At 41.7% G+C, this 72,089-nt stretch overlaps 2 pseudogenes; both read left to right on the forward strand.

Annotated features, from left to right (window-relative positions):
• LOC140002385 (serine/threonine-protein kinase RIO2-like) overlaps window positions 1–4,201 on the forward strand; it is a 12,594-nt pseudogene extending 8,393 nt beyond the window's left edge.
• Window positions 4,202–19,019: 14,818 nt separating this feature from the next.
• Window positions 19,020–60,281, forward strand: LOC113840654 (kinesin-like protein KIF27; annotated as a pseudogene).
• Window positions 60,282–72,089: the final 11,808 nt, after the last annotated feature.

The raw sequence follows: 72,089 nt of genomic DNA on the forward strand, positions 1-72,089 counted from the left end.
TGGAATATATTATTCAAATATATTTTACTGAACGTCATACCATGTGGCTTTTAATGCCTTTACTGACACACTTGGAAATTCCTTCTTACCTTTAAGCTAACCCCTTCTTATATAAAATTCAAACTATTAGTTTGCAAGCTCCCCATGTACCTGAATGCATATATAAAGTTCATATACCCTGTTTTCTTTTTGAATTTTTCCTTTTTCATGAAATTCTACGCCTAGGCAATGTACAGAATCTGAATTAATCTTTTTAGTGTTCTGAAGCTTCTTTTTCTTACACTACTTTGTGTAGTATGTATGTGGCTATTGCACTATAATCCTTCCTGTCATAAAATGTGTTTTTTGAACTAGTGTTAATATTTCAAATGTAAATGTTCTTTCTGTAGTACTCAAATGTTCTGCTAGCACTTTTGATTGTATATCAAAAAACCGACTGAAACATGATGCTCACTGAATGGAATAAAACATTAATTTACATATTTTAGAAATGAAGACAGTATGGTTCATATTGCGGAGCACAGAACAAGAACTAAAAGTACGTCAGCCAGCAGTGTTGGGAGCTGTTCAACCATTCCACCGGTAATTATTACTGCTACTGTCTAGTTTACTCTGATACCATCTTAGGACGTAGCTGTTGAAGATATTTTTACAAATACGTAGTTAGCAGTAACTGTCTTTAAGTGATTACTACTATGTACATCTTTGGTTTGTAGTTCCATGTTCACAGAAAATAGGTCTGATGCTTTCTACATGTTTACAAGTGAATTATATCCAGTGCTGTACTTCATGTGTTGTTCTTTGCTCTTTCACAAAAGCTCTACTCCGGCATTAGCAACTTTAATTTCATTTCTGTTGCTAGAAATCAATTCTGTTGCCCATAATTAATGTTTTTGTATTTTAAATTTGCATGCGTGAGTAAAGATTTAACTTGGCCTTTTTTCATCTGTCTTTTTAACACATCTCTTACCACATTTCTGAAACATAGATATGAATTCATTGTAGTCATGGTGTCTTTGGCAATATGAATTTGACTTTCAGCATTACATAAATCAATACTTTGTGGCAGAATTTTACATCTTTCTTCATCCCTACTCAGTATACTATCCAGTATGGCTACCTCTATCACATTTTAAAGAGTGTGTCTAAATTTTAAATGGAAGAAAGGCCAGTTTTATGCATAAATAAATGTGTTAGGGAACAGCATGTTTGCAAGTTGTGTAAGACTTTTACAGGACTTCGTGTGAAGGAAAGAGAGACTTTTGTTAGTCATCCCTGTTCTTACTGTAGGACATGGCCTTGTGCCTTATTAAGGAGAAAAAGAATTAGCCTTGAATTATGAAATGAAGTAAAGAAGAGCTAGGATAAATGCTAGGAATCGCCTGGCTTCTGATCCATGCGATACATATTTTTTCCCTTTCAGTTTGCTAACGTAAATGTGTAGGATTTCTTTTGGAATCGCCTATAGATCCCTATTTGAAATTATATTTCTGTACACCAGTAGGTGGTAGCAGTGGTCACTCACTGTAGAAACCTTCCTGATTGTTTAGCGAACACATGTTTTTTCTGTAGGCAGACACATCGAACTTGTTAAAATATTCAAATGGCATTTAAGTACCTAATATTCTGTTCTAAAAGAAAGATAAAAGCAGAAGCAGCTTTCAAGAGATTCAGCCACATAAACATCCTGTGTCAATTTACTTTGTGTAATCTTTCCATTTATATGCTCTTACGCTAAGTAAAATGTTTCTGCCCATTGTTAAATCTTATTTGAACTTTTGAATACTAGAACTAAAGAAAGGATATGCATGATGAGCTATTTGTAACATCAGAACGTGATTGCAAAACTAAAAACACAAAAGGCACTGCAGTAAGACCCACTGAGCTGCTTAGAGCCAATGCCTGTTACTGCTTCTAGCACTTCTCTGTTGTTTATATAGCTTTCTCAATGAAGAAACACATTAAAACATAAGCAGGTTTCCAGATTAAACACACAGAAGGAATTCATATGGGCATGTATAAACAATAGCAGTAATAGCAGTAGGTGCAGTCATAGCTGGGTGACTGTGCCAAAAAGAAAGCCTTATGAGTTACAGACAATAAGCTATTCCAGACAAAATAAAATGTCTTGTTGTGCTTGTACAAATCTTTGTAGGGACTGCTGCAATTTAATTATAGGAAATAATGCAAACTATGCAAAAATTTAAATAATAAATGATAGATTTGTTTATTCATTTTGCTTACAGTCAGGCTTAGGATGATGGAGAGACTAGTGAGACTTGCATGCTGTGGTTGAGCAGTAGTATTTTGTGAATTTACATTTTTGCATAGTGAAAATATCTGGTATTTGTATTGCAAAGTTTCTTCTAGCGAGCCTTGTATGAACTGTGAAGGAAGTCATCTGTCCACTGAAGTGGGAGAAGTAGAGAAGCCTTCTTTCAGAGCTCTGCCTATAAAAAGCAGAGGATGACAATTGTCTTACTGACAGAAGAAAAACATCAGTGGCCCAGTTTAAACTAGTTCTTACCAGCTTTCCTCAGGAATTTCTTCTGGAATATTTTTAAAGAGCATTCACAGATTTAATTTCCAAAATGCTCTTGTTTAAATACTGAGTTCTGCTAAGCTTCCGAGGAAAGAAAGACAGATCTTATACTACTCTTTTTATTCACATTTTTGATAGTCAACCTGCATGTGGTAAAGCTTAGGAAACTACTATTCAGGTGAATACTATGTAATTACTACAGCATTCTTACTGAAATCAGCATTGGGTACCTGGATTTATTTACTACCTTGTATTTGCATAATTTAGTTGTATTAGTCACAGCAGTTTTTAAACAGTGCCAAAAGAATTCTTTCTGGTTCCTGACTTAACTACCAACTTACTACTTAATGTGCTGACAGTATCATAAACAAAAAACAAGGCAAGAGAAATTGGGGTAAATGCAAAAGAAATGTTACTAGATTGTGGGGTAATTTTGCACCAGCAGGTACCTCAGCTCCTCCATGCTTCTCTTAGCCCTGTCCTCAGGTGGAAAAAGGGGGAGAAAACATGATGATGTAAAAAATATTCATGGGTTGTGATAAGGACAAGGAGATCTCTCCTTGTGCTGGAGCAAACTCTCTTGGTCCTTTTTCTACTTACAAGATGTTTGTCAAATCTCCAAGCACAGGACATTATCATTTTTGCTGAAGGCATATGTTTTGCACTGAAAAGTACTGGTTCATTATGATTCCTGAATGAAAGGCACCTAAACTCTGCAAGATATCACCTAAGATGCTTTTTATTAGAGCTAACGCTAAAAGAAAAAAAAAATAGCACAGGTGATCGTACACCCCTTCAAATGCTAGAGCCCTGACCCTGACTCCAAACCACATAGCTATACTGTAGACCTTGTCTGTAGCAGAGGTTCTCCCCTTTCACTCAGTTGAGATAATTACATGATTTTCTTACAAAGAAACAACTCTGCTTGCTCAATTTCTGCTGTTGAGAAGAGGTGAAGTTCTTATTATAACTTCTTTCTGCTCTGTTAGATAAAGGCAAGACCACAGAGCAGTGGTAATCACTGGAACCAGGCGGAAGCTGCCTGCAGGCTCCTCTGTCCCAAGAAGCTGGCTGAGTTTGCCCCAGGCCAAGGGATTTGTGCAGCCCCACAGGGGGTTCTGGGGCCACACAGTATGGGCAGCACAGCACAGGGCAGGCCTGGGCAAACTCGAGTTAACCCTGGTGTGGATCACCAGCTGCTCAGCGCATGGTGGTCTTCTCGACAGGTTCACTACCACATGTTCATGTTAGTACTGAGAATACAGTATCATTATGGTAATGTTAGTACTAAATGATGTTCAAAAACTTCTGATACTGAATTGTTTATTTATTTGTAGGAACTGGTGAAAAGGAAGATAAAACGTCAGCTGACAAAACAGCAGAAGTCTGCTCTGAGGCGACGACTACAGAAAGGAGAGGCAAACGTTTATACCAAACAACGTCGAGAAAATATGCACAACATTAAGTCAAGCTTGGATGCAGCTAGTTTCTGGGGATAATTTATCATAGCTGCCACCGAACATGAGAAAACTCACAGTACATACAGCTAAAACAGTTACCTAATAACCAAGCATCCTTTTATACAGTGGAGGAAAAAGTTCTTAACGATACCGTGTATTTTTGGAAACTAATAAACATCATGCTGGTTCCTCTGGTTTTGTTTGCATGATTTTATTTTGTGTTCCTAGTTAAAAATATCGACTGTGATTTAAAATAAATTAGTAGTACTAGGTACGATCATTTAAGTACAGTATTTCCAACAGTATCTTGTTTTAGGTCAATTTTACAGTTTTTGTATAGATTAAGAATCTTCTGATGTGCAGAGGATTCCTCTTTAAAAATTTTCCTTTGTTCCTACAACATAAAATTTAAATGTGAAATTCTACCCTCAGGTTACAAACAGATATTTGTTTGATTTAATTAAAAATCAAAAGGAAATAAAAACTGATAGCTTTTAACACTCTAAAATTTCTTTTGAACCTGTACAAGGATCATCAAACAACATGATAATGTACATTCTTTGAACCAAGCAATTCTTACTTGTTTTTCCTTTCACTCCAGGATCTTGTATAGATCTTGAAAAGATCTATAGATAAGAGAAAAGGAATAAATCAGTGCTGTAGAGATCTGGCAGTCACTCAGGTTTTGAATTTGGCTGTGCAGTTACCAATAAATCAAATTCATTTAACAATTTACATAAAGTGGTGAGCATTCTGAACTTCTCTTTTTAAAAAATATTACCATGGTTTTTTTTATGTTATTTTGGGTCTCTGAAGACCTAGAAAAACAAGTATCTTGATGTATCTGTGATTTAGGTGAAGAGCCTTCCTAGAGACGTATGACATGGTAAAGCTTGTCATCAACCCATAGTTTGCAACGTTTTAAATCTTTTACTTGGCTGGGGAAATGAGGAAGTTTGGATTTGAGGTTGATTTTTTACTCACACCTGATACTATCTATATTCTACTTTACCCTAACTGAAAATCAGCTTTTAGTCTATTGAGAATTACAGCCTCTGTCCTGTCTTGCAGCATGCTCTGCTTTGAAAGTTTTCAACTTCTGTCTTTTTGCTCTTACAATAAAAAACCTAGTCTTAGCTAGCAGCGGTATACATTCTTAAAAGCATGGCAGGCCGGAGCAGAGATGTAATAGATAAGTGTTTCTTTTAGCATCAAAGCTGCAGGAAGGTCTGGTGACAGAAGTAAGGAAGTCCAATTAAATCTTAAATGTGATTGTTATCAAGGTATGTAGGGCTGTTTCCTGATGCAAATAGCTCTTTTTAGCACGGGCAGAAAAGCAGCCTAATTGAATTTAATTTTATTTCCATTTTAAATGTAAAGGGAAAAAACATATTTTTATGTTTCTACACTCTTATCTGTTAAGGGGTTGTTTCAGTGACTGCTTAATAAGATTTCAGTTGAAGCTCTTTGCATAAGATGTGCACACACTTTTTGGCTTCTGATTTAGAGCTTTTCACAGTGGGTGAGTTCTTTCTGGTGCATGACCTGAAGTCTGTCTTGGTAATGGGTTCCAAAAATATACAAAGCCTGTCCCGTTTGATTGTGCTCCATGAGAATAGAAAGGATGGAATGATGGAAATCCATGCTGTTTATTTTCAAAATGTTCCTTTAAAGCATCCATTAACTCTTTTAAAGGTATTCTAATGGATGGCTGTAAGTTATCATTTTCATTTACTCTGCCAGACGAGACTTTTCAGAGAGTAGAGTAAGTGAGGGAGTTACAGCTTAATATATCTTTATTAAGCCTTTTTTTTTTTTTTTTTTTTTTTTTTTTTCAAAGCAGCAGAATTCCTGAAATATCTGAAGTCATCAAAGGTCGCCACAAAGTTTACACATGGGATGAAGTTTAGAGTTCTCTTAGAGTGAACTTGGGAAAATGCAGAGGTTAAGACAATAGCATTATTGATTATCTTAGCGAATTCACCTAGCAAGGAATGTGCGGGTAATAACAAAATGGGTTTTAAATGTTTTAGTAAACAAACACAATGTTAGTTCATTAATTTGTAAACAAAACATGAAGATAAAGAGTAGATACACCTTGTGCAATGCACACTCTATAAATGAAACAGTATGTACTGAAACTTGCAAGTGATGGAGATAAAAGGTTGACCAGCAGTTTTCCACTGCTGCATCTTTAAAAAGAAAAAAAGAAAAAAATAATTTTTCTTTGGGAAAGACTGTACAGTAATTAAAGAACACACATCCTTACTTTGGGATTTTTTCCAAATCAAAAAGAAGACTTTACTGGAATTGAAATAAAAGTAAGCTGAACAAAGCAACTATTTTGTACAGTTTATGACTCTTACACAAATGTGTGTGACAGCAATGTATTTACATTCGTGCTTCAAGCTTTTGCCACTGCATCTGTGTTTGCCTTGATTGGAGTGCCTCTTCAGACCTCTGCATATCCCACAGGTCCTTTTAGATGTAAACAGTTTAATTCACTGGTATTTTAATACATTTATTGTATAGGGAGTAAGGAAACTGCTTTTCAGGAAACCAGATTCAAATTGGGTTAACCTAATATATCACAAGTTTAATTTTGCTAATCGGATTAATTTTCTATTTGCCATTAATATCCTTCTTCTCCAGTTACATAGTTACAGGAAGAAAAAAAAAAAAACACCATACTTTTTATCGAATTTGTTGTTTTTAAACAAGAGCCTGCATGCTGCTTTCAGGCTATCACGTTTAGTATAGCTTTACATAAGTATTTCCTTATATTTGCAATCTTTTCCATAATTTGAGGGTTTGGGTGAGCAAGAGAGTCTCTTTATTCATTTGGTATGAACCAGAGAGGTCTTTGCCTCAGCACATCGCCAATAAACCGATGAAACAAACTTCTTTCTGGTGATTAGCTTCTCTCCCTGGCCTGTAGGTGGGTGTGTTTAACAGAAGGAAGGAGTAGGAATGCGCCTGTCAGCCTGCCTTTGCAGCTAATTAGCTCAGCATACAGCAAAGATAAGCAGTCCGGGGAGGTGGACCCTGCTGAGGGTCGTGGGGTTTGAGGCAATGCCTGATTGGGAGACGTGGGGAGATTCCTCAGGAATCCAGAGTTGGTACAGGACTTGCCTGACTCAGGCATGAGGGCAGCTTGTGGCTGCTTTCTGGAAAAGCAGAGCAGAGATGGACAGAACCTTGGAGTCTCTGCAACTTGTAATTGCCCAAGTTCTGCCTCATCGAGACCCTGCCCTGGTTTTTAAAGACTGTAAGTACCAAAGATAATGATTTTATTTCCCTGATAGTGAGTGTATTTAATTCAAATGTCTGTTGTACCCAACAAATTAAGAGAGAGAAGTAATTAACATGCTTGTACATGTATTCGTGTGCATACCACAAACTATCATTATTTTATCTTGCCTATTTGAAGGCAGTGTTGCTGCTTATTTTTTAAGTTTGCATTTCAGAAAACTGATTCACAACTTTTACCTAGGATATTTAATTACATTCTAATAACATGGTAAAAACTTTACTGCTTGACAATTTTGGAAAACTTTATGCCAATTCTCTTTCTGTGGTTAGTTTGTCCTATAAATTACCTTTCTTGACTGTAGTACTGCAAAATATCAAATATTGCAATCTTAAAACATAAGATGTTTTCCTGCAAGTATATGGAATGTGATTTCCCTCCCCCCCCCCCATATCAGACTTGACTATGGATGCACTTTTTAAACCTGGCCAAAACACTTTATTCTCTCTTTCTCTCTCATTTTACAAACTATCCCTTGTGAAATGTTCTGAAGTACCTTTCAGTAGATGGCACATAATAAACTGGCCTGATGCATCCCTTGAAACAGAGTTCAATGCAACTCACATCACGGAAATAAGAGTATTTAAATTTGAATTTATGATTTGAGTGGGGCTATGCATGGAACAAAGTGCTATTTAATTAGTAATTTCTTAGAAAATACATCCACAGATTTCATACAATGGAAAAAACCCTCTTCAACAGATCAAATGAAACAATAGTTAAATTCCATTGTTCTCAGTTTTCTTCACAGGTGAATGAGATCTCTTGATGTCATGCCCCCAAATCTGGTCCTACATAAACAATTTGATTGTAAAATTAGTATTTTGCTGGGTGTCATTTCAGTCTGAATCACCTAGTCAATCATTTAACATGCAAACAATGCTGGAACAATGTTAGATTTTTAGAAGGGAGTTTTATTTATTTATTTATTTAACATTCACTTCTAATCATAATCTCCCGTGTGACCTGAGGCACACTGCAGAGACATTTATTTAATCTCCACTTCATTCTTTTGTCAACAGCTCTGTTAGAGTTAATAAAATCAGTCTCATACAGTCAACTGTTGCCTTCTAAACTTGCTGTAAAAGGAATAAAGACTTAAAGACATGGCTAGTGATGGACCTAGGGGAAAAACCCATGTACATCTGCATTAAACAACTCCACTTGCCAGATTCTTATGCTCATAGCCACACTGAAAAGTCAGAGGCTGACCCAGTAGTTCCCTGGGACTAAGTTGGATTTACTCTTGTAGAAGGATGCTACTCTTGTGTGAATGTAGCATAAGGATCTGTCCCAGAGCTTAGGAGTCTGACATCTGTTTCTCAGGCCACCCTGCAGGAGGTTTGTATGCTGCTGGGTAGGTTTGTATTACTGTTGCAGTCTTGGGACCTCGTGGAGCAGTCTGTGAATGTACACACATCACAGGAACAAAGAATTTGATCGGGGTGCAGTGTGGGGGGTGGGCTCGAGGAGAGGGGCATTCCCTTTCATAAGTTTCCACTGGTAACCAGTTCCTGCAGGTCTACTGACAAGGCTTTTATTGAAAGTGTATGTACAAGCTGCTTGGACAATGCATTTGTGACCACCCACAGATCTAAGGGAGGGAGAGATGATTAAATAGAAACAAAAGTGCGAGTGGATTCGAGTAGTTTTGTTTTTTTTTTTCTACTTTAGATTTTCTGAGGTATGACAAGAATTTTGAAGGCATTCTAATATAAATTTAACCTATACAGGCTTGAAGTTGCTGTGAGTGTGTGCCACTAATTCTGACTGGTGACAGACATTCATAGTGCTTTGTCTGTAAGTCAGATGAGAATTTACATGCATTCTTTTTATCTTCAGCAAAAAGTCATCTTTAGATCTAGGTGGTGTCCATCTCTGACTTTTAATCAGATTTAAATACAGCAAGCAAGTATTAGACTAGAAAGAACATAGTGTCTCATGTTTCCCCATGGGACCACGTCCACATCTCTTACAAACGCATTACTTTCAGACCTTATTGGAAAGAACAAAGTAAGAATGAAGTCCATTCAGGATCTACTTTGTTGCAGCAGCATCTACCCTTTTCACAATGTGGTGTGACTCAGTATGTCAACAGGACTGAGTTTTGCTAGAGCAAGATGTCAGAGCAAGTCTGCTCATCACTGCTCAGCACCACATACACTTTTTGTTCCCATTCCAACCTAGAGGTCTTGGCTTGCACTGTCCCAACACTTTGTTCTGTTGGGAATGTCTCACAGAGGGCTTTCTTCAACAGCAGCAGGGAGAGACAAGATGTTCAAAAGTCCCTGCCCTCCTGGGTGCAGCTTGCAGGAGCAAATACAGTGAGTGGTGCTGTGCCTGCTGCAGCAGTGCTCCTTCTGGGCTAGCATCTGCCCAGCAGAGGCAGAGATGATGGGATTTGGGAAAGATGCAAGATCATGGCTGGGTGCCCTGGCAACAAGACAGCAGGGATAATTTGTTTCTCACAAGTTCCTCCCTGCCATGAGAATGCTTTATCCTTATAGTGGTAGACAATCTTTGGCAGAGAGCAGGGGTCTGAGCAAGGCCCCGTGGTGCAGGCCTGTCACCAGCCCACCGATGGGGGACGGGGAACAGTGGGCTGCAGAGGGGCTGGCAGCTCCAGCAAGAATGGGACAGGCAAAGACGTGGAGGAGGAAGGCAAGAAGAAGGAGCCCAGTGCTCAACCCATGCTACTGCAAGAGTTGTGTTTGCTTTTTGGTGTGTGTGTTTCCCTGAACTGTGCGCTGTATGTAGCTTCCATCCCAGATAACATGATAAAAAGATAATGCTTTCTACCATGCAGACCTAATTAACCCCAGCACTGGTCTAATCCATATGCTGACCTTATTACGACTTCGTTTTCATATCAAAAAATATTATGGTATCAGGTAGGAGTTACGATAAAGCTTGGAAAAAAGCTAAGTACTTCCAGAAAGTCTTTTTAAGCCCTGACTTGAATTCATGGTTCCTAGATGGATTGCTACTTGGTTGGTTTGTGAACATTTAGCAAAGTGATTTTACATCAGCTGAACAGCACTGTCTCCATTTCTTTTTACTGGTAGCAACAAATCGCACGTTTTCCTTTGCACGTTTTGCCAGCAAAGATTTCAGGTCAGCAATAGATGGACAGGTTAGACTGTAGAGTTTTTAATAAGAAAGTATGTTAACTTATGGGGATCTGCCCATAATTTTTGGTAGAATCAGCCCAGCTCACTTTTCTTCATTTAACATTGAAATAGATTTGTCAGTGGGTACCATACTAGCTCTCTGATACAAGCCTTTAAATTGAAGTGCACTATAGCCAGAGTAAGTCAGTTGCCTTGGAGAAATATTACAAGATTAAAAGTTTTATCAAACAAACAGTCTTTTCCTTTCTAGATTAATGTTATTATTACTATACTATTCCTATGCGAATCAGTTATACTTCTGATTATCACAGGAGATTGACCAATTTATAATTCTTTATTGCTATATTCAGATGCTGAAATTATACCAAGGTTCTTATCATTTTCCCATGTAATGCTACATAAGAATGTAGACCAAGCCAAGCTGTTCGGCAATGATTAACAGTTGTCTTCAGACTATCAGCTTAAAAACACCTGACTTTAGTATGTCTACTCATTCTGTTCCAAGTGATAACCTGCTTACTCAATTCATAACGCTGCAGGGATTGACTTTTTGCCTCAGTCCAACGGTGGTGTCAGTGAAACCCTCCCAGTCTCTACCCTTCCTTTCCCTAGCTGCATCTAAATCTGCTGTGACTACAAACATACCAATGGTTCACAAAGCCTACACCATTCTCTGAGCTGCTTGCCTCCAACATCTTCTTCTTTCTTCCTTTACTTGGTAACATGTTCAGAATGGCTCTTGAGGAGGCCATCCAGTTCATTTATTTAATTTTATTTTGTTCTTTTTCCAAATCCTTGAAGTCTAGGAACTGTCAGTCAGTGCTGGATTTAAGGTAGTCATTGCCAATTAAAGATGTTGCTTCTCACAAGTGGAATCTCACCCCACAATCAGATCTTCTTTTCCTGAAACAACATCTTGCTACTTTTTGTGCTTTTTAAGGGTTTTAGACAGAATCACCTAGTAGTCCACTGCTAGATCAGCTCACTCATATAGCATCCAAATCCATCATGGAGAAGGAAAAATGCCCCTGAAGTCCTCTCAGCATATTGTTGGTGTCCCAGTACATGATACTTGATAATGTTTTTATATATATTTAACAATATACCTAATTTCATTAGGTTTAGTAAGGATATGGGGCTTTTTATTTTTGTACATATACATGGAGAACAGAATAGTATAGCATATGGACCAGAATATCCTAACAAAATCACTGCTAACATGCTAATACATAACATAATATATATGATAAATGCATAGTAAGATCATGGGAAAATTAATTGATATTGCCTACTCACATTTGTACCTTTTTTTTCCTAAAGCTATTATTTATATGTTTAAAAATATGCAAAATAAATCAAAAGAGAAGCAATAAAACCTTCCCTCAAAACAGCTGGATCCCACTCCAGTTGCTGCCTTTTTTTTTTTTTTTTTCTAGAGATTTAAACAGTATCTCTTTGCTAGCCTGAGCCCAATTTAACAGCTTCCCTAAGATGTATGCATTAAGTTACAAGCCTTAATAGGCTGCAGCTGGGGAAGGGTGCACTTGTAACTTATGAACTTTGTTTAAACGATATAGTTTTACTGATTATGTGCCATGGCTTGATTTAAGACATGTAAGGGAACTTTACTAGCCTCTCACTGAAGAATCTTCTTTAATAGATTTCATATTACATATTTCTTTCATTCAAAAAGCTTGTACTTTTCTTCTGCATTCACGTATTAAATTAAATCCACGAAGGCAGTTAAAAGGACTTTTAGAAACAGCTGTTTTAAGTTTTAAAATGACAAAGTAGGTGGTTATCTTGTGTGTGTGTTCTTTATACTCCACTCTCTCGGCAGTGAGACGTTGTCAAGTATATGACTCCATTCCACTTCAGTGGCAGAGTCACTTGGCTCCCACTCCGATTTGCCCTTCCAGTCTTGGCCAAAACACCCCCCTCCCAGTTGGCCAGCCTCCTGTTTATGGCATTGTTTGTTTGCCTTGGTTGAGGTGAACGCCTAGCCAGTATTTTTAGCAGTAATTCACAGAAACCTGGAGCTATTTTTTTTCTGGCATCAATGCAGTGCAAACTTACTGACATAATCCAAGTTGGAGAGTTCTGTTTCCCACTTAGAATGATATTTAATTTGACTCACAGACTTCCTTGAGCAGAGGCAAGACAGTTGCTACTGAAAGGTGAGAAATTGTCTGGAAAACAATGTTGTGTTATAATAAATGTGTTATCATTTAATCCTCTTTCAAACACAGTTCACATCAAACTGTATTTCTGAACTCTCAAAAGAGCTCAGGGTTCATTTAGGGTAAATGCAGCTGTATAACCCACATATTTGTTGTTCCACAGAACTCGCAGCCTGTCCTAAATTCAAATATATATATATATATAAATAAATAAATAATAAAAAGTCCTTAGAGTCTAGGAAAACTTCAAGAACTCTACCAGGATTTGCACTTGGGGACAGCTTCATTTGGTACAATGCTCAGCCCCTGGGCAAGAGGCTTTTCCAGCTGAGTAAAAAGCAAAGTAGAGAAGAAAAATCATCTTCTCACCTCGTAACTAGGCATTACAGCCAGCTTCAAATAGACTGTTGTGGAACCATTAATATTCACAGATGGGAGAGTACTAAAGGAGGGTATATGGAATTCTTGCTCTTGAACTTGGTGATGCACGTACTACTATGAAACTCTAACTGAGAAAGATGTGAGGTATAAAGTGGATAAAATATTGTCTGAATGGGGTCTTGGCATTGCCTACAACAAAATCAATACTGTTAACTAATTCAGCAACTGACAGTGTACAAAATAAATTGTTTTAAAGCATGGATGATTTAATCCTGAAGAAAATTGTTTGTCATTGCATACAAATACTATAAGCATTATCTTAAAAGCTCAACCACATCATAGGCATCTTTCAAAATACGAAAGTCAATTACAATAAGAATGTCCTTTCAAAATGAGACGTAAATTACAGTATTTTGCTGCATTAAACCATGAATCTTGTTGTTTCATTTATGTACTTCTGAAAATTCTCATTGTTTTCCATACTGCATTTTTAGACTTAAGCCAGTTGGATGCCAAATACTGATATACAGCATAGAGACTGAACAACATTCTGCCTGGAATGTTTAGAAATGAAGGCAAACAATGCATGTGATTGCAGGAAAAATGAATATTGAGATAATACAACATTAGTAATCATCATATTAGTAATCATTAGTTACTATCTTAGAATAGTAACTTAGTATATTTGATTGTGCATCTGATCATATGTATACATTTTTCACATCTTCCTAAACTACTACAAATCCATGTGATACATAATGAAGGAAAAAAAAATAATAGTGGCTGTTAGGCATAAATAAAATCTTTTTTTTTTTTTTTTTTTTTTTTTAGTAGAGAACTGTTTTCACACACACCGAATTTTTACAAGTTTAGCTGAAATTGTTTTAATTATATATTTGAAATTGATATGCTGTTTTAATTTAATGATGATAAACATACTGATTCAAGCTAAACAGTTGAGTAAAATAAAATTAATTAAATCAAAACATAAAGAATTCTTGGGGAAAAAAAAGTTTGAGGCTTTGATATCATGGCTGCATTCTGTAGTTTAACCTGATGCATCTTCATGTTCATCACTGTTTTGAGGTGCTAGTTTTGGCTAGGATTGAAAAAATCACAGCAAAAACTGCAGTGATAATTTGATGCTGCCACTACATATATACCACCAAGTATTTCCTGCTACCATCCTCACAGCTAAGCCAGGTTTTATGTTTATCCAATTCAGTACAAACCCAGGCACTTTTAATTACTTAATTACAGAGATATCCAGCTGCACTGTGGGATAGGCACATAGCTTTCATTTGACAGAAATTCTAAACAGAATAAAAATGATGCTGCTCAGCTACTGTTTCTGTGTTAGTCATACACGTATTAGTTTAATCTGTAGCAGCTACTCACTGCTTACTAGTCCTCTGGTAAAATATTGCTTTATCTGTAAAATTTGAGACAGCTTAAAGCATGTTTCAGGATTTCAGGAAAAGAAGGGAAATATATTTCTGTTGGTGTATTGCAGTGAAAGTAGATACCTCTCTATAGCTCTAAAAAGTCTTTTGAATATTAGTTTTCAGAGTGGAAACTTTCAGCCAAGTGAGAGATGCAGGCTGTCTAAATGCTGAATTACCATCGAAAGGACTCATGAACAAGAATGGAAATTAAAACAGAAATTTTACACTCTGAACTCTTAATTTCTGTAAAACTAACAACAGAAGAGAAGCAAGGATCAGACACACAGCAATTTAGGTCACTTATTGCTATCATTGGTACTAAACAGTTTAAATACCTGTTTCTTTTATAGACCACTATACCAGTATAATTTCCTCTTGGTAAGCAAAAGCACGCATGATATTTATGGGTAGTTTCCCCTCCATCAATGAGGGGCTTAGGATACTAAAATCTAGGGACTTGGACTGGACAAAAAATGATCATGCTTGGGATTTCCCTGTGCAGCTTTGCCAATTGCATTGTACATCTTCTTAGAAGACTCAGCAGTTTATTACCTACAGAATAATCGATCTCATCATGATGTGGGAGAAATCAAGCTTGATTAAAATTTATTTATTTATTGTTTTACCAAAAGTTGTATCATACAGGCTGAATGATGAGACCAGAAAGAGTACTGTGGGTTACCTACACCACCAAATTCATTATTCCTGTGGACTTTGCATTATTGTTTTTAAGGACTGCACTCTTGGACAACAGTTGTTTCAAAAACCAAAGCACTTTATGGAAACATCCTAAATCAGTGATATTCTTAAAGCTGATACTTTCTGTTGCTATCTATTTCAATACCAGTAAAGGACTGAATGTCACCAATACCATTCTCACACTGAAGCAACAGCTCCTACTGAATTGTCGTGTTTAAACTTGGAAATTTTACATTCATGAATTTTATGTTCAAATATCAGTTTTCACTTAATGGGTTTAAAATTAGATTGTTACCCAATGTGTGCATGCTCTGTGGAGCAGAAGGTCTCATAAAAAAGAAAAAAAAGAAGGAAAAAAAAAACACTCAGATGTTTACATCAGTGAGGTATTCAGCCAGAGACCAGTTTCTGAAGGTGGATTACCATTTGGAGTCCGTACTGGTAGCAGTTTCCCTGGCTAGTAGACCAGTTTTTCTCCCACATTCACCATCATTTAGAAAAGCAGAAGTCAGTTTCTGTGGTTAAGAGTTCCTCAATATTTCAGTTTTTTCTCACAGCTGCACTGAGACAGTGGTTATCCCAACGTGTTTCCTGTTACAAATACAAAATTTATTCAGATAGCTTTCTTCTTTACGGTGAAGCAATATTCCAATGCCATGAGAGTTCTGTAGCTTTAAATGCCCAAAATGCCAGAACTGGTAGGAGCCAACACTGCTGCTGCATCCGTGACACCATCCAGTGGCAGACAGCAGTGTGCTCCAAACACCCTGCCTCGCCTCCCCAGAGCTCAGACCACGCCACCCGCACTTCCTCATGGCTTGAGCACAGCAAAAAGGGAACTGGTGATGACCACACTCTGTGTGTCTGCCCTTGTCATGGCTAAATGCCAAGAAAAGCTGTTGTCTGTGAGAGCAGTGCAGCTGCCAGAAGTCAGGAAACAGGCGGTGACAATATTGGAGCTCACATTGCTCACCCTGCAGCAAACAGAGCAATGCCCTGTCCATAGATTGCATGTGAGCTACCACCAGGGTGACACTGTCTCAAAATGGATCACTTCTACATTATTCCACTACTAACAAGGTCAGACGAGATGAAGAAAGAGGAAAATTATACATGTATGAGGAAAATTATCTCTGCCACTGATTCCTGTATGCACTAATACTTGATACTGAACCAGTATCAGTACTCTGAAGGACCCATACTGCTGCCTAGGGCTTCCATATTTCCACTGGAAGGTCCAAATTAAGAAACATACTTCTTACCTTCTGAATTTAAATTTTCAAGTGAGAAATGATGAACATCATACACAGCTGTTTTTTTTTTGTTTGTTTGTTCATTTGTTTGTTTTTGCATAGTGTTGTGGTTTAACCTATTAGGCAGCTAAGCACCACGCAGCCATTTGCTTACCCTCCTCCCTCCCTCTGTGGGATGGGGGAGAGAATCAGGAAAAAGAAAAAGAAAAAAAAAAAAAAAAGGAAAGAAAGCCTGTAGGTTGAGATAAAGACAGTTTATTTGGAGAGAGGAAAAAAAAAAAAAAAAAAAAAAAAGAAGAAGAAAAAAAAGGAAAATAATAATAATGATGATAAGAGTATTAATACCACTAATGTGTACAAAACAAGTGATGCACAATGCAATTGCTCACCACCTGCTGAACGATGCCCAGAAAGAAAGAAAATTATCTCTAAGCTACACATGGCTCTGTAAAAGGAGTCTAGATAAACTATACTAAAATTCTTTTTGAGTCCAAGCCGAAAAGTGTTGAGAAAACCCCAACACAGAATGTAAAACTTTGGAGTACTGGCTCAATAGTCATGATGTCAATTGGATTTCTGGTTTTCACATTTCTATTTTCACATTAGCCTGCAACTATTATCATCATAATATACAACACCTTTTTTTCCAGCTACTTCATAAAGTTTTGCATTAAAAGTCAGCTGCTTTCCTTGCATGACCATGTGTTTTTGTTTTTGTTTTTGTTTTTTTTTTTTTGAGAATGGAAAAGAGGAATCTGAGTATAACATTTTCTCATGTTTGAAAGTGAGCAGCTTAATGGCTGCTGTGATATCAAAGTTCCAACACATTGACTTAATAGTACAATATTGCTGACCTGCAATTTATGTACTACAGTAGCCTGCAATCCCAGAAAGTCCAAAATTGCCACAAAATCATATTTTTCACACCAGCAGAAATAATCACAGACATTTTATTATCAATAATAAATGTATCAAGCTCATATGTCTGCATTTCTTGTGTAACACAGAAAACACTAAGATCAAGGACATGTATGCATCCTACATTCAGCATTTTTATGTCTTTGACAGTGAATGTCGTAGCAATATTGCAGGAGTTCTGGGAAAGCAAACAGAAGCAGAAGGCCGTATTCCCAAGCGAAGGCATCATTGTGTATGAATCACTGAGCTCCCTGGGCCCACCATTTGTGAGCTATGTTACCTTGCCGGGAGGAAGTTGCTTTGGTAACTTTCAGGTAAGTGTCAGCTTCCAATCTTTGCCAGGGGAATTTTATCTATTTATTTATATATTTATTCAGGAAAATTCTTTTGCCATAGAAGATACAGGACAACTACTTCTGTAACAATGAATACTACACTTGACTTTTCCAATCTCATTCTGTCCCAGCCCTCACCGACTTGAGAGACAAGGTACCTGAAGGAAAACAACACAGAGTTCTAGGAATGATTTTACCAGTCTTGTCTCTGGTTTCCAGTCATATCTACAATGAAGTGAAACATTATGAGTAACTCAAGTCAGGCCAGATATGTCCCTTCTACGTCAATAACCAAACCTGTCAAGTTAAGAACATGGAATTAATGAAAAGGAAATCCTTCTATTTTGATCTGAGTTCACTTTTTTTTTTTTTTTTTTTTTCTAGACCAAGAAGAACCAGCAAAAGTCGGGTGAAAAATGAAACGAAAAATGTTAAGGCCAGGCAGCTTGCTCACTGCAAGTGCTAATCTGAAAGCAGATGGAGTGCATCTTCATACACTCCATCCTGAGACACTCCATTCAACAGGCCAGACCAGCTGATGAAGTGCATTGCTGTCCTGAAGTTTCATGTGATGGGCTACTTTTAAGTCTCTTGTTTATGCTGTAGTACTCGAGGTCTATGGCAGGACCACAGCACACTCTTATTTGTCTACCCTTCTTTCTTGATCGTGTGTGGGAAAGAGAGAACGTGCAGAGGCCCTCAGCCACATGGTGCACCTGTCACTCTGTGCAGCTACATCCCTGAGCCAAAGTACCAAACTTCATGCTTGTGAAAGGACTTTACACAAACTACAGAAATCTAAAATGAAGCATCCAAACACTTACAGAAGGGTGGGCCCTCTCGATGCACCTCAACGTGGGATCCACAAGTCCTCACGTGGTTTCATCCAGCACACTTCTCTGTCCCTCCTCGCTCAACTTGCTCAGAGGCAGCTGTTACCAAGGTGCCACAGTGACATCATTCAATTCTGTTTCTGAAGTCATCACCGTAGGCCCCTGGCAGCGGCAACACAACACTCTCTCTTGCTAATGCGAATGTCTCAGAAACAAGTAGAGAAGTCCCACTCTCCCCAAGCTGACTTTAATTGGAGTAGTTCCAAAATTATTCTCTGCCCCCCTACAGCTGGGGAAGGTGTGTGAGAAATCTTTTCCTTAAGAAAGGATTACAAGCCAAAAAAAGCTTGCTTCTGATACGTTCCCCTTCCTTTTAGAGCTGTTCACCTTTGATTTCCAAGGAAGAAAAAAGAAGGTGAAATCAACAATTCTCCTCCTCCGAGTTGGGAATATGAAATAAGCCCAATTATTTAGGAAGCCTGAAAAAGGAAACTATACATTTCCTTGTTAAACACCTTGTTGCTTCTGAAAACTTTTCCAGTACTTTGCAGCTGCAGTGCTTTTCGGTGGGTGGGCAGCCGAGCTCCATCACGGCCACTCTCTCCCTCCCCCTCCTCAAAGAGAAAGGGAGAGAAAATACGAGGCAAAGGGCTCAAGGGTTGAGACAAGGACAGGGAGATCGCTCAACAAGGATCGTGATGGGCAAAGCAGACTCAGCATAGGGACACAGTAAGATTTCCTGCCTAACTACTACTACTACCAGGCTAGACAAGTGAGAACCAAAGGAAAGAAACCAAAAACACCTTCCTTCCCCCCATCTGAGCTCTTCCAGCTCCTCCCCCTGTGCAGCGCAGGGGAACAGGGGGACTGGACTGGGGGTTGTGCTCAGTCTGTAGCACTTCATCTCCACCACTCCTCGGTCCCTCTTTGCCCCTGCTCCACGTGGGCTCCTCTCCACGGGCTGCAGCTCCGGCCCGGGGCCTGCTCCTGCGGGGGCTCTCCATGGGCCGCAGCCTCCTCCAGGCCACATCCACCTGCTCCACCGGGGGCTCCTCCACCCATGGGGGGGCTGCAGTGTGGAGATCTGCTCCATGGGGGACCCATGGGCTGCAGGGGGACAGCCTGCTCCACCAGGGGCCTCTCCCTGCACAGCCCGCAGGGGAACTGCTGCTGCCTGCCTGCAGCACCTCCTGCCCTCCTGCGGCGCTCACCTGGGGGGCTGCAGGGCTGCTTCTCTCACGCTTTCACAATCCTCTCTCCCAGCTGCTGTTGCACAGCAGTATTTTCCCCCCTTCCTTAAATCTGCTCCCCCGAAGCCCACCCAGCAGCACTCCCTGCCTCAGCTCTGGCCAGCAGCAGCTCCTTTTTGGAGCCATCTGGAGCTGGCTCTGCTCTGATGCTGACAAGATGGGGCTGCATTCATTTCCAAACTGGCTGTCATAAAGGCCTTCACCTTTGCATTACATTGAGGCAGCGGTGATCTCAGCCTTATTGTATTGCTCTGCGTAATGTAGCTCCCAAAAGAGATCCCAAGGTCCAGAACAGACATGGAAATAACTGGGGGGTTGTAAGGAAAACAATTGCATTCCATCTACATGCTTGGGTGTTATTAACAGAGCTTTGTATACTGAGCTGGTGCTTGGTAGGAGAAAAACCATAAATCTTCCCTAGGAAAGTAGGACCCCCTCAGCTACATACTGCTGTGAGGAAACTCAGATGTAAGAACACACTTAAATAACACATCAGCAGAGCTGTTGTGCTCCTGACCACCAAAGGCACCTTTTTCCAACACCGTCGTACTGGAAGTTGATGCAGCTGGTTCCATCCTTAACGTGGGACTGTACAGTGCTTTAAAAGAAATATTTTTTCACAGCTTTGGAGAAAGTGAAGCAGAGAAAACCCCACCTAACCACTGATACCTGGACCCCAAACTGCCACAGACTGACAGCGATGCCCACTGGATATCTCCTGCTGCCTTCTGACTGCTCCAGCAGAAGTCCCGTTTGAATTAGCCAGCAGGTCCCTCTGAGTGGCTTTGCTGAAACTCCTGCCGTAGGAAGTATCCTACGGGAGCCAAGTTGCTAAACTGATGTGTGGTTTTCCCTTAACCCCCTCAGCCCTGACTTTCCAGCTCCTGACGACACTGCCAACGTGTGCAGTGTCACCGTGTGCCAACTAGGTGCCAGCTGCCATGTTTTATAGATTGTAAAATGAGTGATTTGGGACTCGTGAGCACTGAGAACAGGTTAGCAATTGCTTAAGAGCTTTACTTGTGTCGCTCTTGGGCAGGGAGATGGGTGAAACATCTTAGGCTTGAAAGTGATTCCCTGCAGAGGGACGTGCTCAGATCTGTACAACAGATCTGTCGTTCTGGTCACCTTATCAGATCCCTGCTTGAGAGGTTGCTTGCAAGAATTGATTCCTCTTCACCTTGATGTGTCAAGCTAAAGACAAATCTGTGCCAAAGCACTGTCTGATCAGACGAGTGCCTCAGTTCAGGATTGTTCTTTGACAGCTGCAGAAACACCAGGACGATCAGCGCCTTCAGGAACAGATTAATTGGATCTCGAGGCTGTCATAAAACAGGTCCCTGAAGTTTGAAGACTCTTCCAATAGTTTGGGCCAGCAAGGAGCAGCTGTACCTGGCGGCTGCGGTAACTCGGGGCTCAGAGTCTCAGAGAGCGTGCTGAAAGGTGACCCCCAGCTGGCTGCTGGAGGAAGCTGAGGCAGCGTTCAGCTCTAACCTTTGCCTTCTTGGCTGGCATCTTTGCACTCCTGCTGTCAGTGGGTGTTGAGTGTCCTTCCCCCCAGCCTCAGCACGTGCCCTCAGATGTAGGCAGCGTTTAGCAGCTAGAATTCACTCCAATATAAAGAGTACAAATCATGCGTTTTCTGCTTTTGCTTTGGAACTCTTAGCTTGAGGTTTTCCTGCAGGCCATGAGGTTTCTTGCAGCAGCAGGGATGAGTTCTGTTAGCAAGAGGCTGTTCTGTGCTTCGACTGTGGGAAGATGAATGGTTACCTGTGCACCGTTAAATAGAACTTGACACCTAGCACACCGCACTTGCAGCCTGTGGGGTGCTTTAACAAGCAGGTAAATCAGCAGAGGCTGTTTTGCAGCCGGGGTGATGCTGGGTAATTAAAAAGCAGGGGCAGAACAAGGAGTTTCTAGTGTTTGTTCTTGCTTGTCATCCGACTCTCCACTTCCACTGTTCGTTAGAAAAAAAACAAAAACAAAAACAAAAAACAAAAAACAAGGGGTAAGCATCTTAATATCTTTATTATAAATGGAAGGCACAAAACAGACCAGCTACAGAGACTGTCCAAGAGAAATACTTGGTGCTTTATAAACAAACAAGGAAGTACCCTTAGGTGGGTGTGATAATCCTCCTCTAATGCGTTTTTGGAGTGCAAAAATAGATTTGTTCCTTTCTTGCTCTTCTCTCCAGGACAAAGGCAGAATAGGCAACTGCAAAGTTAGACCAGGGAGGTCAGTTTGTTCCATACTGAGAAAGACAAGCCTGTAAAACAAACTAGACAGATTTTCTTGGTACTATTCATCTTCCTTCAGCAAAGGCAAAGCTTATGACACTTGTTGGTGTGTATTTCCAGACCCCCAGCTACTGGCACTGTAGCGCATCTCTAATTCTTTGGTACAAAAGGTTCAAAATCTCTTAATGCAAACATTTTACCAGCACCCTGGAGCAAAAAAAAGAAATCTAAAAATCTTACCAACTTCTATTACAGACCTGCTGAGTGCACCAGAGTTACTCATTTTTATTCAGGCTTTCAGGGGCAACTTCAGTTGGTTTAGCGCCCGGATTGCCGTGTTAGCAGGTGTCAGTTTAAAAAAAAAAAAGCTTTTGAGGTCCTTTTTAAAATGAGACTGCTTTTTTGGAATTTAGGGCTGTGAGGTATGCTTGGTTTTGCTTTCTTCCCATTCCTTAGACCAGATCCATTCAGATTCTGAACAGCGTTCCCGGTCTGTTCAGGAAACTGGAAGGCAACAAGCAAAATGATGAGCTCCTTGGGCAGTCAAAAGAGCTAAATCTGGAGAGTGTTTTGAGTCAAACTTCCATGCTAAGGAGCACCAGTAATTGTTAGAAGTAGATGCAGAGGAACCTGCATGGCACTGGGTGTGTTTCTGAAGGTGCTAAAGGTCCGAAGTGACGATTCCTATCCATAGTAAAGAAGAGAAGGAAAGCTTGCACTTAACTACTGTTTTTATTCCCTTTGCCCAGCAGTCAAAAGCAGTAACTAATATGAGAAGCCAACTTTTCCTCTCTTTATTTTAGATTTGGGAAAATTCCCTGCCAAAAAAATATTTCCTGGAAAATTCACTAGTGTTTGTGTGAGTAAAAGGTTCCAACCTTTGATTATTAATTTGTAAGAACTATTTCATCCACTTTTGTCCAGAAGAGTCAGAAATAATTTGCACAGAAATGTGCAGCGTTTTAATGAAAGGTTTCAGAATCACTCTAATTTGAACTTTATCTGGTCTGGTTGCAGGTTTTGTGTTTAGTGTCTTTAAAAAAAATAATAATTAAAATTTCTGACTTCATCTCAGAAAAAAGAAAAAAAAAAATGCTTGTGGCTAAATAAAATCTGTTGCAGCTCTGCTCATCGAAAAATCATTGGCTGTTAAATTGGACCTAAGTCGTCTTCTCTAACCTTTCATGATCCTGCAGCAATGGATGAGGATGGATATATGGATTAGGGAACAGCACGTGGTGGCAAACCTGTGGTATTTGCTACAGCGCAGAAAGAAAAACCCAATTGCTTCCAAAAAATCCAACTAATTCAAAATCCTTGGCATCATGCAGTCATGCCACTGGCAAAGTGAGCATTCCCCTGCCTCTCAAAGCTTGCTGTACCCTTGATCTGCTGTCTTCCTGCTGTTAATTGATTGCAACTCTACGTGTCTGATCAGGGCTACGAGTTGTTCTCGCTATGGAGATCATACAACATATACTGTGCACGCTTGTGTGTATAGATCTGTTTATCCTGTATGCATGTACATACGTCTGCATATTTGTGTGCTGGCCCCCAGATCACTCATGTTACAAAGCATCGGCCTCGAAGGCATACTCATCAAAATCTTTTGTAGAGCCTCCATTTTTTTCTAGTTCCCTCAAAATGAGAGAATTTTTACGCGCTCTCTGTGTCGAAAAGGCAAAAATTCTGATTTTCACTGTCGCTCTCGCTAACTTTCTCTCACTCCCTCCTCGTGTGTGTATAAACACAGATGTGTGTATGCGTATGCACATCTGTGGATTTATATGCACTGGTATGTTTTTTGCTGTACAGGTAATAAAGACGGGGAAAGGTTTTTGTGTTTTCTTAATAGGTGAAGAAATCTTGAAGACCAGAGATTGGAACATACTGAATTTTAAATTAAAAAAAAAAAAAAAAGTTAAATTGTCTGGCTGTGGAAGATGGAGCCTCATTTTTGCAGCCACTTTGAATCACGAGTTCATCTCTAAATGCGCTGGGTTTTTTGTTTTTGTTTTGTTTTGTTTTTTGGTTTTTATTTTTTTGAAGAGCTAACTATCCCTGGCTGTCTCCAGTCTGAGAGAGCATTCAAATGGACTTGCTTCCTCTATTAGTTATAAGCCGTTTAAAAGCACATCCTATGTTTGAATTGTGGATGAGAGGTTCCCTTGGCAAAGTGAGGAGGAAAATTCTTCCTACCCCTTTATTTTTAATTCACGGATTCAGTCTTGGTTTGGCCTACAGGAGAAGTTAACTGGAAGTCTTTGAAGATTGATAACTTTGCTGAGGTTGTCCAGGTAGGTGAAATGGAAGACCCACAGTGCCTGGAACGTGCTGTTTAATGCGTCCTAACTGTGTTCTAGAGAAGTTATTTGTAGCCAGAGTTTATTATTGACTTGCATGTATGATCAGGTGGTTTTTTAAGGAGTGACTCCGTTTTCAGGCTTCCAGATGTGCTCCAAGTCATCTTATTGAGGATGTGGAAGAGAACGCTTGCTGACAAAGCTCCTGGCAGCTTTACGGAACTTTCATATTTAGTTAGTTCATGTAACAGCTGATTTCAAGGCTTTGCTCTCTTCGAGAGACTGATAACTTGATTTGATGAACTGAAGAAAGCTGGAAAAATGTTGGTTCCTCATTATTTTTCACTTGTTACTTTCTTTAGGGTTACTTTTCAAAAGAAGATTTCCCTGCTCACAAGCCAGTAGAAGACTTTCAGCCCAAGCAAGGGTGAAGACAGCTCTCTCCAAGAGCAGAGGAAGGCCCTGTGGAGAGAAGCCGAGCTTGTTAGCAGAACTCGTCGGCATGTCTAAACAAGGAGACGATTGCTACTTCTATTTCTATTCTACCTGTACCAAGGTATGGCTGGCTTTCCTTTGCTTTGCTTTTTTTTTCCCATTTTTTTTCAGGAAGGAGTAGATTAGGAGGAGGAAGCACGCTGGTCTTTGGTTAACTTGAGAACCAGATAGATTCTGAATTCAGTTGTAGCAACATTAGGCAGCAGCATGGCCATTTTTGAGGCTGTACTCTATTTTCCTCGTTGGTTTCCTTTTGGTTCCAGGGAGACAAATGTGCCTACCGCCACTGCGAAGCTGCTCTGGGCAATGAGACGGTCTGCAAGCTGTGGCAGGAGGGTCGTTGTTTCAGGAACGTCTGCCGATTCAGACACATGGAAATTGATGTGAGTGCCTAACGATGTGTTCTCAAAATCAATCAACAAAAGCATTTTTCAGTGCCGTAGGTGTACTGATTGTGCTTTTGCAGGATAGATTTGTTTGCTTCAAAATCATACTTGTTTCTGTTACCAAGAGAGGGGGTGGGAGGAAGCAGAGGAAAATAAAATCAATGCCTTAGGTATGTCTTAGCAAGATATATATATATTTTTATTAGATGCTGACAGTTTTCTCAACAGATGCAGAATAGCTGTTAAATAGACTGCTAAAACCTGCTGGAGCAGGGGGGTAATAAACAGGCTGTTCTATCGTCATGGGAGCAGGCTTGATAATGAACTCTCAGGTCTCTTCTGACCCACAGTCCTTCCGATAACGCTGTTCTAGCTGCCTGGGGTAGGAAGTGGGGAAAGTTAAAGGTGCAGAAGAACTAAGTCTCCAAGAAGTAGTTCTAGACAGGGTTAACCTAGGCAATTTCAGATGTTCTTTTTCCCTCTGAATAATGCTAGTATAATCCTAGGTGTATTAGTTTAACCCACCCTCAACTGGCGTCTGAGAGTGCCTGTCTTCTCTAACTGAATGATGACAAATCTAAATGTGCATAGTGGTTCCAGCTTATGCAAACTTTGTGAATATGCCCAGAAATACTCCACTTAACTGAGAAACTGACCTTTGGAATGATGTTTCAGCACTGTGTTGTGACAGCTGTCATGATCTGGAGCTGCGCATCTCTTTGCAAGCCTCAGGTGCGTGTTATCACGAGCTTTTCTTTCTTTCTGTCTTCAGAAAAAGCGCAGTGAGGTTCCTTGCTACTGGGAGAAGCAGCCGGGAGGCTGTCAGAAAGCCAACTGTGCTTTTCATCATGCAAAGGGACGTTACATCGATGGACAATTCTTCCCACCAAGCAAGAGTGAGTTTAGGTCCTTTTTCTTGAAGTGCTGAAGACTTAATTTGGAGTATTACTTAGTGGGTGCCAATCCTGTAGGGGGCATCAGGTAACTGTTCATTTGTGAGTACAGGAAAAGGTCTGCAGTCATAGGTGTACTGCACCGAGTGTACTGCTGGTGTTTGTTTTCTGCTTTCGTGCTCAGCTTCTCTTGGCTTTGTGTGATGTTTGCCTTGCAGTTTGCTTCCTGTTGTTTCATCTTTTGCTGGGTGGTAGGGAGATGTGTTGTTGTTCGAAGGGAAGTCTTTGTTGACGGTGTAAACAGTGATGGGATGGGCAAAAGGAGATGATGAATTCATTGTCTGTGCGGGTTATCTGCCTTTCCTACCACCTCTTTGCTAAATTGTGGTCAAAGTTTTAAACTGCCATATTACCGATGATCCTCCTCTTCCTCTAGCTACACTGCCAAGTCCGCCTGAGTCCGCGGACGATGATTTGAAAGTGGCTCAGATGTCACTGCAGCAAAACAAACTTTCTGTCCAGTCAAATCCCTCTCCACAGCTAAGGGGGTGATGAAAGTGGAAAACTCTGAAAATGTCCCAAGCCCTACACACCCTTCAGTTGTAATCAATGCTGCAGATGATGATGAAGATGATGATGGTGAGCATGTTTTGGTTCTTGGAAGGAATTTGTGCTGTAAATGATTGTGTAAATCTTTGGTTCTTGAAGGAATCTGTGCTGTAAAGGAATGTAGAAATCACAGATGACCTGAGGTCTGACTAGCGATAGGGCAGGCAGTGTGGCCAGGTCACTGGTGGCTTTGTCCGGCAGTCAGTGGACAGAACCTGAAATGTTGGAGGAAAGCTTAGAACCACTCCTGGCTTTAGCTGGTCTGTTGTGTAAAGTTCTATGTGAAACTAGGAAGGAAATTTCTTTTTTCTGTCTGAAGAGCAATGTGTTGTGTAGTAGTTAAAGCTGCAGAGAGAATCTAGAGTCCTAGATGTTTTGTCCTAGTGTATTCTACTTAGGAGTTCATCAGGTCAATGTAGCTCTTTAAAAAACAAAACAAAACAAAAGAGCAACAAAGTTTTTTATATGAAGCATGGGCTGAAGTGTCACTGCATGAGCTACGTAATCATGAACAATCTGGTCTATGCATAACTGAATAGATTTTTCCCCTTCAGACCAACTTTCTGAGGAAGAAGAAACTAAAACTCCTGTCCAGCAACCAGCTGTGGAAGGCAAAAATGGATTACGGGTGATTTCCACTCGCAAAGGCAGTTCTACTGCTACTAAACAAGGTATTCCAGCACCTTAGTAGGATAAATCAGAAGAACTTGACAGTTAACTCAAAAGCAGTGTGGTGTAAAAACACAACAAAATGTAGGGATGCTGAATGGACTCGGTTATTTCCATGATCTCATTTCTGCCATGAATACCATCATGTGCCAATTGGGTCAGAAAGGTGAACTCCTGTTCTTTATTTTTGGAGAACAAAACAGGGCCACAGCATGGAGTTGAAATGGCTGCACGTGCAGCCTTGCAACCACTGTTGATAAGCCATATCTAACGATAGAGGGATCTAATATCGTGTAAATGGATTAAAATTAAAACTACATTTTTAAGCCTGAAGGATGAAAGGAGGGGCAAAATGCCCTTGGTTCTCTGGCTCTTTCACTTGTGAGGAGTGTTGACAGGCTTTATTCTAAATACTTCAGAAAGTTGCTGAGCGCTAAGAAGCCTGAGGAGCTGTGGTCCTCAGTGAGTGCCTCTAAGCCAGTCTCATGAACTGTTTCCTATTTTCAGAGGGCAATCTGAATTTTGGAATAAAAACACTTGAGGAAATCAAATCTCAGAAGATGAAGGAAAAAAATAAGAGACACAGTGGTGAGTTAGTACAGTCAGTACTTTAGGTGTTAGCTGAGCACGTGTTTCGATGATAGATGGTGGCAAATAAGCATGTTAGTAATAGACACAAGGAGACAGCGTGTGGGAAGATGCTCTTTTCAAAGTTCTTGGAAATCTGTGGCTTTATTAGTTTAGTTGAAGATGGAAGTGGTTCAAGAGGAACTGAGTTGTGTTTTTGGGCTATTCAGCGTATTTTCCTTGAAACAGTAGATCACCGTATTTAAAGCTATGTGGTTATTCCACAAATGCTTGAAAGTCTGCTCCTAACGTCAGCCTAGAGTCCTAAATTGTGATGTGCTGCTCATTTCTTTGTGGTGTTTGAACATTTGCCAGTTAACTGTAAATTCATGCATGTATACAAAGTTGTACGCAGACCAGGAAGCTGCTGATGCTCCAACTGAGTTTCTGGGTGTGCATTACGCTCCTCTTAACATGTGTGTTGGGGGCTTACAGCAGTGCTTACAGTAGAGCTATTTGACCTGCAGTGTGGGTTAAGGTGGGTAACATAGAAAAGGGATTCGGTGTTACTGAAACACTGGATATGTTACTTTTATCATAGTTAGCTTTGTTACATCATGTCTAAAACTAGACTGAAGCTCTTCAGGGCATTGTCCTGTCTTCTGTTTCTGAGAAGTACTTAAATGCTTTAGGGAACTGAAGCTAGAAATACACCCTTTTGTTTCAGTCATTTCACAGTTTAGCTTTCTAAATGTCTCTTTGTTTATCAAGTCTTTAGGGTGGAGTAAGCTCTGTGTACTTACAAATTGCTGCATCAGACATGCTAAAGCAGTGTTCCATGTCATTAGTAGGACCGACTTGGTCTTATCTGTTGTTTTAATATAAAAATCTGAAATAATCCATTCACGTATGCTGACATGGTTTGTAGAAAAGCATGACCTACAAATGAGTAAAGCACTAAATAAATAAATAAATAAATAAATAAAATACTACTTGCTAGAAATAACCATTGCTATAATGTTGCCTTAAAATTATATGGTACATGTATATAATGCTCATCTTCTGTTGGTGATGCATGAATCTGAGTAACAGGTACTTTTGGCTGCAGGAGCTGTGTTCACAACTCTTACTGCTTGGAGCAGACTGCACAGAGAGTTGCACTAACAGCCTGCTAGTGATATGCAGATCAGAACGTTTGGGAACTGGGTCATTTATGGGAGCTGTCAATCCATGCCATGATGGTGTTGCAAGTTGGATTATTGAGGGCTCTTTTTGTAACGGGGTTACTTACTTCCTTGACACATTAGTGAAAGCCTTCTCTCAAGACTATGGCTCTTGCTAATACATGACACAAATGGAAACAATTTCAAATACTTGCCAGCAGGCTTTGCTTCCTTTTACCTTCATGCGGATTTTTCCTGTAGCCTATGTAGTAGGGAATATTGTGTTCAGATAAATAGGGTTTGGGCAACAGGCTGTTATTTACTTCCAATATTTTACCACACTTCAAAACTCTTACTTGAAAACTACTGTAGAAGTTGAAATGATGCTTCAGGTCATAGTTTGATCTGTGGAATTATGAAACTCCTTGTGGTATTTGATTAAGGAGGCATTGGGGAGGCATTGGGGAGGCAAGGACAATCCCCAGACATGGACTGTATATCTCGAAACAAGACGCTGCAACTCATGATAAGGAAGCGGTAGACAGACAGAGAAACAAATGGAAGGACTATAAATCTCAAAACTGGACATTGGAATTCATTATAAAGATACAACAAATGGAAGAATTAGCAACAACCAGCGCTTGCAATTAAGAAACATGCCAACTCAGCAAATTCCTGACCAAAGGTGAAAAGTACACTGTGAGGAAGACTCGGGGTCTTCCTCCCAAAGACCCCTGCCCACGTCCCAAAGACCCCTGCCCACAATTCTTGGGAGGCTCTACGCAGGCGCAAGGTGCCAAAAGGCTAATTAGCATGAGAAGCGAGGGAAGGCGGGGATAGGTAATGCATATGTATAGGCGCTTGTAGAATATTGATAGATTGATTGTATAAATTCAAGACTGCTTTCCGCCTTGGGTATGCACGATAGGTGGAGAGATCCCCTGTGCATCATCCAGCGCTGCAATAAAGACTATACCACTTCAAGGAATTTCGGCTTCGATCTTTGAATCATATTTGAACACTTTCTTTCTGTGATCAAAAAGCTTCCTTAAACAAAGCCTCAAGCTCAATTACACCAGTGTGTTTTTAATTTTCTACGGCTGGTTATTTCTATAGCAATACAGAATAACACTGCTCATAATTCCTGAGGTGGGGGGAACTATACCAGCCTCTGAAAGGGTGCTAGCAAGCACTTCTAATTAGCTGAAAGCTTTTGAGGTATCAGCCCATTGTTTTTTCAGGGAAGGGGGAATGGGAGCCATACTTTGAAACTGAAGTGCTAGGTGCTTAATAAAATGGGTCTGCCAGAATTGTAGGTGTGGTGCTAAAATATGAAGCCTGGCATGGTGGTAGGCCTTGGTGAATCACTGGATCCATCTTTAGGTGTTGCAGAAGTGGGATAATTTGATCCTGCTGTAATATGAATAGTATTGAAATGTCCTACCAACTGAATTAGCAATGTTAACAACTATCTGCGACTCAACTAGAAAATAACCTGCAATCTCATGTATTTGCAATTCACTTTATAAACTCATTGCCATCCATTATGATGATGATGATGTAGAAACACCGAATTCAGGAATAAGGTTTTGTAAATTGATATCATGTTGTCACTATAGTATTTCAGTGAATTGGAACAGCAGAATTCCATGGGTAGTACTTGTTAAATGTACTTGTCAGCTGGGCTCTTAATTGCATGCCAACTACGATAAGACAGCAAAGGTATACTTATTGGTGTATTTATATTGGTGTATTTATAGACGAAAGAAGGGAGTTTGCAGCCACTTTATGTACCTGTGTAGAGGTTCAGCTATGTGTAATTGTTTTCAGATTGTATGTGCAAAAAGAAGGATTTGGCAGCATTAGCCACTGCTGCCACTGTACAAATAAAGACTGTTGTGCCGTTGTACTGTTTACATTAACTATAAATACACCACAGTAGAGAGAGACTAGAAATTCCAAGCTTTTACTGAAGAGTCATACTATAGTTCTTTTTTTTTTCTTAAGCCAAGCACAGCAGGGAGTCTGCAGACAAAACTTTGAGTGTTGTCTGCTTTAGAGCAACATCCAGCATCATAAGTTCTTGTGGAACATGACTGAGCACTTTTATCTGGTGCTTTTTCTTGCTGTAAAGATGCACCTGTAATCTTTTCTCTGAGCTTCAAGTTTCAACATATTTCGTGTCCAGCTAGTAAGAGCATGAAGTCTCTCAACTTTAACTAATTTCCTCAGCTGGTTAACTATATAGTTATTTAGCATTAAAATATTTGTCAATGTATGCACACGTGTGCATATGTGCACAGTCTTGTCTGCACAAAAATCCAAATGTATCCTGTTCTGTCATTTAAAGAGTGACAAATATGAATTACTTATGATGTAGATATGATTGACCTGTATTTTCTAGATACATAGTTGTGGTCTGATCAGCTAATCTGAATATCAGCATCAAGTAGATTCACAGCTCAATGGCCGTTTTCTCCTAAGATGACCAGCTTCATTTTCTCTTCTTTTGAGAGAAATGGAGTTGAGTAACTTTGTGTGACGAGAATGCTCTTTTCTGTAACCTTTTTGTCTCCTGTAAACTTAAGAGTAGAGCATGGTTCTTTCATCTCTGAAAAGTGAAATGACATATTCCTTTTAAATCATTATTTTGGGGAATGGTCTCTGCCATGCTATTGTTGCATGTTGACATACCTGAGTATATATGGAGCACCTATACAATTTTGGACTGGAGAAATTCTGGAGTTAAGTGGTAAAGAGAGCCTGTGGAAACTTCTGCAGAGTCTCATGTTCTTTTGTAATAGTACTTAATAAGGAACAGATTTGTAGGTTATCTAAGCAGATAACTCAAGAACTTGTTTCAAAATCTAAAGATCCCTTTTGAACAGTAATTTCAAGAAGTATGTATTATCTCACTACACCGCTGTCATAATATGTCAGCATATCTAGATGTCTGTTTTCTATGAAATTTGTAATCAGAGATGGATATCATCACTTTCAATACTCTGCTAATTGACCAAACTCTGCATGGAAAAATTGCAGTTGGACAAACATAGATATACCCAGGATCTATCTTTAATGCTAGGTAAATGATTTGATCTTTAGAATGGTGTCCCAGGGATGTACATGTTGCTTTTAGCTACAGGCAACAACAGAAGGCATAAGTGTTGCTTAGTTCCATCTCCCCCCAGCGTATCCTCTGTGTCTTGCTGTAAGAACAGGTGAACTTGATGTTTGTGGACGGTACCAGCTGAAATGCTGGGTTCACCTCCCTGTGGAGAAAACTGCTTGCTGAATCTCCAGTGCATTGCAAACAAAATTAAACTTCTTGTAAAAGAAGAGATAAGGCTGCTTACCCCAAACTGGAGCTTGCGTATGTGTATTATCTACTTCATTTTTAAATTGTGTTTGTCAGGCTCTGGGGATGGCATCTGAAATAGTTTTTAAGCACTAAATTATTCTATTCTATTCTATTCTATTCTATTCTATTCTATTCTATTCTATTCTATTCTATTCTATTCTATTCTATTCTATTCTATTCTAATTGTGTCTATTTCCACCCAGAACATGAAGACCAGCTTCTTGTAGAGCCACCTTTTTTCCACGAAATCTCTCAAGAGCGAATGTATTAGCCTAAAATGTGTTTGGTAGATTGTTGTTTTTTTTTTTTTTTTTATGTAATTCTTCTTTAGTTACCTAAGGTAATACAGTGTAGTCGGCTAAAATATAAATAAATTATACTGTATCTTTTTGATTTCTCCCTCATTCCCCCAATTCCAGCCCTGTCTTATGCTTTCTGAGCCAAAAAAAACCACTTCTGTGGTTTAATGATATGAATTATTGCTTGTTTGATCAAACAATGTTTTCATTATACCTTCTGTGCTACTTTCCCAGGAAACTGATAATTAAAAGAAGCCAGCTCCCTAGAATTTCAGACATGGCAATGGAATCTGCTCTAATCAGTTCAGTCCCTACCATTGCGTCTCGTTTTGCCTTACTACAACTGGAAAGTGATACTGATTTAGAGCCTGGAAAAGGCAGAAGTGGCCGACATGCTGGTAAATCTCTAGCTTCAGGGTGTAGATCTATAAATGTGAAGAAAGGAGAGAAAAGAAGAAAAAGGAGAGAACAGCAGCAGAGTGAGGCCAATGATGTAAAGGGATTGTATTTTCAACAGTGAGTAAGGTTGTTGTCTCATCAAGAGTTTTTGCTGTCCCTGAAAAGTCATTGGTTTTGGTTTTCCCTGTGAAAGAAGAACTACTTAATCGCAGATTACATCTTTACATTGTCCTGTCTTATGTTTCTGAGAAGTACTTACACGCTTTAGGGAACTGAAGCTGGAAATACACCTTTTTGTTTCAGTCATTTCACAGCTTAGCTTTCTAAATGTCTCTTTGTTTATCAAGTCTTTAGGGTGGAGTAAGCTCTGTGCACTTACAAATTGCTAAAGCAGTGTTCCATGTCATGAATCGGACCGACTTGGTCTTATCTGTTGTTTTTCATATACAAATCGGACAGAATCCGTTCGCGTTTTGCTCCTTGAGCTCTGTCGGCATTGTGTCTACAGATGTGTCTGTGTGTGGACGTGTGCCTGGGCACTCCCGGCGGCTGCTGGGCCAGCAGCTGCGAGCAGTTGTGAGCGTGGCTCGCCTACTTGGAGACCGCTTGTGTTTGAGGGAAAACTCAGCCTTTACCGCTGAGCTCCACCGGAGCCGTAAGGAGACGCTCTCCTCCATGACGAGCGCGGCGATGGAAGCCGCATTTCGCACCCCTGCTTTGACCACAAGCAGACGGCCCCCTCCACCCTCCCCAGGACTCGAGGGCGAGCTGTGCGCGTCCGTGGGGGCCGGGGGCTGCCCCCCGGTGTCCCCTCACACCCACCCCTCAACCCCCGCTCCGCCTGCGCCCTCCTGCCGCGGGGGGCCGCTGTGCGCACGGGGCGGCGCCGCCGAAGGTTGCGGCCGTTGCCTAGCGAGGCGCTGTCACCAGCAGCGCGGGCGGCCCAGGCGCGGCCCGCCGGCCCCTCAGCCCGCCCGGAGGCTGCCTCCCGCCGCCCGGAGCAGGTTTGGAGCGGGGAGCGACGGGGCCGGGGCTGGGGCTGGGGGGAGCCGCCCCACAGCGCCGCTGAGCCGGCATTTTGCTTGGTGTTTGTTTGAGGAAGTAGGAAATGGGATCTCTCCCCTCCTCCGCCCCTCCCCTCCCGCGACTGGTTTGGGTGTCATTTTGGGAGGGGGGGGCGGGGGAGGGGGAGTCAGTAAGTTTTCAGTATGTGCTCGTGATTGCCGTGCCCTTTCTGAAATGAGCAGGATTTCAGGCTCTTGCTTCTCTTTCTTGGCTTCCCTTTGCTCTGTTCTGTACAACAAGGCTTTTTGTCAGCTTCCAAAGTTTCTCAGCTCTGAATGGACAAGCCCTCAATGCAAATGGGTGTGAGTGAAATGCCAAAACTCTTCTCTTTGCAACCACAGAAGACTTGTGTTTCAATCTGGTTGCATTTTCATGCAGGCTGAATTTGATGTGCTTAGCTGGTGAGTTCTGCCAGTTGGGTAACAGAGCAAAAAGGCTGCGTGGGAGTTGAGCAAGAAGGAAGTTCAGCAAACTGTCCTTTGCATGGCAAAGCCTCCTTGACTGAGAATCAGCAAGAGCAGAAGATGTGTTTGGGATCCGGCAGCATTTGATACCCATCGAGGCTTTGGAGTGTTTCTGGTAGACATTTGTAAAGAAATCCTATTCGATGCTTCTTCTTGTGCTTCAGAATTAATAGATGGGGGGCAGTATAAGGAACCATGGTTGCTGAAATATATAACTAATAAAAAATAGTTCCATATGGGCATAAAGAGACGGATTAAAATCAGAGGAATGCTTGGTGTGTAGTAATCACAACTATTTAAAATCATACCCCCCATGTAAGCAACACGACAGCTTTCTGTGCTTCTGAAATTCTAAATACTTGGCCCTTGTAAGCAGAAGATGGCTTTCAAGCACGTGTGTGTCTATAGGTATAAATTCAGGATAAAAAGGTTTTGTTTGAATAATTTCTGTTGCCTATGCATCGGTACTGTAGCAGTGAGAAAATAAGGTTCATTGTAAGTCTATGCTTTATCAAGAATTCATTAACAAGATCTTACAATATTGTTGCTTCATCCGGCAGTATAACATCCAAACAGAAAGTCTGACCACTTTCAGACCAAAGGTTAAGTCTGCTAGCTTAGAAGGTAATAGAAGCAAAATTAGTTTCTGCACTGGTTTAACAGTTGTTAACATATCTGCTTTTTTATCACAGTTCCTTTCCAGGGTGTAATGATGCTTATGTATTCTTTGGGAAACTCTTCAACATTCTGTTTCAGCAGGGAGTTAATTCTTTATTATTTAACTCGGAGAACATTTTTTCTTAGGTGCAGAAAATTGCAAATGAGGTGAACAGAGGAATTGTAACAGATCTCGTAATGACTTCCTGAATACTGAGTGGGGAGCACAGAGATGGAGGCCGGCATGGAGGAGATCCTGGTTAAAGTTGCAGTAAGGGTCAGACCTCTGCTTTCCAAGGAAGTACTTCATAACCACCAAGTATGCGTGAGATTAGTCCCAAATACACAACAAATAATCATTGGGAAAGACCGTGTCTTCACTTTTGATGTTGTATTTGGCAAAAACTCAACCCAAGAAGAAGTTTATCCAGTTTGCATTAAACCTCTTCTAGTGTCTTTGGCTGAGGGATATAATGCTACAGTATTTGCATACGGACAGACAGGTTCTGGGAAGACTTACACCATTGGAGGTGGTCACATTGGTACGTTGTAAAAAGTCTTTTTTTGTGTGTGTGTGAACAATGTAGTTCTGCAAATTAAGTATTTAATACATAACAGATGATGCTTGAGAATTTTTAAGAGATAATGAAAAAATGTATAGCAAAAAAAGACATATATATTCCAAAGTTTATGTGATGGTTGTGTTCTAAACACAAATTCTGTGTCCGGTAGGCTATACCAAAAATATGAGAGAAAAAAAAATAAAAAAAAATTAAAGTGCTCTTTCCCATTCTCTATTCTAACAGGCAACTTACCCTACTTTCTGAAACACAGTGCTTTAGAAATTTTGGCTCCATTTATCCTACTTAGAAAGTATCTGCTTTAGGTAATTGTATGAAGCAAACTCACTCTTGGACTTTTTTCAGAGTCTGACAAAGAGATTTCATAGATAAATTTCATGGAATAGAATCCTAGAATGGTTTGGGTTGGAAGGGACCTTAAAGATCACCCAGTTGCAACCCCCCGCCACGGGCAAAGATGTCACCCACTAGACCGGGTTGCCCAGGGCCCCATCCAGCCTGGCCTTGAACACCCCCAGGGATGGGGCATCCACAGCTTCTTTGGGCAACCTGTGCCAGTGCCTTGCCACCCTCTGAGTAAAGAATTTCTTCTGAATATCTAATCCAAATCAACCCTCTTTTAGTTGGAAAGCCATTCCTCCTTGTCCTATCATTACACCACCTGCCAAAGAGTCCCTCCAGAGTCCCTCCCCAGCTTTCCTGTAGGCCCCCTTTAGGCACTGGCAGGCTGCTGTGCCTAAAGCCTCTTCTCCAGGCTGCACAACTCCAACTCCCTCAGCCTGTCTTTGTAAGAGAGGTGCTCCATCTCTCTAAGTATCCCTGTGGCCCTCCTGGACTCTCTCAAATACTTCCACGTCCTCGTGCTGGGGGACCCAGAGCTCCAGGTGGGGTCTCACGAGAGCAGAGCAGAGGGGGACAATCACTTCCCTCCCCCTGCTGGCCATGCTGCTTTTGATGCAGCCCAGGATATGGTTGGCTTTCTGGGCTGGAAGCACACATTGCTGGCTCAGGTGGAGATTCTCATCATCCAACACCGCCAGGTCCTTCTCCTCAAGGCTGCTCTCAATCTGTTTTCTGTCCAGACTGTAGTTGTGCTTGGAACTGTTCCAGCACAAGTGCAGAACCTTGCATATTGGCCTTGTTGAACTTTATGTGGAATTCAAATTTTGCTTTTTTAAAGGCAGATATCTGAAACTCTACTATTCGACTTACTTGGTATTTCCAAGTCAGTGTTTCTCAAACACCTGAGACTGGAAACTACTATTTTTCTGTATTAGTTCGCAGAAGAATTCTTCAGCTTCTGCATGTATACAATTTTGCTTTCTGACTTTCCCTGAAATCGTGTATCACCAGCTCTGGTTATCTTCCCTTCCGTATCGAGAAGTCACAATTTGTTTGTCTGTTCTGCTGAATAAGAGAGAAGAAGTGGAGTAGCAGGAATTAGAAGACTATCTGGATTTTTCTTGGTCCTTGATTCTGAATTTGAAACCCTGAAAATTATGTATTCGTTCTTTTTGCATAAAGGATTTGAAGTTTTATCATTAATTCATTAGCAAGTTCAAAATATTTTTTTCTTCTAGCGTGATTTTTTACTAATTTAATTTTCTTGTAGTCTCGTACCCGCAGAAAGTAGTAAAGTTCTGTATCATTTCCATGCATTTCTGATCAACAGAAAAGCAAATCTTTACATGAAAACTTGGGAAAACTGAGCTCTTCCTATTCCTTATTATATTGAGTGATAAACCTCGCAGACTTCTCTTTAGTTTTAGTCTTTGTAATTTGTGTGACAGAATGACTGCAAGTGTCTGTGACATCTGTGTTTCTATTTTAGCATCATTTTCAGAGGATGAAAAAGGCATAATCCCACGGGCTATTCAGGAGTTATTTCAGTATATTTCTGAAAACCATAACATCAATTTCCGAGTGAAGGTATCTTATATAGAGGTTTACGAGGAAGAACTTCGAGATTTATTGGAGTTGGAGACCTCTGTGAAAGATTTACATATCTGAGAAGATGAAAACGGAAATACAGGTAGGATTTCAGCTCTAGAACTTCGTGCATTTGATTTCTGTTGTGTGCACAAATTATTGTTTCCATCTCTTGAAAAGAGAGCTTACCGATGACTAATACTAGACGAAGTCATGTTTTCAAAATATCAATTCAGTTTAGCTGATCTGAAGCAGCCTTCATTTGAGATTCCTATGAACAATATCAATGTTCCTCCAGAAGCAGCATCAGGTGGTAAGGTAGTACTGTTACTGTTTCTGCAAATTCAGCATAGAAACACAATTGTGCATGATTATTCAGTTGAATGAATGCTTTAACATTAAGCCTTTGCTTCTCACTTCAAAGTTATATTTGTTAAGCTACTTATGCTGTAAATATCTGCTTCCATTCCACTAAGAACTATGTTCTTAACATAGGGTGGGAGTCACTTTTACTACAAACTTTCAAAATTTCTGTCTTTTTTTTTTTTTTTTAACTGACAAAGTAAGCTTTGAGCTAGGTTTGCTCATACTTTTTTTCTAGATAGCACTAGGTTGCAAATTGCATAAGACGATGTGTAAACACCTAAGTGTATTCTGTGTATTCTGTTTACAATACTGTTTCAAATGGTGTGACAAAATACACCCATATATTCTATTTCTGCAAGTTTCAGATGTGCTGTACTTCATGCTTTCCACATACTGTTTTATTTTATTTAGCTATGTGCTACGACCTTATAATAATGCAGGCTTGTATGCTTCTGTGATTTGTGTTTATAGATTGACTTTTCATAATTGCAGTAAGCTTTTACTGAAAAGTTTAAAATTAATGTAATTATTCTGATTTTCTTTTGGTGTTTGAAGTGATTGTTGGTGCTAAGGAATTCCAAGTAGAATGTGCAGATGAAGTGATGAGCCTGTTGGAAAGTGGCAATGCAGCTCGTCACGCAGGCACAACACAAATGAACGAACACTCTAGTCGATCACATGCCATTTTTACTATCAGTATTTGTCAGAAACAATCTGCAGAGTCTCAAAAAAAATAGTGATCCACAGGATTCATCTTGGAAATCAGTCCAGATGATTGCTTCAAAGTTCCATTTTGTGGATTTGGCAGGATCAGAGAGGGTGACAAAGACTGGAAATACCAGTGAAGGATTCAAAGAATCAATTCAAATCAATAGTGGTTTGTTGGCCTTGGGAAATGTTATCAGTGCTCTTGGAGACCCAAAAAGGAAAAGCGTACATATTCCATACAGGGATGCTAAAATCACTCGCATTCTGAAAGACTCCCTAGGAGGGAACGCCAAGACTGTCATGATAACATGTATAAGTCCATCCTCATCAGACTTTGATGAATCTTTAAATTCGCTCAAATATGCAAACAGAGCCAAAAACATTAGAAATAAACCAGTTGTCAACTACAACCCTGATCAAGACCGGATTGATGAAATGGAACTTGAAATCAGATTGCTCCGAGAAGCTTTGCAGAACCAACAAGTTGGTCATCAGTGTTGACATGACTTAAATCAAGAAAGAACCCGAATCAGTTTGCTAGAAGAACAGCTCACCCAGCTTCAAGTTCAGTGCTTCAGCTACAGAAACTGTTTGGACGAAGCCTTCCCATTCCTGGTTGATTTGAATGATGATGTTAGCTTAAAAAGCAGGAAGCTCTCACCGTGCAGCAAATTGTCACTGGAACTGGCACCATGCAAGAGCCCCATCATATCACAATTCTTCAGCTGAGGAGAGAACTAAAGAACTGCCAGGTATTTCATTCTAAGTTGATTGTTTAGGTACCTATGAACAAATCAGGAAAGCTAATGTGTCTGTCTTGTAGGAGGAGGAGATAGAGTTCCAACAAGTTAGAATTTTATAAAATCAACCTATTTTCATTTTTCACACTGAATTCTGGTAAGCCTGTAGATTGTTACCTTGCAATCGCATACACAAATTCTGGCTTTTCTTGGTTCTCATCATCCTAAATTACAGCTCTATTATTTATTCTTCATTTTTTTTCTCTGGCTTATTGTAAAGCTCTGCTTCCCAGGTTCAAAACAGTGTAAGAGCTGGGTTTAAACTGAAAGATACCCAGGTAAGCATGCCATCCACAGCTCGGAGGAGATGGTTAGGGAGATGCTAAAATAAACAGGGCAATAAAGGCTCTTGAGCAGCTCTTAAGAGTTGTATTTACTTGAAAGATATAGGTTGTACAGAAAAGATACAGTTGTACAGAAGTATCTGTCTTTAGAATGGTAAGACATAGTGTGTCTATACTTTGCATTTGGCTCCTAAAGGTTTTCTGGAAGGCCAACTACATTTGGAAGTAACCTTCAATCACTATTGGATCACTTACCCAGAAAAACATCTGAAAAAAAATAACATTATAATTTCTTTAATCTTTAGGCTCTTCTTTGAGATGAAAAATGAGGAGGGCCATCCTTATTTTTTTGTTTGAGAAGTGTATTAATATTATGATTGATGCTGAGATTTTACAGCCAAATCTCACAGCACACCGAAGAAAGTAATTGGATTTAAATACCCACTTTGTAAGGTAGTGTTGGTTATGGGTCCATTATTTCCTTTGGGAGAAAGAAACTTGTCAAAACAAAATCAATAGATGAGAAACAGAAGTAAAGAAACGACTGGTGGAAACCACTTTTGAAGGGAGCAGCTGATTCCCCAGAGGGCCATGCTGCCATAGCCACAGGGACCTTGACAGCCTAGAAAGGTGGGCTGACAAGAACCTCATGAAGTTCAGCAAGGGCAAGTTCCGAGTCCTGCACCTGAAGAGGAACAACTGCAGGCACTAGTGCATGCCGGGGGCCACCCTGCTGGAAAGCAGCCCTGCAGAAAAGGAGCTGGGCGTCCTGGTGGCCACCAAGTTGAACATGAGTCAGCCATGTGCCCTTCCTCCTAAGAAGGCTAGTGGTTTTGTTGGCTGCACTAGGCAAAGTGTCACTAACAGGTCAACAGATGTGATCCTTCCGCTCAGTGAGGCCACAGCTGGAGTAGTGTGTCCAGTTGCAGTTGCAAACTGTATTTTGTGGTGCGTTATACACAGCATAGGCAGCCAGTCAAAAGAGGAGTCTCCCACCATATTTAGCATTGATGTGGCCTCACCTTGAGTATCGTGTGCTCAGGGGCACCCCAGTTGAAAAAGGATGTGAAGATAATTGAAAGTGTGAAGAGGAAGGCAACAAAGCTGGTAGAAGGGCTGGAAGGCAGGTCCTATGAGGAGAGACTGAGAACACTTGTGTTGTCCAGTCTGAAGAATAGGAGGCCAAGAGGCGACCTCATGGCTCTCAGCAACTTGCTGAGGAGGGAAGGTGCTGGTCTGTGCTGCTGGTAACTGAGGGAAGAATGCATGGGAATGGCACAAAGCTGTGGGGGATGTCCAGTTCACGCTGGACATCAGGGAAAATTTCTGTACCATGAGGATGGTCAGACACTGGCACCGGCTTCCTAGCGAGCTGTTTGGTGCCCCATGCCTGTCAGTATTCAGGAGGCGTTTGGGCACTGCCCGCAATAACATGCTGTAACTTTAGGTTAGTCCTGAAGTGGTCAGCCAGTTGGACTTGATGATCTTTGTAGGTCCTTTCCAACTTCTCTACTGCATTCTGCTTGATTCTGTTCAGTTCCGGGCTCCCCCATGCAAGAGATTCAGGGACATAACGGAAAAAGTGCAGCAGAGGGCCACAAAGATGCTTAAGGGACTGGAGCACCTCTCCAATGAGGAAAGGCTGAGAGAGATGGGACTGTTCAGTTTGGAGAAGAGGAGGCTCAGTGGGGGATTTTAGCAATGTCTTACAAATACCTGAAGGGAAGGTGCAGTGAACGTGCAGCCAGGACAAAAGGCAGTGGGCACAAGAGCTTCTAGGCTAACATCTGGAAGCACTTGTGTACTGTGTGGTGGCCGTGGCTGTGCATTGGAACAAGTTGCCCAAAGAGGTGGAGTCATCCTCTGAGACCATCAAAAGCCACCTGGACATGGTCCTGGGCATCCTGCTCAAGGTGGCCTTGCTTGAGCCAGGGGTTAAACCAGGTGACCTCCAGAGGTCCTTTCCAGCCTCAGCTGTTCTGTGATTCTATGGTGGGAGAATTTGCCATATATACGTCCCAACTTTGCAGTTCCAATCACATCTTTGAACAACAAATAAATATATGTATGTATTTAATTTTCCAACTTCAAGAATAACAATGCCTGCTTTTCCACTGGCTGAATTTTCCTTTTATTATCTAGCAGGCTCTAGCTATGGATGAGGAAGTATTCATCCAGAAGGATCATGAATTGAAGATATTGCAGAATCAGATAAAGACATTAATACAGGAAAATGAAGAGCAACTGGAATCTTTAAAGAAGGCTGAAGAAACACATAGATTACAGGTATTTTTCCTCTGGCATATATTACATGTATCTATATCGAACCATCCATCCACTATAGGAATGTACTCATGATTTCAAGACAGATCCTTCAGAATTTTTTTGGATGTAAACACCTACCAGTCTTACAAGCACCTTGTTTGAATTAGAGCTGTATTCCCTAATGAGCTGAGATCATCTAGTGGGTGAATCACAGTACTGTGATTCCTGAAGTTTGTGTATCAGCCTAACTGCCACAGCCTTCCTGTATGATATTAAGTGATTCATTCACCCTCTCTTTGCTTCCTGCCTTCCTCCAGATCTGTGTTGTTGCTAAGTTGTTTCAGGACGATTCATGATTTAGGACTTGAAAGGCTTTAAAAGATTGTTTAGAATCTCAAAAAGACCATCAAGTTCCTACAGAATGCTTTAATTGAAAGGCTGTGTAGAAACATGCTTTGTTATATCTTTATTCAGTGTGAGAGTAAAGTATTGTTGCCTTTTGACTTTTTAAGACAGAATTTCATCCTAGTATTCTGAGAGTTTACTATTACAAGAAGCTGAGTGACACAGTGGAAATACTGCTTGCCTCCTTCCCTCTCTAGATCTTGTATATGCTAATGAAATTGTAATGGGTAGTAAGTGAATAGCATTTCAAGATCCAGGAGACCATATATAGGATAGTTGATAGATCTGACTTTATAGGATGATAGATCTGACCTTTTTTAAAGGGAACAGCATAAACATGGCTAGTTAGTACTCTTCTCCTTTTTCTCCTTTTTTTCCTTATTCTCCTTATTCTCCTTATTCTCCTTTTCCTCCTTATTCTCCTTTTTCTCCTTTTCCTCCTTTTTCCTCTTCTTTGCTGATGGCTTGGGGAGAGTCAATGAATGAAAGGTAAGTACACTGGTCACCATCTTTTCCTTCCCTCTGTAACTTTTTTTCTGTTCTGTCATCTCTGGATAGGCTTTTTTTGTGTGTTTTCCTTTTTTAACCCATACTGCATATTGTCAGCTTATTAGACTGAAACAATCCATGCTTCTAATACACATAGATGCTTATATACGATTATGCTTATAATTGTATCCTATGGAGGATACGAGGCAGATGTTATGAACAGAAACAGTTGTACTGTAGGCAAAAGATCGCAGCTCTCACTTTTACTTAAAAACAGAAAAATCAGTATAATAATTAAATCAAATGCTTGTGTCAAATGGCTTAAAGTTGTATGCACAGGAAAGTGTCGTTTCAATGATACATGACAGAATAAGAACTGTAAAAGTAGCATGTAAATGTTTGTACCCATGTATTTATGTAACAGGTTATGCACTATGGGGTTGTATGTACAAGGGCATAAGGGACAGAGTCTTACAGGGATTAAAAAAAAAAAAAAGTTGCAAGGTGGAGTTGCCCATTACTACTTCCACAATCATAAAATGTATGGTATTGACATATATATTCTTTTTGCTATGACACAGAAATATTATGAATTGTATTCCAACAAAATGTCAATTTGTGGGGCATTGTCTATGTATGGGGAAAGGACTTGCAGTCTAAGAAGATGAGAAAAAAAGAATAAATAAAAAATATATGATTCAAAGTAGGAGAATGCATACTTTAGTTAACTATCTCTAGCTGTTATTCAAATTTCCTGTTGGTAGGCAAGATTTTCGATGTATTCTGAAAGGAACAGAGAAGACTGAAAATTGTATGGTCTTGGCCTTATGGATAAATCAGTTCAGTGAAGATATGTAATTTTGAACAATGCACAGAGATTGCTGTAGGAAAGGCAAGTAAGTTCTTCAAACTAGCATTACCGACAAATTTGAGGCTGGGTAGAAAAGAAAGTAACGGTTGATACAGGGGATCCTGGGGTCACGTCCAATTTTATGAATGTTAATTAATAAAAATAATCTTTCAAGTTGGACCACTCCAAGAGGAAGAGGAAGCCTACATGTATGTACATTTCATTCTTTAAACTCAGACCATGTGCTTCATTTGAACATTTTTCTTGAATTACCATTTTATTTATCCATGAACACACAAATAAGGCAAGCAAGGGCTGATAAATATGTCATCTACTTCTCACTAGATGTCTAAATCTAGCTGACATAATTTATATAGGACAGGTCCTTTAGAGACAAAAATGTCTCAAAAAAATGATTGGAGTTTGGGGAGAGGTAAGATTCTACCTGTCATGCCAGAGAATTTTCAGTTTGTTGCAGAATTTGCCTGTGCACTGCAGAAGAATTTAGAGTTAGTGAATGATATACAAGAAGACTGACCTTTATAATGAATTTAGAAAGGTATGATGCAAATCTGATGATCAGCAACCGTTTTTGTTTTTGTTTTTTTCATATGAGAATGAAAAAATGGTGGAACAGCAAATCCTTATTGATCAGCTAAAAGAAAAATTAGAGAAGTTTATGGTTGTGAAAACTTGGGACTTCTCAAGTGCTTGTGGAGATGGGCCTGCTGTTACGGCATCTGCAAGAAGGCCATACAGTGTCCCACTCACAAAGAGTCTGCTACACTCGCTTTACCCATCTTCAGGGACAGAGACACGAAAGGTAAGGTCTACCTAAGCATTACATTTTTTTTAACAGTTATTGTTCAATAATTCTATTGGGCATGACAAATTATGGTGACCTCTTGTCAGCTGCTGTTTAGCTTTGAAGCATTTTAGCATTGAAGACTGAAAAAGTACTTTTGAATGTCTTGCAACACATGCTATGTCCCAGTTGTCCAAAATCTATGGGCTTACATTTTGAATCCCAGAATGGCTGGAGTTTGAAGGGACCTTTAAAAATCATCTAGTCCAACTCTGCCATGGACAGAGACACCTTTCACTAGATCAGGTTGCTCAAAGCCCCATACAAATTGACTTAAAACACAGAATTTATCACAGTCATAAAGCTGTAGTCTTTAGTGATCTTTTTGTGCAATGTTTAACAGTTCAGATAGGAAGCATTCCCAAAATGAATGATTATTCTGTACTGATAAACTGAACATTTTGGGTAATAAGTTGGTAACAGTACCTTCTTTTGCACTTGGGACAAGTGTTCTAAGCAGAACCTTCTCTTGCAAAACCTTCTGGTACACAGGTACTCAGAAATATTATTTAAACACCTGCAATTCTGCATACAAGGTCAGGTAGTGATAGACTTTTAAACTGAAATACTATTGGAATATCAATGAAGAATTACTGAACTATTCCAAGTGTTTTTTTGGTGCTTTTTGGCAGGTGTATACCAGTCCCCCTGCTTTTTCCCTGGCTCGGATGATGGCAGGATTCCGTGCTCGTAGCCAGATGATACTGAGCTACATAGAAGATCAAGATGAAGTCCTTCACTGCCACCTCTCTATCAGAGTGATGAAGAGAAAGAAAATACAGACAGTCAAAAGTAATTTATTTTTTTTTCTCATTTAGGTAATTTTTTCTTTAACTTTTGTTACAGATAAATATATAGCAAATATAATATTACTGCCTAATCCTACTGTAATGTGAGGCCATTTGTGATACTACTTAAAATAAATTTGCAGGACCAACTAGGCATATTATGAAACTAGTTTAAAAACCACATTTTTTTGATGCGATAAAGATTGCATGATCTTTGTTTTGGGGACATCATCCAACAAGATCAAGCATGGGAAGAAGAAGGTGCAAATGCTTATGTAAGCTTTCTCAGTTTGGCACTCTTCTCTTTAATATCATGTACTTTATATAAAGTTAAAAGAAAAAAAAATCCCTTTGTGTTTAGAATGTATCATGTTTTCCATTCTTTCTTAGGCATTCAATAAACAAAAAATGGACACGAAAACAGGCTTCTCTGTGCTTTCCCTTTGAGCAAAGTGACATGAAATGTCAAGTTGACAAGTCCAGCTTATGTGACAAATCTGTGCCACAGACTGATACAGCCACAGGTAAAATGGAAGTCATGAGAGTAAATTGTGTTAGATATAATACTAGAATATGCAATAATGTCTTTATCACATGTAATTATTTTTCTCATCAAAATGTCTTTATTTGCTACAAATACTTTTTTCATTATAGCTCAACATAAATTTATTTTTTAATTATTTTCCTTTTCCCTTTTCTGAAATTGACATCAGTGACCTTAATGTTTGAGTACTACTTACTAGCGAGAAAGCACTTGACCTACAAATCTAGTACTAGTTCAAGAAAAGGAAACATGCTATTATTTCATCAGAGATGCACTGAAAATGCTTAAATTAAATATGTTTTTTCTCTCTCAGATTAGCATTCATTAGCATTCTTGAAATGCTAATGCATGCTGTCATTTCCATATTTAGACGGCAGGGAAAAGACTCTTTGCAATACTCTCTCCTTTTGGCTCTTTCGCTTCATTTGTAAGAATTCTATACATACTATATTTCAGATCACTGTCTTTTGGCTAAAGAGTGTATTCCTTTTATTCCTTTTTTATTCCTTTTTTTTTTGGTCTCCACATTGTTTTGTTTTCTTTCAAGGTGAAGAAATCAACTGCCTCCAGAAAAGTCATGTTTTTAACATGCAGAAGTTAAAGAATTCAGAGTTGAGACTCACTGAGGCCAAGCAAAAAATGGGAGAACTTGCACTTAACATCAAAATGAAAGAAGAACTTATTAAGGAATTAGTAAGAACAGGTAAGTGACTGAAAAATTGAAATGAAGACATTCAGAAATAAGCAAGAAAAAAGACACAAAACTTCTGAAGACCTGCATATCTTAGTTTTTGGGTAATTTTCTTCTGCGGGAATACTTCTGGTAACTTACAATTTCCTAACTTCTATGAATTACTTGCTATGAGTGCATTGAAGGCTGCAAATTTTTATTGTGTCCTACTCAGCTGTGATCTGCAGATTTGTTTGTTAAATATTTTTTTGTGTTTTGTAGCTTATTGTGTTTGTCCACCTATAGTGTAATTTTTCATGTATGCTTAGTGCAACTGATCTCTTCATGGACATGTGTTTGTCACCCAGTGTCTGGGATAGGAGAGAAGATACGACACTGTGCTGGGAATGCTTGCATTGCCATCATAGCAGTAGAGAAGCAGGAGTCAGAAGTGGATGAGGGAAAAGGTCAGTGTCCCTGTTAGCCTATATCATTACACACCTGTCCTGATATATATATGCTTGCCAGAAACTTATCATTGTGATGACCCTAAAGATCTGTGCTTACCTGTTTCAATCACACTCTTCTAGTGTGTACATATTCTCCTGAGGCAGTCTTTTGGCATTGAGAAACATTGTGCGCCCCCAGTAACAGTACTTACGGAATCCCAAACAGAGCAAATCAGATTGCCCGAACAGGGCAAATCAGTAGAAACACAATCGAGAGTTTTTTGCTGATTACCAAGTTGAAAGCTGAGAAATATGTAGCATATTCTTCTGGGGAACAAACAAACAAACATACAAACAAACAACAAAAAACATAATAATACAGGCAAGCTATTTTGTCAAGGACTGCAGTAGGCAGAAAATTTTCACTTGATGTGGCACTCAGGTGTTACTTTCTTTGGTGACATCAGATGATTTATGAAGAGTTCAGATTTAAGATTCCTTTGTTCATCTATATTTCAGTGTTATAAGGGAGCTGTTTGTTTAGGTTTGTAAAATGTCTCAGAAATTTTTGGTTTAATCAGGATGAAGTAAGTAACGATTCAATTACAGGTTTAAGTGATACATTGCAAATTATTAGCTTGCTGTTTTAAAACTATTTGGATATGATGTCTTTAAGGTAAGGATGCAGAGTCTGTAAGCAGGCAATATTCTTTGAAGATAACTAAACCGGAGCAAGAATCCGAGCAGGCCAAAATGGAACTGGCCGAAACTCAAAAGCAGCTTCAGGAGCTGGAGAATAAGGAGCTGAGAAAGCCAAGCTGCAAAGAGAGTTCCGAAAGAAGATGGATGCAGCTAAGCTGAAAGTGCAGGTATTTCCAATATGACCATTAGGATTTGCAAATTCCTGTCTCAGCATCACCTTTGAAATCCGTACACTCTGCTTGTGAAACTCTCACCAGCTTCACACAATTGAAGCTAGTTGGATTGAAGTAGCCAATGAGAACCTTCACACAGTTATACCCACTACTATTTAACAACTAAGTAGTTAGATAGTTCTGTCTTTGATGATTTTACGAAGGCTCAGAGACCTTAGAGATAATGTGTGATTGTTGTGGCAAAATGTAGCAAGTCTTGCTCACTGTCCTAACTCAGTGAAATAGAGAATTAACCTGAGTCGGGTTTTAGTTTTAAGTTTTCCTGTTGTTAAGCTGAAATTTTCCATGAACATTCAGGCCTTACAGAAGAAGAAGCAAGACACTAAGAATCTGGCTTCTCTATCTAACCAAAGTGAAAAACGAGCAATAGAACTTGAACAGAACGTGGCTCAGATGAAGCATCAGCAGACCCTGCTAGAGAAAAGACTGCGTGAGGAGAGTGAAAAAAAAGAAGCAACTAGAAGCAGAGCTTCAGCGGGACCAGCTACAAATTAAAGTAGGATTCTTTCTGTTTCCTTATGACAAAGAATAAGATCAACCAGTTTGACCTTTGTTTTCCCAAAGGCAATGTACTATACTACCAGATTTTGTCCTTTTAAGTAATTGCTTACTTGACACTGAAGAAATTGTGTATAAGTATTTTCACAGAAATCTTCATTCTTCCTTTCTCTTCAGCTATTTTTTTGAATGTTATTATGTGATGTCTAGCCCTGAGTTGCAATTTTGCATGTAAATTAGTTCAATATTTCTGATTTCATGATTGTGTAGATTCTGTCATTAAATGTGTTTGAAAAACACACTGACTGAGGCAGAAAGAAAGTTTTGTTTGTTTGTTTTTGTTTAGAGGAACTTCAGCTTAAGATGGAACAGCAACAGAAGATTCTTAAAGACAGAGAGATTGCTGCATTTAAAAAGAAGAAAAATAACTCGGTGTGGACTTTACAGAAATCAGAGGTAGCTAATCTATTCCAAATCTGTGTGGACACTGAAAAGAAAGGTGTCTTTATTCACCCCGTGTCATCTTTGTAAAGCGTTTGGAAGAAGAGTATTCCGTCCTCCCTCCCCTGTTTTTTTTTTAAATTGTTTTTTTTTTTTTTTTTTTTGTAGCAAAAACTGAGACAAGTCAAGAAGCTCTTTAACTGGTTTTGAATGAACGAAAGGAGAGGGCTGTAATGTCTTTGTTTTTTCTATGACTTGTCAAAGGTAGTAATTCAGATAGCTGGAAATTCAACGAGTTTGGTTGTCTGGTAGGCTTGAAGGTGATTCTGATGAGCTCTGTTATAAATGTTGCACGGTTTGTTTGTTTATTTCTTTTCCCATCTGACAAATATGACAGACGGCTATGGTTTTGGTTGTTCATGACAGTGTTAGAATAGTAGGTTTCCTGTGCAACAGTGCTACCTGCATGATTTCAGAACTAGACATTGGAACATGAGAGTTTCATGAGTTAACCAAAGTCTTTAGAGGTGAAAATCAATTTAAAAAATGAAATAAAAGCAACTTCTTAGCCATACCAGCAATATGCCCACTGATAAACCATTGCTTCAGAAGAGACTTATAATACACTCTGCTAGCAGGATCAGAACTCCCATTTTTTCTTTCTTTCAGCATCGCAGTTTCTCATCACGATGTGTTTTTCCACAAATCTTGGTCTTGGGCAAGAATCATGCAATGAGGATGGGCTAGCTGATTTCTTGTGGTACCTTTCAAACTTAGTTGTTGTCATTCTATATATGACATCTATTTCTATAACTGTTTTTAGGAAAATAATACATTTCCTTAAAAGCATCTGATAAAATTGTTTGCATAAGATGTAGTAATATAACATTGCTGAGCCTCTCCTTAAGTCAGTCCTATTTCTGTATTATCCTGAATCAGGATTCTGTTGATCACTTAATGTTAAGAATTGAAATGTTGATTTCTCACGTTTTATCAGTTACTCTAAAAGAGGAAAAACATAGTCATAAAATTCTGACCCAAATAGTCCTCGTTAATGCTCTCTGGATCTCTGTTTAAATTGTAGAAGTTAGAAGAGCAAAAGAAATGGCTGGATGAAGAAATGGAAAGAATTCTTCAACAGCACCAACAGTTAGCGGAACTAGAAGAAGATTTAAAGAAAAGAGAAGCCATTGTAGCTAAAAAAGAAGCATTATTGCAAGAGAAGAGCCTCCTAGAAATCAAGAAACTGAGATCTAGCCAGGTGATTTAAGAAAAAAAAGAAAGAAAGAAAGAAAGAAATTTAACACAATTGTAGAGCTGCCTGAAAAGACTATGGGAGGAGGGCAGCCGGATAACAGAAGAGGTTTAAGCCATGCGACTTGTATCTCTAGCGCTGCCATTACATTATTGTGTGGCTTGATCAAATGAACATTTTAAACATGAATAATAGAATGTAATAACCTTTATTTACATGATATCCCCGAAATTCTAACAACAAAACAAAATCTGACTTCCAAAGTTCTGTTATTGCAGCACATTAAATAACGATATCTAAAAAATTGCTCAATGCCTGCAAAGTAGAGAACATGGCAGAGAAACATTCTGTATTATTTACTTTGGCTACTGAGAAACAGAAATTGAAATGTCATTGTCACCGTAATGACTAACTCATGTAAGATATGTAGAAAACTGCACATTGCTTTTCTTTGTTTTCTTTCATCTTTTGATTAAATAGTAAATTTTATGGTAGCTGTCTACTTAGCCTAAATGGCATCCCTTTACAAGAAGTAGACAGGTCTTCCACTTTAGGATGCGACAGTCTCATGTACATGTTTATGGGGAAGGAGTTTTATATTTACGGTTTCTTTCATTCTTCCTCTTATTTCTTTCTCTCTCTCTCTCTCTTTTTTTTTCTTTTTTTAAAGGCTTTAAACAAAGATAGTATGAAATTGTCTACTCGCTTAAGTATGCTGGACCAGGAATTGTGTGATAAAGGTATGCAGCTTCAGGACAGCACTACTGAAGATAAGACAGACATTCTGGAAAAAATTCAGGTTCTTCAGAAGGAAAGGGATCAGCTACTCAGAAGAAGAAATAGTGTGGATGAGAAACTGAAAGAGGGTAACTGAAAAGTGTTGTCAGCTGAAGTAAGTAACTATCTCTGAGATACATCAAAGTTTTAGGCAATGTTGTATAATAAAGTATTCCAATCATGACCTAAAATGTCTCCCAGTATTAGACAGTAGAGAATTGAGCGGCTGAAGGAGCTGGGCTTGTTCAGCCTAGAGAAGAGGAGGCTCAGGGGTGACCTTATTGCTCTGTATAAGTACATTAAAGGAGGCTGTAGAGAGGTGGGGGTTGGCCTGTTCTCCCATGTGCCTGGTGACAGGACGAGGGGGAATGGGCTAAAGTTACGCCAGGGGAGTTTTAGGTTAGATGTTAGGAAGAATTTCTTTACTGAAAGGCTTGTGAGGCACTGGAACGGGCTGCCCAGGGAGGTGGTGGAGTCACCATCCCTGGAAGTCTTCAAAAGACGTTTAGATGTAGAGCTTAGGGATATGGTTTAGTGGGGACTGTTAGTGTTAGGTTAGAGGTTGGACTCGATGATCTTGAGGTCTCTTCCAACCTAGAAATTCTGTGATTCTGTGAATCAAGGAACTGAGGTTGGGTGTTTTTGTTAACAGCCGACATGAAAATACTGCTATAATGGCACTACTTCCATAACAGTGAACAACATATACTTTCAGAGGAACTTACTTACTTTAGCTAGAGTCCGGACAAATGTCGCTGGCCTAACAATTCTATAATTAGAAATAATGAAACAGGATGTCCATCAATTTATCTTAGGCAGCTATTTTCCTATCAGGACATAGAACAAGGTGAAGTACTCTAATAGTGATGTCCCTTGATTTTTTTTTTCATAGGCTTTTGTGAAAGACCAAACCTCACCTGAAGGCCTCCATATAGTTACAATGAAAATAAGCCATATTGTGGATGTTACACACTTGAATTGATCAGTATAATTAAGTTGAAGATTGAATAAATTGATGTAAAATACACAGATTTGTTTTAGGTCTTGAGAAGCAGCAGTTGGGGCCTATTACTGAGCTGATAGCATGCCAGAAAGAATCCTATTTGCTTCACTCCACAGAATCTTCTGCAATACTTCAGGGCATGAATTTCTGCCACCTTCCTGCACAGATAATGGTCACCAAACTGCTTACAGATCTGATTGGTTCATTAATCGCTAATTAGAAAACTAGTTCAACTGAAAAAGTAATAGAAGTCATCAAATTGTGGGGAGGGGAAAATGGAGGAAGAATAGAATGTAGGCTTTTGTGGTGATGAACCATTTGTTTGAACTCTGGTCTGTGGAAGGGATATCAAGACATTTCCTGCTTGCTCCAAGCAGGTTCTAGATTTGTACTCTTCCTCTTATTTTTCCCATTCCATTCTCTGTACTACTACTAGTTAGTCTTGCTCTTCAATTTAGATTCACCTTTGAGAATGAAGTTAATGTCTTATGCACACAAAGGTTTGTTTTGTACTTTTTTTACAATCTCACTCCTGTGTTTCTGTGTAGGAAGAACATGTCCTTTTGCAGCTGGAAGAAGGAATTGAAGCCCTGGAGGCTGCTATTAATTACAAGAATGAAAGTATTCAGAGTCGCCAGTACTTGCTTAGATCCTCTTCACAGATCCTTTCACAGAGTGAGGATAATGCAATAGGAAAACTAGTTTCCTTGTCTGCTGATGAGCTCAGAGCTATCCTCTTCAAATACTTTAACAAGGTTTGCTTTGGCTAATGATCAATATTTTATCCTATTACCTGTTATTGCACTAAATAGTTAAATGAAATAGTGTCAAGAAGTAAAGTCAATTTAATCCACTTTCCTTGAAAGCCTGCTTAGGTTACTCACATCTGTTGTTAATTTGGATATTTTGCATCTTGACATCAACATAAAAAAGGATGCTTTTCTATTACTTGTTTGTATCTTGTTTTGGTGTCATTAGCTTAAAAGGTGTTGCAACTCTGGAAATTTCCTTGCTCCTTTCCACTGCTTTATGCTGCTAACTTCTCAAGTAGCAACATATTTAAACAGTGGTGTCGTATTGAAATTCTTCCCACCTGCAGTCTTTATTAACCTCAGGATAGTATTTCTTTTTTCCAAATCCATTATAAAATCTTTCTGCAAACAAGCGCTTACCACCATATACTGAAGAATCATAATGACACCTGGAAACATAAAAAAGAAATGCATTAGGACTTGGTGTCTCTCTTTGCCCATGGGTGAACCTTGGGTGATTTTGTGAACAAGTTGTCTGTGGTACACAAATTGGCAGTTTTCCAGAAACAGGAAAAAAATTCTTGTATCAGTTTAAGTTCTGCACAGGGCATTAAAAAATCCACTAGTCCATGTGATCAAAATCTACAGAGCTCAATTCTGAAGTGTGAACTCGTGTCAGCAGGCAAATCTGTTTCCAGTATAAGCTTACAGCTTATACAGACAATTGCTTTTGTATCCATTCATCTATTAAGCAGAACTGTAAAAGCATTTGTTGAAATGGTTTGATAGAAGTGTATTAGATTGTCTTAGATTGTTGGCCTGCGAGAGTCTGAACGTAAATTACAACTGCAGACTGAAGAACAGGAGATGAAGGTCATAGACCAGGAAAATATAAAACGTGAATTGGAATCTGCACTTGAGCACATCAAGTTGCAGTGTGACAGGCAGCTGATGCTACAACACAGAGAACATGAGAAAAAACTACAGTTGATACTGCATCATTTCAAGGGTGCTTGTTTGTTTTCCAAGGGGAATTGTACAGCAGATATTATCTTTAGTCACTGTTGAGAAATACTGTGTTTCATATGAAAGAAAAAAGAAGATATGAGGTAGAAAGATAACATTTTGGCTGTTACTAATTCTGATGTCGTGTAGGATGCTGATGAACAGACACAAGGTGCTTGTATAAAAGAAAAAAGCTGACCATTTTTAAAAAACGGTCAGAATTGTCACATTTTTATATTCAATTTGTTGACATTGGAAAGGTGAAAGATAGCAATCCCCTTGATCTTTATCCTCTAAATGCTCCTATTAAAATGGAGAATTGGGGTTGGCATGGGCTTTTTGCTCCTCTGTCATACTAGTTTAAATGTACACCCTGAAAGCAGAGTGTCAGCAAAATACAGGACATTCTCTAGCTGGGCATCTTGATTTTGGCACAGAGAAGTGAAGTGAAGATTTGATTCTCATACTAGTTTTACTTGCCCTAGAACAAGATGGTGAAGGTATTGCAGAAACCTTGAAAGAGTATGAAGTAAAAGTCCAGCAACTGGAAAAAGACTTCTTTTATTCTAGAGAAAACCAGCAGACAGCTGAAGAAGAAATTGAAGGGCTTTTTTGGAGAGTCACCCCATCAACTAATGGCACCTACTAAATGTAAGTACATGATCTTAAAATGCTTTTGTGTTTGTCAGTAGATCATTTGAGAGGTAGCAAACAGACAGAAGTATATCAGATAGACATAAAACTCATATTTTTACTGAACTAACTCTTATCCAGGAAGGTACTACATCTCCCCACACTTGCAAAGGAGAGACAACATCAGTTTGTAATAGAGGCAGTGGTATAACACTGTTCTAAATTCGTGTTTGGTTTTCTGTGGATTCGAGCATAATTTCAGAAGCTACAGTCTCACACTGTTGTGGTTGAGAAAACGGTATTTTATGATCTGAAAGACTCTGAATGGCATTATAATTAACAAATGTGTAATATGCTATGCTTTTAGATGCCAGTATTTTAAACAATCAACTTGATTTTGCTGCCAGCACTTGATTTCATAGAAGTTATTTCTTGGAAGATTGTCAATGAGGAGGTCCATACTTCCAGTTAACTAAAATCATTCTTTATTAAGGTTAAAAGACCTAGATATTTGTAGTAAGAAGACAAACTTCCTAATGTGATCTATGCTTTGACCAAAAAAAAAAAAAAAAAAAAAGGACCAACAAACAACTATGAAAAGTTTTTTTGATTGTTCCAGGTCCTACTAACCACAACTCAAACTTAAAATGAAGTAGTTCTAGTGTAGAAGCAAAAATGGTTTAATCATTGTCATTATCTTGGTTGTCTTACACCTCACACTGCCACCACCACCACTTCACACACACAGTGCAGCCTTCTTGGCCCCGTGTTTCGTCTTAAGGCTCAGTGTGACTCATTCTTCCTCTTAACTGATGGTTCTATTTCGTCACACTTGAGGTAGTGCCATGTCTTTGTAACACGTAGATGCTGGTCACATATGCATCTGTTGCTACCAGAGTGAATTGAGGTTTAGCTCTCCAGGCAGGATAATAAGCCTAGAGGTTCATTACTCGAAAGTATGCTGTGACGGTGTGAACATGAATATTGCACAGGTTGGACTGTAAATGAGCATGGGGAAGATTATTCTGTGTCTAATACACAAAGAAGCATGTAGTCCAGGACATGTTTTGCTGTGAGGAAACATCCATCGCAGCCAAACTGTAGCGAAATGTAGAAGGATGAATGTCCCTGTGAATTTCTAACTTTTTCAAATCCATATGTTTGTAACGTTTGTAAGAAGCGCTCAGTATTTTTGTATAATTACCTTTAGTTATCTTTCCTCTGAATATATTTTGGGGCATAATACAATGTAATAAAAAAGTGATGAGCTTTAAAAATAACAAAAATCCCTGTGTACATTAAAGTCACATTCAAAGACTATGTTTTGTGTGTTCTGCTAATGAAATTGCAGACTACTTTTGAAAATACGAAGAATTTCATATTTTACTGTCATGGTTCAGTTGTTTTAAGATTGCCTAAATTGCAAGTTAGAATGGTGAAGCTTGTATTACAAGCAAAGAGCCAGCGGAAAGTAAAAGACACAGTCTTTTACTTCCTTGTCTTTCGGGTCCTTAACATACAATGGTGCTAGCTCAGACCTAGGAATCACCAGTCTTTATCTTGTTCCCTGTCTCAAGTCCCCCCTTTTCTTGAGCCTAAGCAAATTCTTTGGCTTATTACAATCCTTCTTGATTAAAAGTTTTCATTAAATTCTTACCAGTTTTGACTTGGTGCTTGTTTCAGTTACACTTCCAGGTATCATAATCTAGTCCTTCATACAGCACCAAAATGCACATTGTACCACTACACAAGTCAAGACTACTACTCTTAAAAAGAAGATCAGGATTCCTCTAAACGATTGCTTAAGCCAAGAAAAGTTGGGTAACCAAAAAGGTGATTTTGTTGCATAATTCTCGAAAACCCCAGGAGGTGTCATCTTGAATTACCTTATGTAATCACCTTAGACTAATCACCTTATTACCGTAGTCTTTCCCCAAATGTTTTCGTACTCAGTCTCAATTCCTCCTGCCTCATTTACACACATACAGCAACTAATATTGATTAAAGTGCATCCTTCCCCTTGGGAGGCAAATAAAAGGTCTAGTGCCTAAAACATTGATTTGTTCTAGTTGCTTGCACCAAACTGTAAGATGTTGTTGCAAATATTGGTTTCCGAAATGGGTTAGATCTTCTCCTTTGTCCGGCATTTGGTAAGGCCTGCCATCCAATATCTCCAAAGGGGCTTAGTTTGACCAAGTTTGCTCCTGGGGGATGGATGGAGCCCGTGGTAGGGAGCCATGTGGGAGCAGTGCTTGAGGAGCTGCTGCCTTTGGCAGCCCCTGAAGGCTCACTTCGGGAATCCCGTGTGAGGGATGAAGTTCTGTGTTTTTTGTTTTGTTTTTGTTTTGTTTTGTTTTGTTTTGTTTTTCTGAAGAAACCGGGTGTTTAAGAAGGAAATGCAGAGTTGCCTTTGTTTGGCACTCGATGGTCTTGAGGTCTCTTCCAACGTAGACATTCTGTGATTCTGTGAAGTCACAAACGCCAAGGCATCACACTGGCTGGCTCTGCAGCACAGATGCCAGGAGTGCTGCTTGGCATGGCGGCGGCGGCGCGGTGCCCCAGCCCCAGGCCCATCCCAGCCCCAGCGCACGTCGCCCTCCGCTCCCCCACGGAGCCCCCCGCCGCCTCAGCAGCCCCGTGGCGGACGCCCCATGGCAGAGCCGCCCCCGAGGAGAAGGAGCCCGCAGCCCTCTGCCCGCAACGCACCACACTGCACCAAGCGCCGCGCAACGGCTGCCACCACCGCGGGGGCTCCTGGTGTGAGCGGCAAGCGGTGGCAAGGGGGGGCTGTGCTTCCTGAGTCAAGCTGCTGGACTCCGGCTTGCCTGGGCAATTGCCCATGTTGCTGAGGAGGCAACAGAGCCAAAGCCCTTCGGGCTGAAGATCCAGCACAGCTGGGGAGGCTTTGGCATTTCTGCACAATGCTGCTCAATCCTGCTTGGGAGCCCAGCCTCAGGTGCGGAATGAAGCCAAGCAAGCTCGAGGGAAACTGTGTGCTGGTAAGTTGTCAGTTCTTGCTTTCTTTTTCATTCCTCACGCCTAAGAAAACCTAACTCTTTCAAGCACCTGTTTGAAGACACGGTTTGATGGACTTGATTCTGGGTGTGCTCCTTAAGCTTGTTCGGCAGCTGTTGAACCCCGCTACACTTGCAGGAGACCTATGCTCGAGTTGATGCTTGCTGTGATCAAGCGGTGTTCTTTTGCTCTTCTTTGCTTTGGGGATGGTGGGTGAGGTTGCAAAGAGTTTTCAGGAGGATTCTTCTTTTCCTTTGCAGAATCCCAGACTGCGTATTAGAGCTGCTCTTCATCTCTGCTCGGAAAAGCTTCACGGGCCAAAAGAGAATGGAGATGAGGAAGGCAATGGAGAATGATGAGGACTATTTGCAGTCAGCACGCGTAAGCTTTGTGAAAGAATCAGGTGCATTTCTGTAGTGGTAGAAAGCGTAGCTGGAAAGACTTCCTAAGAACGTCAAGTCCAATTCATTGTTCTCAGTTAGAGCAATCCCGTAGTTTAGACTCCTGATAAGGTATTTGTCTGTAGGCAGCTGCCAACTTGTCCAGCTAATCCAATTCAGCCTGGAAAACAAGCAAGCAAGCAAGCCAAAAGCACAGAAACCTGCAGTTTATGGAGTGCAACTGTCTCCTTTCTAATCTCATGGGTTTCACCAAGTTTTGGGTGACTCCAGGGCTGGCTTGCCAGGGAGACTTTCTTGAATTGCTGGCAGATCAGCCAGAAGGGCAATACAAGGCCCTGGCTAAACACAATCTGTAGGCTGCTTCTAGATCAACAGTTTCCTTGGTTACTCCACAACCTCCACAATCTCCACTTGCTTCGAAGCTGTGAAGATTGCAAGTCCACTTTGTGTTTTTCAGCCACTCTGTGTCAAACGCTAAGAGTTTTCACTGGCTGTTAAAACAGAAAGGACAAAGAGCCCCTCCTCTGGGTCTTCAGAAGGCTCCTAAGATCCCCCAGACTGGCTAAGTAGCGACGCTCTAGTATAGATGCATCTAGATGCAGTAGAGCTAGATGGTGGGAGAGAGGCTCTAGCATGGACGTGACACGCTTTGACAGCATCTTTTCTCTGACAGCAACTTCTGCCTTGGCTCTTCCCATCAAGCCAGAGCAGTTTCTTGGCCTGCACAACCTGCAGACTGACCTCTCGTGTGTATCCGTGCTGGACTGAGGGTAATGTTTGGAACACACACTGATGCTGTATTCACTAGAACTTTGAGAAGAGAGCGCAAGAAGCTAACCTGCATACGAGTTTCTTAGGTTTCTGTAGAGAGAGAGAGATGTACATGCATACATATTTACTTCTGTCTTTACTTCTTTCAAGATATCTTTTGTTCTCCAAAATGAATCCTCTGACTGTTACTAACGTATGGGACACACCTTGACACTCTAATGGCATAGAAATACTTTTCAGCTCATCCTTGCTATTGTTTCTGGATTGAAAAAATAATTGTGAATATGATTACCTGCTTGGAATCTTTTTTTTTTTTTTTTTTTATTTTTAGTATATTCTATTATGAAATCCTATAAAAAGGAGTGAACTCAAGAGGAAAAAAAAAAAAGAAAACAATTTTATATCCACTTCTAAATTAGCTCAACAAATGAAACAGTAAAAAATGCACATAATATTTCTTCTATCCCAAGATTTCATGGTACAATAGTTCTTTGCCTAACCCTGCAATAGCCCCATAGGCATTGCAGTTGCTTACTTGTGTTCTTCTCCTTTGCTTGTGTTTAGTGTTTGCTTTTCTAATGTTACAACATTGGATTGATTTACCTCTTTAGGTATCAAGAGAAGAAGGCATTTGCTTCAGAGGACAGTACTTTGATGCTTTCCAGGGCTAATGGCCAAAGTTCTCAAAGCACTTTTTTTTCTTTTTTTTTTTTTTTTCCCCATCAGTGATTTATACATTTGTCAATCTTTCCATCTTCATTTACAACTCCGAATTTAGGTTTTAGGTGAACAAGAACCCTGAAACCAGCTGAAGCCATATCAGACATGAAGCCATATCAGACATAGTAAGGACATGTGTCTGTGAGGAAGTAATTCAGAGTGATTCTCTGGTGTCCTTTGGACAGCTTTCCTCTGGTCCTCTGCACTAAGCATCCCCAAGGGATATTTCAAAGCTCTCGGAATGATCTGTCATTCTCTCTTCCACTAGAGTCTCCATTAGAAAAGCGTGACTATTCCTTGCCCATGTGGAAAAGAAGTCCTCCTTGCGTTGTTTCTAAGCAAAACCTCTTTCTTGTGTTCTATGGACAGAAACCACTTGGCTAGACAAACTCAATCATTGCAAATGGAAGGAGTGGAACTACTTCAGCACCGTGCTTCGGCTTCTAAGCAGAACTGTAATGTAGGTGGGGACGTAGCAAGAGGACATGGCCAAGCCAGGGTGGACTTGAAAGTGCCGTGTCCGAGCCACAGCAAGAAGTCCGTGATTGCCCCTTGGAGACTGCTGCTCACCTAGTAGCACAGCAGCTGGAACGCTTCTGGATACTGCTGATGGATTGCCACGAATCAGGCAGTGACACAAGCTACGAGAACGACGGAAGTGACTGGAAGTGATGCTTCTCCCTGTTCTCCATTGCAATTTGTGAAAGAAAGGAGAAGAGAGGAGAAGAAGAAAGGAGAAGACGGGAGGGAAGGGGAGGGAATGAAGAGAACGGGAGGGAGGGGAGGGAAGGGTAAAAACGAGAATGGGAGGGGAGGGAAGGGCAGGGGAGGGCAGGGGAGTTCTGGGGAGGGCAGGGGAGGGCACGGGAGGGCAGGGGAGGGCAGGGGAGCAGAGTGTAGTGGAGTGTAGGGTAGTGTATGGCAGTGTAGGGTAGTGTAGGGGAGGGGATTGTTTGGTGAGGAGAGTGTAGGGGAGCGTAGGGGAGGAGAGTATAGGGGAGTGTAGGAGAGGAGAGTGGAGGGGAGTGTAGGGAAGGGGAGTGTAGGGGAACAGAGTGAAGGGGAAGGTAGGGGAGGTGTGTGTAGGGGAGTGTAGGGGAACTGAGTGAAGAAGAGGGTAGGGGAGCAGAATGTAGGGGAGGGTAGGGGAGCAGAGTGTAGGGGAGTGTAGGGGAACTGGGTGAAGAAGAGGGTAGGGGAGCAGAGTGTAGAGGAGTGTAGGGGAGCAGTGTGTAGGGGAGGTGTGTGTAGGGGAGTGTAGGTGAGGAGAGTGTAGGGGAGTGTGTGTGGGGGGAATGTACGGGAGTATAGGGGAGGAGAGAGTCGGGGAAGGAAGTGGAGGGGAGGAGAGGGAAGGGGAAGGAGGGAATATTGCCTTATTTGTTACCTTTTTACTGTCTTCGTGTAGAGCCGTGACAGGCAAAATAAACTATGTTGGTGAAAAGGACGTCTTTGTCTGGTGTGATTCCCGCTCCCCCAGTTTAAATTAATCAAGAATAATCTGCTCCTGATTGAGGTCTTCCCTTACTAGTGCAGTGCTAGGACCTACGTGCTCAATGTGCTGAGGATGTGCAAGAGTCTTAGAAAACAGTCAAGTTTTCCTCCCTCCTTGCTTCTTTATGAAATAAACATGATATCATACAGCACCGGGCTGTTTTTCATGACGGAAATTCACTTCTACCCTGCACAACAAAGCTTATGATATATCCAGACCAGAGCTAAGCCGTCATCTTGGGCAGCCACTGTCAGGCGTTCGCTTCTGTCCAGTCGCCCCTTGGGGAAGCCACTTGCACTGGTTGCTTTCCTCACAAGTTTACCAAGTTTGCGTAAAGCTCCAAAGCTCAGGCCTATGCAGACACAGACCTGCTGCTCCTTTAACACACAAGAGGGGGCTATTGTTCACAACAGCTTTTCCAGTGCTTCTCTCCGTTTTTTGTTGGAAATCCAGTCCTTGCTTGCAGATTGGCTTTTTCAATTCAGTGATTAGTGGGTACTGGAAAGTTCAAAAACAACACCTGACAATCTTGTCCATACGTAGGTAAGGAGAGATCTAAGGAAGGAACAGGTTGCAATACCTAAGGCTTATGCATCGCTCAAGCTTCCAGTTGAGCTGTGAAATCCACGCCTCAGGTCACTTGAGGTACCAGGAGTCCCTGTAGAACATACAGGGGTCTCCAGCAGTGAGGTTCCCTGAGCAGAGGGCTTCAAGAGCTCCACAGGGAATGAAAAGAAGACTTGTGATATCCATGAGGAATGTGGCTTGCTCTCGGCAATAGAGACAAATTCCTTTCTCATTAATGCTCCACCCTGCTCCACTCCAGGGACAGATGCCTATGGCAACCTGGTCCCAGTACGTAGTACTAGGATGAGGTGGCAGGGACTGTCCCCATTCATTTTCTTTCTTCAGGGTGGCCATGCCTCCTCTCTGGCTGAAGGTGGGCTTCATGGACCGTGTGAAGGGGAGAGGTCTGGGGAAGGACTGAAAAACTTGAGAAATACTCCGAGGATAAATCAAAAGTTGGTTGCACTGAAGTAGATAGGAAGTGCAAATGATAGCCTGGGTAGATTTGCTGCAAAGAATCTGAAGAATCTGGGTCTGCTTGCCAGAGCACTCATCCCAGTGGCTCATGATTTCTTTTGCACAGTTTTGGTTTGTTGTTCCCCAAGTCAGGACGGAATTTTGGTAATGCTCTTACACTTACCTCATGAAAGAAAGACATGTTCTTTACTAAGTATGATTTTACCTGCTTAGATTTAGGGTACTTAGGCTATGCTATACAACTCTTCTTCACAAGAATAGTCTTCTCTATACAACTCTGTATAGTTGGTCTAATGAAATGAAAGGAACAGTGTCAATTTACAGGAACAGTGTCAATTCCAGCATTTGAAGCAGTGCTGTGGCTTCATAATTAATAGACAGCTTTTAGAAGAACAGACAAAAATGATTCTATCTATCTTTATTTCCTGTGTAGATTTACTTAAGTGGTTCTTTCCCATTCACACTAATCCAGCTATTCACATATAGACCGGAGTTATGCACTAAAAAATTATGTCACTCTGTCACTATCTGTCATGATGTAATTATTGCTTACAAGCAGCAGTCAATTGAACAAAGCCTTTCACATGACTGGCTGTCTAACAACTATGCTGCTGTTGTATTTCCCAGGTGAACCACTTCAGAATTTCATAGAAGTGAAGAAGGATGCCTATATGGTATGCTATCTGGCTACCCAGGTGTAGTCTGTTGGTTCCAAAACTGCCTGTCTTCACCTTGGGCAAAAGAACACAAGGTACTCAATATTGAAAAGATACCAGATAAGCATTAGTATCTTGAGTGTCGTAAGTACTCCAAGCCCGAAGGGAATTGCCACATTTCCTCTTGGCCAGCACAGCCGTGGTGTTTTTAATATCTTGGAAAACAAAATGATCAGGTATGCTGTGAATCAGCTGGCAATTTGCTTTGTGGCTTTTCTCATGAATTCTGCATGCTTCCTTTCTTTGGAGATACTTGACTTGTACATCCAGGTCTTTCTTCTTTAAGAAAGTAGAAGCATCTCAAAAAGCAAAAAGTTACCAAGGTGTTTGAAAACAGGAGTCCAAATCTAACAGATGTAGGGATTTATAACAGAGGAAGTGGAGACAAAGATCAGCCATGAAACAGATCTGAGAAAAACACAGGTAGCAGTGTCACGTGTGGATAAAGGAAAAGAGATAACCAAATGTCTTTCTTGAAGTGGAAAAATAATGGGGAAAACAAGACTCATGGGAAAAGCAAGCATCTTAGCTGGGTGGGAAAAGCAAGCATCTTAGCTGGGATTGACAATAAGTAAAAAGCTACTACGCAGAAGTCTGTAGCTGTTGTAAAGTTGCCATGCCATTTTGCAGAGCAGAACGCAAACACATCAACGTGCATTCTGGGCTTAGAGGAAGAAGCTCGTGAATTCTTGGTAGTTCTCATTCTGAAGTGAAGGGTCTGTAATGTGCATATTGAAGCAAAAGTCACACTTGTACAATATGTATAGAATTCCCTGGAGCATTTAACAAAAACGCCTGACTGGTAAGGTAGGACTGGTTAGAAATGCTCGCAAGTTGGGTGACAGCTGATGACTAGGTTACAGTGCAGAGTAACCTTGGATTTCAGATGACAACATTGCGGTTGTGCCAGAAGATAAGCTGTAGATCACCTTACATGAGCATGACATTTATTTCACCCATTCTTGTAGAAAAAGGGAAGGATTCATTCATTAGGAGGAAAGAGGCACAAGAATACAGTGTGCCTCTTTGATTTGTTCCGTACCTAGTTGACATCAAGAAATACAGACCTAGAAACCCAATGACAATCTTATCTACAACTATGTCCAAAACCTAATTTGATGGAAATCTCAGAGCATGTGCTACTACAAGACTAACAATGAAGATCCTCTGCCCAGAAGAGTCTTTCAGAAAATGCTTCTCTCTACTCCAAATCGTCTCAGAGCAGAAGCCCCTGAAAGAAAAAAGAGCCTTGCTGCAGAAACACATAGCTTTCCCAGTGAAGATTGCTCAAGACTTAGTGCTGGAAGCCTGTTGTCCGAACTGAGCAAATGACTGCTTGAACAAGAATTTGTTTCCAGCAGCCTCTGCTCCACAGTGGCAACATCTGGCCAGAGGAAGACAGGAAGCCAAGAGGAGACTTGCCTTTGTATGTGTGCCAGCCTCAGTCAATCCTTCTGCACACAATTCAGCTGTCACCCCCATGGAAGACAAACACCTGCGAGGAAGTACAGAAACTGCTGGGATTGGAGGTGGTGGTATTGCAACCAGCTTTGGCAGCATTCTTCGACAAGTCCGGCTGTTCTACTGGATGGAAATGGGAATGCAAATTCTGGCATGACAACTAACACCCTGGGATGAAAGAGGACATCCAACAGGAGACTGCAAGACAAACTTTCTTTCAAAGGAGGAAAGAACAAGGACAAGATCATATTTTTTCAGATTTGTTGTTGCATTGCTTCACTCTCTCCAGCACAATAAAATGGTGACACTGATGGACAGATTTTCAGTCTTCTTCCATGCCGGTAAGGGCTATATTTAGGCTTGTTGTGAAAGAGTGAACCCGGAAGGTCCAGTTGCATGTGGGGCTGCATAAAGGCTCTCCTGGGGAGTTCACTTATACACAATGATTTATTTGAAGCACATTTGGATGGGCGAAAGGGGCTCGCAACGCGTTTCCTGGGGCCCGATTTTTCAGTCGTCTTCTATGCCGGCTAGGGCTATATTTAGGGTTGCTCGGAAACAACGAACCCGGAGGGTCCAGTTGCATGTGGGGCTGCGTAAAGGCTCCCCTGGGGAGTTCACTTGTACCCAAAGCCTTCCTTTGCGGGCACTTTTGGATGGGCGAAATGGGCTCGCAACGCGTTTCCTGGGGCCCAATTTTTAAGATGTCTTCTATGCCGGCTAGGGATACATTAAGGCTTGCTCGGAAACAATGAACTCGGAGGGTCCAGTTGCATGTGGGGCTGCGTAAAGGCTCCCCTGGGGAGTTCACTTGTACCCAAAGCCTTCCTTTGGGGGCACTTTTGGATGGGCGAAAGGGGCTCGCAACGCGTTTTCTGGGGCCGAATTTTTCAGATGTGTTCTATGCCAGCTAGGGCTATATGAAGGTTTGCTCGGAAAGAACGAACCCGGAGGGTCCAGTTGCATGTGGGGCTGCGTAAAGGCTCCCCTGGGGAGTTCACTTGTACCCAAAGCCTTCCTTTGGGGGCACTTTTGAATGGGCGAAAGGGTCTTGCAACGTGTTTTCTCGGGCCCAATTTTTCAGCCGTCTTCAATGCCAGCTAGGGATATATTTAGGGTTGGTCGGAAACAGTGAACCCAAATGGTCCAGTTGCATGTGGGGCTGCGTAAAGGCTCCCCTGGGGAGTTCAGATATACGCATAGCCTTCCTTTGGGGGCACTTTTGGATGGGGAAAAGGGGCTCGCAACGCGTTTCCTGGGGCCCGGTTTTTCAGTCTTGACCCACGACGGCTAAGGATATATTTAGGTTTGCTCGGAAAGTGCGAACCCAGAGGGTCCCGTTGCATGTGGGGCTGCGTAAGGGCTCCCCTGGGGAGTTCACTTGTACCCAAAACCTTCGTTTCCGGGCAATTTTAGATGGGCGAAAGTGGCATGAAACTCGTTTCCTGGGGCCCGATTTTTCAGTCGTCTTCTATGCCGGTAAGGGATATATTAACTCTTACTCGGAAAGAGCGAACCCGGAGGGTCCAGTTGCATGTGGGGCTGCGTAAAGGCTCCCCTGGGGAGTTCACTTGTACCCAAAGCCTTCCTTTGCGGGCACTTTTGGATGGGCGAAAGGGGCTCGGAACGCGTTTTCTGGGGCCGAATTTTTCAGATGTGTTCTATGCCAGCTAGGGCTATATGAAGGTTTGCTCGGAAACAACGAACCCGGAGGGTCCAGTTGCATGTGGGGCTGCGTAAAGGCTCCCCTGGGGAGTTCACTTGTACCCAAAGCCTTCCTTTGGGGGCACTTTTGGATGGGCGAAAGGGGCTCGCAACGCGTTTCCTGGGGCCCAGATTTTCAGTCTTCTCCCACGCCGGCTAGGGCTATATTTAGGGTTGCTCGGAAACAACGAACCCGGCAGGTCCAGTTGCATGTAGGGCTGCGTAAAGGCTCCCCTGGGGAGTTCACTTGTACCCAAAACCTTCCTTTGGGGGCACCTTTGGATGTGCGAAAGGGGCTCGCAACGCTTTTCCTGTGGCCCGGTTTTTCAGTTTTCCCCCAGTCCGGCTAGGGCTGTATTTAGGTTTGCTCGGAAAGAGCGAACCCGGAGGGTCCAGTTGCATGTGGGGCTGCGTAAAGGCTCCCCTGGGGAGTTCACTTGTACCCAAAACCTTCCTTTGCGGGCACTTCTGGATGGGTGTAAGGGCCTCGCAACGCGTTTTCTGGGGCCCGATTTTTCAGTCATCTCTGATGCTGGCCAGGGATATGTTTCGGGTTGCTCGGGATGAGTGAACTCAGAGGGTCCAGTGTCATGTGGGGCTGCGTAAAGGCTCCCCTGGGGAGTTCACTTGTACCCAAAGCCTTCCTATGGGGGCACTTTTGGATGGGCGAAAGGGGCTCGCAATTCTTTTTCTGGGGCCCGGTTTTTCAATCGTCTCTGATGACGGCTAGGGTTATATATTTGGGTTGCTCGGAATGAGTGACCCTGGAGTATCCAGTTGCATGTGGGGCTGCGTATAGGCTCCCCTGGGGAGTTCACTTGTACCCAAAGCCTTCCTTTGCGGGAATTTTTGGATGGGTGAAAGGGGCTAGGAATGCGTTTCCTGGTGCCCAGATTTTCAGTCTTCTCCCATGCCGGTAAGGGCTATATTTAGGCTTGTTGTGAAAGAGTGACCCCGGAGGGTCCAGTTGCATGTGGGGCTGCATAAAGTCTCCCCTGGGGAGTTCACCTGTACCCAAAGCCTTCCTTTGCGGACACTTTTGGATGGTCCAAAGGGGCTTGCAACGCGTTTTCTGGGGCCCAATTTTTCAGTCGTCTCTGATGCCGGCCAGGGATATATTTCGGGTTTCTCGGGATGAGTGAACTCAGAGGGTCCAGTTGCATGTGGGGCTGCCTATAGGCTCCCCTGGGGAGTTCACTTGTACTTAAAGCCTTCCTCTGGGGGCACTTTTGGATGGGCGAAAGGGGCTCGCAACGCTTTTTCTGGGGCAAGGTTTTTCAATCTTATCCCACGCCCGCCAGGGATATACTTAGGCTTGCTGTGAAAGAGTGAACCCGGAGGGTCCAGTTGCATGTAGGGCTGCGAAAGGCTCCCCTGGGGAGTTCAGTTGTACCCACAGCCTTCCTTTGGGGGCACTTATGGATTGGCAAAAGGGGCTCGCAACGCGTTTTCTGGGGCCCAATTTTTCAGTCGTCTTTGATGCCAGCTAGGGATATATTTAGGGTTGCTCGGAAACAGTGAACCCGGAGGGTCCAGTTGCATGTGGGGCTGCGTAAAGGCTCCCCTGGGGAGTTCAGATACACGCATAGCCTTCCTTTAGGAACACTTTTGGATGGGGAAAAGGGTTCGCAACGCATTTTCTGGGGCCCGGTTTTTCAGTCTTGACCCAAGACGGCTAAGGATATATTTAGGTTTGCTCGGAAAGTGCGAACCCAGAGGGTCCCGTTGTATGTGGGGCTGCGTAAAGCCTCCCCTGGGGAGTTCACTTGTACCCAAAGCCTTCCTTTGCGGGCAATTTTAGATGGGCGAAAGTGGCACGAAACGCATTTCTTGGGGCCCGATTTTTCAGTCGTCTTATATGCCGGTAAGGGATATATTAACTCTTGCTCGGAAACAGCGAACCTGGAGGGTCCAGTTGCATGTGGGGCTGCGTAAAGGCTCCCCTGGGGAGTTCACTTGTACCCAAAGCCTTCCTTTGCGGGCACTTTTGGATGGACGAAATGGGCTCGCAACGCTTTTCCTGGGGCCCAATTTTTAAGATGTCTTCTATGCCGGTTAGGGATACATTAAGGCTTGCTCGGAAACAATGAACTCGGAGGGTCCAGTTGCATGTGGGGCTGCGTAAAGCCTCCCCTGGGGAGCTGACTTGTACCCAAAGCCTTCCTTTGGGGGCACTTTTGGATGGGCGAAAGGGGCTCGCAACGCGTTTCCTGGGGCCCAATTTTTAAGACGTCTTCTAAGCCGGCTAGGGATATAAAAAGGCTTGCTCGGAAACAACGAACCCGGAGGGTCCAGTTGCATGTGGGGCTGTGTAAAGGCTCCCCTGGGGAGTTCACTTGTACCCAAAGCCTTCCTTTGGGGGCACTTTTGGATGGGCGAAAGGGGCTCGCAATGCGTTTCCTGGGGCCCGATTTTTCAGTCGTCTTCTATGCTGGCTAGGGATATATTAAGGCTTGCTCGGAAACAACGAACCCGGAGGGTCCAGTTGCATGTGGGGCTGCGTAAAGGCTCCCCTGGGGAGTTCACTTGTACCCAAAGCCTTCCTTTGCAGGCACTTTTGGATGGGCGAAAGGGGCTCGCAACGCGTTTCCTGGGGCCCAGATTTTCAGTCTTCTCCCACGCCGGCTAGGGATATATTTAGGGTTGCTCGGAAACAACGAACCCGGAGGGTCCAGTTGCATGTAGGGCTGCGTAAAGGCTCCCCTGGGGAGTTCACTTGTACCCAAAGCCTTCCTTTGCAGGCACTTTTCGATGGGCGAAAGGGGCTCGCAACGCTTTTTCTAGGGACCGGATTTTCAGTCGTCTCTGATGCCAGCTAGGGATATATTTAGGGTTGCTTGGAAACATTGAACCCGGAGCGTTCAGTTGCATGTGGGGCTGCATAAAGGCTCCCCTGGGGAGATCACTTGTACCCAATGCCTTCCTTTGGTGACACTTTTGGATGGGAGAAAAAGGCTCGCAACACGTTTTCTGGGGCCAGATTTTTCAGTTGTCTCTGATGCCGGCCAGGGATATCTTTTTGGGTTGCTCGGAATGAGTGACCCTGGAAGGTCCAGTTGCATGTGGGGCTGCGTGAAGGCTCCCCTGGGGAGTTCACTTGTACCCAAAGCCTTCCTTTGCGGGCACTTTTGGATGGGCGAAAGGGGCTAGGAATGCGTTTCCTGGGTCCCGGATTTTCAGTCTTCTCCTATGCCGATAAGGGATATATTTTGGCTTGTTGTGAAAGAGTGAACCCGGAGGGTCCAGTTGCATGTGGGGCTGCGTAAAGTCTCCCCTAGGGAGAACACTTGTACCCAAAGCCTTCCTTTGGGGGCATTTTGGATGGGCGAAAGGGGCTCGCAACGCGTTTTTGGGCTTGGTTTTTCAGTCTCCTCCCACGCCGGCTAGGGATATATTTAGGATTGCTGTGAAAGAGTGAACCCGGAGGGTCCAGTTGCATGTGGGGCTGCGTATAGGCTCCCCTGGGGGGTTCACTTGTACCCAAAGCCTTCCTTTGCGGGCACTTTTTGATGGGCGAAAGGGGCTCACAACGATTTTTCTGTGGCCTGATTTTTCAGTCGTCCCTGATGGCGGCTAGAGATATATTTAGGGTTGCTTGGAATGAGTGAACTCCGAGGGTCCAGTTGCATGTGTGGCTGCGTAAAGGCTCCCCTGGGGAGTTCACTTGTACCCAAAGCCTTCCTTTGGGGGCATTTTGGATGGGCGACACGGGCACGGAATGCGTTTCCTGGCGCCCGGATTTTCAGTCTTCTCCCATGCCGGTAAGGGATATATTTAGGCTTGTTGTGAAAGAGTGAACCTGGAGGGTCCAGTTGCATGTGGGGCTGCGTAAAGGCTCCCCTAGGGAGTTCACTTGTACCCAAAGCCTTCCTTTGGGGACACTTTTGGATGGGCGAAAAGGGCTCGCAACGCGTTTTCTGGAGCCCAATTTTTCAGACATGTTCTATGCCAGCTAGGGATATATGAAGGCTTGCTCGGAAACAACGAACCCGGAGGGTCCAGTTGCACGTGGGGCTGTGTAAAGGCTCCCCTTGGGAGTTCACTTGTACCCAAAGCCTTCCTTTGGGGGCACTTTTGGATGGGCGAAAGGGGCTCGCAACGCGTTTCCTGGGGCCCAGATTTTCAGTCTTCTCCCACGCCGGCTAGGGCTATATTTAGGGTTGCTCGGAAACAACGAACCCGGAGGGTCCAGTTGCATGTGGGGCTGCGTAAAGGCTCCCCTGGGGAGTTCACTTGTACACAAAGCCTTCCTTTGGGGCCACATTTGGATGGGCGAAAGGGGCTCGAAACGCGTTTCCTGGGTCCCGGTTTTTCAGTCTTCTCCCATGCCGGTAAGGGCTATATTTAGGCTTGTTGTGAAAGAGTGAACCCGGAGGGTCCAGTTGCATGTGGGGCTGCGTAAAGGCTCCCCTGGGGAGTTCACTTGTACCCAAAGCCTTCCTTTGGGGGCACTTTTGGATGGGTGAAAGGGGCTCGGAATGCGTTTCCTCGGGTCGGGATTTTCAGTCTTAGTTGCATGTAAGGGATATATTTAGGCTTGCTATGAAAGAGTGAACCCGGAGGGTCCCGTTGCATGTGGGGCTACGTAAAGGCTCCCCTGGGGAGATCACTTGTACCCAAAGCCTTCCTTTGGGGGCACTTTTGAATGGGCGAAAGGGTCTTGCAACGTGTTTTCTCGGGCCCAATTTTTCAGCCGTCTTCAATGCCAGCTAGGGATATATTTAGGGTTGGTCGGAAACAGTGAACCCAAATGGTCCAGTTGCATGTGGGGCTGCGTAAAGGCTCCCCTGGGGAGTTCAGATATACGCATAGCCTTCCTTTGGGGGCACTTTTGGATGGGGAAAAGGGGCTCGCAACGCGTTTCCTGGGGCCCGGTTTTTCAGTCTTGACCCACGACGGCTAAGGATATATTTAGGTTTGCTCGGAAAGTGCGAACCCAGAGGGTCCCGTTGCATGTGGGGCTGCGTAAGGGCTCCCCTGGGGAGTTCACTTGTACCCAAAACCTTCGTTTCCGGGCAATTTTAGATGGGCGAAAGTGACATGAAACTCGTTTCCTGGGGCCCGATTTTTCAGTCGTCTTCTATGCCGGTAAGGGATATATTAACTCTTACTCGGAAAGAGCGAACCCGGAGGGTCCAGTTGCATGTGGGGCTGCGTAAAGGCTCCCCTGGGGAGTTCACTTGTACCCAAAGCCTTCCTTTGCGGGCACTTTTGGATGGGCGAAAGGGGCTCGGAACGCGTTTTCTGGGGCCGAATTTTTCAGATGTGTTCTATGCCAGATAGGGCTATATGAAGGTTTGCTCGGAAACAACGAACCCGGAGGGTCCAGTTGCATGTGGGGCTGCGTAAAGGCTCCCCTGGGGAGTTCACTTGTACCCAAAGCCTTCCTTTGGGGGCACTTTTGGATGGGCGAAAGGGGCTCGCAACGCGTTTCCTGGGGCCCAGATTTTCAGTCTTCTCCCACGCCGGCTAGGGCTATATTTAGGGTTGCTCGGAAACAACGAACCCGGCAGGTCCAGTTGCATGTAGGGCTGCGTAAAGGCTCCCCTGGGGAGTTCACTTGTACCCAAAGCCTTCCTTTGGGGGCACTTTTGGATGGGATAAAAAGGCTCGCAACACGTTTTCTGGGGCCAGATTTTTCAGTTGTCTCTGATGCTGGCCAGGGATATCTTTTTGGGTTGCTCGGAATGAGTGACCCTGGAAGGTCCAGTTGCATGTGGGGCTGCGTGAAGGCTCCCCTGGGGAGTTCACTTGTACCCAAAACCTTCCTTCGGGGGCACTTTTGGATGGGCTAAAAGGGCTCGCAACGCATTTCCTGGGGCCTGATTTTTCATTCGTCTTCGATGCCGGCTAGGGCTATGTTTAGGGATGCTCGGAAAAATCGAACCCGGAGGGTCCAGTTGCATGTGGGGCTGCGTAAAGGCTCCCCTGGGGAGTTCACTTGTACCCAAAGCCTTCCTTTGGGGGCACGTTTAGATGGGCGAAAAGGGCTTGCAACGCATTTCCTGGGGCCTGATTTTTCAGTCGTCTTCGATGCCGGCTAGTTCTATGTTTAGGGATGCTCGGAAAAATCGAACCCGGAGGGTCCAGTTGCATGTGGGGCTGCGTAAAGGCTCCCCTGGGGAGTTCACTTGTACCCAAAGCCTTCCTTTGGGGGCACGTT

The sequence above is a fragment of the Anas platyrhynchos genome, chromosome 4 (genome assembly GCF_047663525.1).
Source record: "Anas platyrhynchos isolate ZD024472 breed Pekin duck chromosome 4, IASCAAS_PekinDuck_T2T, whole genome shotgun sequence".
Classification (NCBI taxonomy): Eukaryota; Metazoa; Chordata; class Aves; order Anseriformes; family Anatidae; genus Anas; species Anas platyrhynchos.